Source organism: Gorilla gorilla, chromosome 8 (assembly GCF_029281585.2).
Source record: "Gorilla gorilla gorilla isolate KB3781 chromosome 8, NHGRI_mGorGor1-v2.1_pri, whole genome shotgun sequence".
Lineage (NCBI taxonomy): Eukaryota > Metazoa > Chordata > Mammalia > Primates > Hominidae > Gorilla > Gorilla gorilla.
In genome coordinates this window covers 70,437,167-70,501,521 of record NC_073232.2, presented here as the reverse complement: position 1 = coordinate 70,501,521, position 64,355 = coordinate 70,437,167, and the positions used below count along the sequence as shown (strand labels likewise).

Sequence of the window (64,355 nt, the reverse complement as noted above, 5' to 3'; positions counted from 1 at the left end):
ATATATATTAGATCCATAAATATTACAAACCCGGTAACACATTGTTGTCATTATTACTTTTTACAATCAAGTCTTATAAAGAAGCTGAAACAAGAAAGGAGTATATATTTTTCACTTCTTATATTAACTTTTCATTTACCATTTCTAGTTCTCTTCATATCCTTCTTTGAGTTCAAGTTACCATCTGGTTTCACTTCATTTCTGCAATGTAGTTTTGCTTCCACCTGTCTCCTTTGTGCTGCTATTGTCATTGCCTGAAGAGCTTTCTTTAGTATTTCTTATTAGGTGGATATGTCTGATAGCAACAAACTCTTTCAGGTTTTGTTTGCCTGGGAATATCTTTATTTCACCTTTGTTTCTGAAAGAGTTTTGCTAGACATACTATTCTTGGTCAACAGTTTCTGTTTTTGTTTTTACTTTCAGCACTTTGAATGTCCTCACACTGCCTTCTGGTCTCCATTGTTTTTGATGAAAAGTCAGCTGTTATTCTCACTGGGGTCCCCTTATGAGTGCTGAGTCATTTTTCTCTTACTGCTTTCAAGATTTTCTCTTTGTCTTTGTCTTTCAACATTTTTACGAAAATGTGTCTGAATGAAGGTCTCTGCATTTATTCTTGAAATTAATTGAGTTTCTTTGATGTTCATATTAATGTTTTTCATCTGACTTGGGAATTTTTCAACCATTATTTCTTAGAATATTTATTCTTCTCCTTTTTTCTCTCCTCTCCTTCTAATACTTCCATTATGGATATGTTGGTGTGCTTAATAGTGTCCCACATTAGTTTGATGCTGGGTTCCTTTTTCTTCATTCTTTTTACTGTCATTGAGGTTGCATAATCTCTGTCAACTTATCTTCAAGTTTGCTAATTCTTTCATCTGCTATCTCAAATCTACTGTTGAGTCTCTCTAGTGAAGTTTTAATTTCATTTATTGTAATTTTCAAATCTAGAATTTCCATTTGGTCTGTTTTAAAAATAATTTATATCTCTTTTCTTTATTTCATAAGATATAATCATACTTTTATTTCATTCTTTAAATGTAGTTTCCTTTAGTTCTTTGAACATATTTATAACAGCTGCTTTGATGTCTTTATCAGCTAAGTTCAACATCTGGGCCCCCTCAAAAGTTGTGTCTATTGCTTGCAATTTTCCCTGTGGATCACACTCTCTCATTTAAACATTTTAGAACATAATTGGTATCAATTCTGGATACTGATTCTCCCTCCTTTTTCACCTGGTCTCTTGTTATTGTTTGTTTATTCATTTGTTTGTTTATTGACTGGTATGGGCTAATTCTATGAAGTCAGTCACTTTTTCCCCAATGTTCAGCTTATGATGTCCCTGCTCCCTGTCCTTATCTTTTAGACTGGTTCTCTCAGAATTTCTCCTGGGTCAGCATAAGCCATTTACTGGTCAAAAGTTGTGGTTAAGACCCCTTAACCAGTAAGACACTTACCTCTTAAGTAAGGATCTAACTAGGGGCATAAGGCTTGGAGGCCTCTACCAAAATTCAAAGAGGTTACATTTATTCCTACATTCATCTAGGGACGAGTAGCTTGGATGTCTCTTCTCTGATCACTTCTAAGAGGGCACAATCTTGAGCCTACAAAACTGTGATCTAGACTGCCTGAGATGTATGTGATTTTATTTTTTTGGCCTAGCTTTCTAGGAGTTGCCCCAGTCTAGGGTTTGGTCAGAGCATGTGCTTAAGCCCCTTGTGCCAGTGAGACATCTATACTTTTTTTTTTTATGGATTTGTGTGTAAATTGGGGAGTGTTTTCAAGTTGCCCCACATTCTGCTCTGATTGCTCCTGAGTGGGTACAGCCTAGTATTTGTCCAGCCTTCCCAATTCCCAGAACTGACTGTGATGCCAAAAGGGCTCTTGGGATCTTGGCTGTCTCTTTTCCCAGTTATTTGTTAAATTTCTGGGTGTCCTGCCCTTTTGTTTTTTGCTACCAGTTTCACGGAGTTATGAGCACTTTTAATTGCTCTCCCCAAGCTATTCATTGTTTTCAATAACAGTATGTTGCACAGAATTATCCACATCCTGTCCTGAACAAAATCCTTCCTCTCAGGCAGAGCTATAAGCTCTTCATTCTTACTGTCTGCTTTCTCCCCGGGTAGAATGTCTGCAGCACTGCAAAGGAGCTGGGAGTGGGAACTACCTGCTTCCCTGAAGAGGCACCTCTGCTCTACAGGTAGGTATTAGGGGAACCTCTGCTCTAAAAGTAGGTTCTAGGGGAAGTGGCCCCTGGTATTCTCAGCTTGCCCCTTTCAGTGTGAAACCTCTTCCCTAGGAGTGAGTTAGGGTGAGTAATCAAGGCTCCAGTATTCTCAGTCTGCTGCTCCTGTAATAGAGCTTCTGCTAAATGACTCGGTGCTCAGAAGAGAAAGTAAACCTAAGTTATCTTGGCCATGCCTCCCTAGAATAGAGCTTCTGCAAAGCAGGGCCAAGTGGGATGAGACACACCAGCATCTTGCCCCTCCTGGAGTGAAATTATAGCCTAGATTGAGGGCTACAGGGAGAGGAAGCCCCTGTGTTCTTGACCACACCTGCCCAGAGTAGAGACCCTAGAGCAGAGTTTCCATAAGGCAGAGCTGAGAGAGGGTAGGGGAGTGGGTCATGGTTCAAATGCCATGGACCCTCCCTCACTGTTTTTACCAAAATTTAGTAGATTTTATTAAATGAATGTTTCTCCATTTGCTGTGTGCCCTTACGACAATTTCCAGAGATTTAAATGAATTAATACTTGTCATTTTCTCCAGCAAAATAGTTGTTTTGCTATAAAATGGGGCATCTGAGCTACTGAGTCCTAAAGTACTGCTCCTAATTTTTACTTTTTTACCATGACCATGAGGAAATGGAGTGCACTGATGAGAACTTTGACCATCAAGTACAAAGACCTAGGCTTGAGCCCTATATCTGCCCTTCACCAGCTGTGTGGCCAGCTAGTGGAACTCCTCTGAGACTTTGTTTCTCCATTTATAAAGAAGCAATAATGGATTCTGGATATTAGCCCTTTGTCAGATGAGTAGATTGCAAAAATTTTCTCCCATTCTGTAGAATTGAACAATGAGAACACTTGGACACAGGAAGGGGAATATCACACACCAGGGCCTATTGTGGGGTGGGGGGAGGGCGGAGGGAAAGCATTAGGAGATATAGCTAATGTAAATGATGAGGTAATGGGTGCAGTGTACCAACATGGCACACGTATACATATGTAACAAATCTGCGCGTTGTGCACATGTACCCTAGAACTTAAAGTATAATAATAAAAAAAAGAAATTAAAAAAACAGAAAAAAAAGCAATAATAATGTACTGACCTCCACAAATGGCTGAGAATTAAATATTATGATATAAGTGAAGTATTGGCAGGATCTTCCTGGCCCCGGAATGCTTCTTTCCTGGGACATTGGTGCCTACAGCTGCTCTGGGGCCATTTGCTCCCTTCTTGCAGGAATGCAGCTCTCTCTGCAGGCCGGAAGTCATGCTCATCAAGCCCTGTCTGCTGCTGTCAGCTCAGCCTAGAGCCCATACCTTGCTGATGGCATGTTTGCCTGAGAAACAAACTTCATTCCCTTTTCCTGGAATTCTACCCCATCTCACTCCTCACCAGTCTCTCAAAGAGAACTTATCCTTTGGTATGTCCAAATGGGAAAATGTCTTGCTCCATTCCCTGTGTGCCCAAGATTTCAAGCTTTCTCTGCAAGCTGGTCAGCCATCCAGCTGTCATCTGTCCCTCAAAGCCCCGGGCTCAGCAGCTAGCCTGCTGGTGAACAGTCAGCTGTTTGACTACCTGGAAAGGGGAGCAAAAGGGTAGTGTTCTTGGGAGATAAAGAGGAACTGTCTCTGTTGGCCAAAATGGGGATTTCCCATGGGACTTGCTTGACTGGCTGAATGTCTTGTTATGGTCCACAGAAGAAGGAAGAACCGAGTCATGATCTTTGCACAGAAGAGAAGAGGTATTTCGAGAAGCCAAGTTGCAGTTCAGTGGAATGTTATGCCCTGAGTTTCCCATTATGACAAGGGTGAGACAGCTGCTTAGAAAGAATAGCAGCATCCAGGAAGTCAGGAGTCCAGGAGTATGGTCCCACTTGACTCTGCTGGGATTTGGAGTCTTGGGTCATTCCCCACATGAAACCCAAGGGACAAGGCCATCCCAAAAGGTCCTGCCAGCTCCAAGCCTCAGGGATGCCCAGCTGTGCACATTACCGGGGGCATTTGCCCAAACTTAAGAGCAAGCCCAAGGAAAATCCAGCACTGAGTCTAAACATATGCTGTGCAATTCTTTTTACAGTATGAGCTTCTGGAAAGCTTGCATAGTCTCAGGACAGGGATCTGGAGGAAGTGGGGAGCATCAGAACCACAGAAGGTTGTACTGGGAATAACTGGGGCAGGAGCAAGAGCCCATCCAAGCAGATGTTTACCACCTCATTGATATGGAAGACTCTGTGAGTTTCAAATCAAATTTCCCTTTAAAGAGCAGATAAAGAGTAAAGCAAATGGGCCATGCCTTTGATTATTCATTTGTCACTAAATAGGTGCTTCTACCTGAGGCTGCACACGCTCCACCAGGGATGAGGATGCCACCAGCCCACTATAGCTTCAGTTTCTGAGGTATTTGCAGGCCCCAAGTCTTCAGTTCCTCTTTCCACATTGAAACATGTTCCTTTCTTTTAAACCAACAGCACCAGCATAAACTTAGAGAATAGGTTGCTGAGGGCAAAAGTCAGTTTAACTCAGCAAACATTTAATAAGCACCTACTGTGTGGACCAGGCATCATACAAGGTGCTGGGCTGAAGGAGTGAGTCTGGCATGCCGTGTGCTCTCTAGACAAGCCAAATGTGTGACTGACATGAGGCAGACATGGCACTACCGTAAAATCACAAACAGTATGCTATGAGAGAGGAAGTCAGGCAGAGGGAAGTCTGGGAAGGTAGATTTGAGTTGAGCTTCGGAAGCAGAGCTAGAATCTTATCATGCACATCATTGTCTATCTTGGGACAAAGGAAGCATGGCCAAGTCCATCAGAGTCTGAAGCAGGTGGATTTATTTTCCATACGTAACAAAGAAGGCGTTTGTGCAGTAAAAAGAATATAAGGCAAGCAGGCGTATCAACAACAATGATGATAATCACTGAGAGCACTGAGACCCCAGTGGATTCAGTGCTTTGCCTGCTCCATCTCCTCTAATCCCCAGAGCCTGTGAGGCCAGGTCCCTTACAGCCCCATTCTACAGATGGGAAACCATAGTGCGTGGTAATTTGCACACAGCTAAAAACAGGTAGAGCCTGTATTCATTCCAGGCTCAGCGCAGAGATTCTTAATGCCATCAGGAAACTAAAGTCTGAGGCTGGCCACAGACCTCACCTGCCTGATGGCCTGGGCCTCTCTCCTCTCATCATCTGAACAAGGGGGATTTTGACCAGGTAACCCCTAAGGTTCTGTTTCACTCAGTTGGGGCTGCCATAACAAATACCATACACTGGGTGGCTCAAACAACAAACATTTATTCCTCGAAGTTCTGGAGGGGAGGCTAGAAGTCCAAGATCAGGGTGCCAGCATGGTCAGGTTCTAGGGAGGGCTGGCTTCCTGGGTCACAGAGAGCTGCCTGTTTGCTATAGTCTCACGTGGAGGAAAGAAGTCATCTCTCTTATGTCTCTGCTTACAGAAGCACTAATCCTACGCAAGAGGGTTCCATGCAAATGATCCAATCACCCTGCAAAGGCCCTACCTCCTAACACCATCACACTGGGGATTAGAGCTTCTACATATAAATTTAGGGGAATACAATTCAGTCCATAGCAGGTTCCCTCCAGCTAAGTCACCTGGGATGCTAAGTGTTCGGGGTGGGCTGTGGCAGTGCAGATGAAGAGGGGGAAAAAGTGGCTCATTGATGTGGGGGATAAAGGAAGCATGAGAAAGGGGAGCACTAGCTCAGGTGGGGAAGGCAAACGGAGCCACTCCCCACTTTGGTTGTGACTGCTGCTGACTGCTGGAGGCCTAGTGCCCTTTGAGTTTTCTCTGAGTGACTGATAATTCCTGAGCGGAGCTGGGCCCCAGCAGAGCCTGGGAGCTGTGCCAAGCTCTTCCACCAGGCTCCAGCCCTGCCACCTCCAAGACCAGAACAAGAACCCTAGCCTCAGCAGGGTCTCCCCAATACCATGCAGATAAAAAGTGGCCAAGAAAATGTCACCTTAAAACTCAGGAACACAGCATGGACATCCAGGCTGCTCCTCAGTTTCCTTCTAAGGGCCCAGGTCTCCTGTTATTCCTGCTTGCTGTGCTCTAATGCCTGGGGCTTACAGAGAAGGCTGGCAAACAGAGTCCAGCCAGCACCCAGCCTCCAAAAGCCTCTTGTGCCCTGAGCCCAGAGCTCACTGCCACCTCCCCAAGCCTCCAGCAGCCCATGGGGGCTTTTCTGGCCTCAGGCCCAGCTGCTGCTCTCCCCTTCACCAGAGCATTTTCAGTTCCCATTTCTCTGGCCTGAGTGGCCCCCTGTGCTCCTGGCCACACTCCCTCTCTCTCTCCCCATCTCTAGGTCCTCTCCCAGCTGCCCCAAGCCTCACTCCTCATGCATGGTGCTCTCCCGAGGAGCTGCTCTCCCAGACTTCCATCTCTCCAGCCTGTTCCCTCTCTCCCTCTTGAGACCCAGCTCACACATTGCAGGCCATGATCTTGCCCCTGGAATAGACCCCCTCGGCTGCTGGGACTCTGCAGGGTTGTGGCAGGCATTGCACGGCTTCTCCCAGGGGATACTATTGACCCCGTTTTCTGATGGAACTTGAATTGTCCTGGCTCATGTACCTTCCTCCCCTTGGCCAGCCATGTCCTGCACTGGGTCAGTCACAGTGGTCCACCCTCCCCAAGGTGCCTGCACCCTAGTCGTGGCCAATGGGAAGAAAGGGAAGGTGACTGGGAAGCTTCTGGGAAAGGTTTCCTTCCCTCAGTACTAAAAGGATCCCCAGGTGGGGCGCCATGGCTCACACCTGTAAATCCAGCACTTTGGGAGGACAAGATGGGAGGATTGCCTGAGCCCAGGAGTTTGAGACCAGCCTGGACAACAAAGTGAGACCCCGTTTCTACAAAAAATTAGTCAGGTGTGGTGGCGTGTACCTGTGATCCTAACTACTTAGGAGGCTGAGGTGGGAGGATCATCTGATCCTGGGAGGTCAAGGCTGCAGTGAGTTGTGATCGTGCCACTCACTCCAGCCTGGGAAACAGAGTGAGACCCTGTCTCAAAAAATAAAAAAATAAAAGGAGCCTCATTGGAACACTCTTCCTCTTCTTCCCCTGAATGTGGGCATGTCTGAGGGAAAGCACAGAAATCATTTGCAAATATCAAGGAGAATTAAACCAATATGCTGAAGATGGCAATGAGCAAAGAAAGAAAGAACTTGGGTCCTTCAAGATGACTTTGAGACACTGAATAAACCAAGTCTGGAGCTACCCATTGCTGGGGATTTTTATTATGTGAGGTCATAAAATCCCCATTGTTTGGGTTTTTTACTCCTCACAACTAAAAGCATCCCAGCCCAGAGTGTCACTTATCCATCCCCTTCACCATGTTTGGCGGGGAGAAAATATCCCTGCCAAAGGGAGATACCATATAAACTCTTCTTCACCTATGGCCCAAATCAGGCCCTCTGCTATTTTTGTAAATAATGTTTTACTGGAACACAGCCACACTCATTCACTTACATATTGCCTATGGTTGCTTTTGCTTGAGCAGTTGCAAGAGAGATAGTGCAGCCTGAAAATAGGAAAATATTCATTATCTGGCCCTTTACAGAAAATGTTTGCCAATCCCTAAGGTCGACTCATTAGACCAATGGAGTAGCAAAAATTTCTCAAAAATTGCCACAGGTTGCACAGGTAGATGAAATCCCAGGAAAAAGAGGCACCATTACATGCTAAGGAACCTTGGAATGCCCTGGCATCAGGCCACACTCTGCTACAGAGTCTGTCCTGATAAAACATGAGTACAAGCTGTGGGTCAAACTCTCCATGCTTACTGGTTGTGATGGTTAATTCTAGGTGTCCACTTGGTTAGTCTATTGTGTGTCTGATCAAACATCAGTCTCGATGTTGCTGTGAAGGTATTTTTTCAGATGACACATACATATAAATCAGCAGACTTTGAGTAATGAAGACTTTCCTTTGTAATGTGGGTGGGCTTCATCCAATCAACTAAAGGCTTTAAGAGCAAAGATTGAAGTGCCCTGAAAAAGAAGCGATTGTGCCTCAAGACTGCAACATGGAAACCCTGATTCAGTTTCCACCTTGCTGGCCTGCAGATTTCAGACTCAACACTGTAACATCAACTTACTTGAATTTCTAGCCTGCTGGGGTCAGCCCGGCAGATTTTGAACTTGGCAGCCCACAATTACATGAGCCAAATATTCCTTATAATCTATCTATCTAGCTGTATAGTGAACTACCTAGCTACACCCATGTCTTTCTTGACCTCAATGGGAGATATATATAAATACATATACTGTTTCTCTGGAATAACCCTGATTAATACACTAATCATTCTAATTCTGCCTCAGTTGTAAGGTCGACAACTTATTCATTATTTTGAGAGCATTCATTTTCAAGGTAAAAAGACAGAGATGATCCCCAAATGAGACAAAACTTAAGACAATTTGCAATTACATGGCTCTATCCTTTCTTAAACACTAGTCCTTAGTTCACAGTTAGGAGGACTGGGAAGGCAGCTTGGGCATGGGCAGCCCCCATCAAACGGGAGGCTGAACAGAGGTGGCTTTGATGGCAGGCTGGGAGGTGAGGTCAACTCAACTGAAGCATCTTTAAACACAGGGTTAACAGGTCAAGTCTAGCTAGCTGTGGGGCAGTTTGGCCCTTCCCCCTTGGGGAATGTTTTACATTCCTTGGAAGCTGCATACTTAAAAGAGATAGATAGGACAGAGCTTCCCTCCAGGACATGGGAGCAGCCACATTGTCTGGCTGGTGGGTTTTCCCGGAATGCCCTGAGGATGGTGTGTTTTAAAATGTGCAGTCCAGGAGCTGGACAGATCGCCCTTGTTTGTGCATATGTGCTGTGCCCTCTCAAGGTTCCTTTCCTTTTCCATCTGGGAGGTCTCCACTTCCTTTGGCTGTTTCACATCCTGGCTTGAGGGAAGGTCCTGATCACTTACTAGTTCACAGCTTTGCATCTCAGTTATATCTCACCATTCATAGGAATTCTGGAGCCCAAGCTGCAACACCAGGCTCTTTGTGGAGGAAAATCCATTTTTAAGACATTCTCCTTTGAGAAGCACCGTCCTTCTGTAAACCCTCCTACACTGAACTGCTTTGTGCCTACTTTCCTTTTACAGTGCTGCTGTTTGTTAAATGATCAAAATATTGACCAACACAAAGCTGCTTTCTGATGTTAAAATTAGAGTTATATTGAAAATGCAGTTTGTTCAGGAGTCTTGCATCACCGTAATTATTTTTGTCTTATTTTTAAGATGTTATCAACTCACAGCAGTTACAACGCCCATTAATAATAATCAGCTTACCAGGAGCCCCACACTCTCTGTGCCCCACAGGAGAACAGCCCAAGGCAAAGGTAGAAGGGTGGTGAAGTGTGGATGGGTGGGGAGGTGACACAGTCCTGGGGAGGCAAGGGCAGCCTAGGAAAGTGAAGAGATGTCCTTTTCCAGCCTTTGTTCTGTTGGATAAATCTATATCTATATCTAGATAGATAGATGGATAGATAGATAGATAGATAGATAGATAGATAGATAGATAGATAGATAGATAATTTCCAGTAGCAGGAAGATAGGGAGGTGAGGACAAAGGGAAAAAGCTATCAACAAACCAGGCCTAGTTATGTTCTCTGCATGTGGGCTTTCAGACCATCCTTGTCCTCACAGATGTGTTTGGAGTAGACATGTGTTAGATAGCTTACCCTTTTCTCAGAGACCAAGTAGAGACCAAGTGCTTGAGCCAAGTACTTATTTTTTCCTCAAAAGCAAGTTTCAGCAGCAATTTTTAACTATACCATCTTTTAAAGCAAGCTCCCCCCATCCTAGGAAACCCCGTGCTCAGGCACTTATTAGTTCTGCAGGGTGGCATGCAAAGGCTTTTCTAAAGCATAATCATAATGGAAAAATAATACATAAAATCTGTGCACTTGTGCGTGTGTGTTTAACAAGAAGGCACTTATGCAGCATACATCATTAAACTTTATGTGAATTTGGAGAATAAATTATCATTTCTAGCCTGCCTCTGGTATGGGTTGAAGAGTAAAATACATTAACCTAAAGTTATTATTTATATGCTAACAAATGGAGTTAATGAAAACTATTTCACATAGAAAGGAAAGATAAGTGGTATGCAGATTTTTTGATAATTCACCTGAAAATTGATGGTAAATACAAAGTCTTCTGTACGTTAAGATCATGCAATGGGATGACCTCATTGCTTGAGGATTTCACCAAAGCAAACAGAGCAAGAAACGTTCTGTACGTGGTCTCTTCCTGCCAAGCACGCACAATCATCAACTGTTTTCTAAAGAATACACATTTGGAATCACACAGACTTTTTGAAAAATTGCTTGAACAGGTCATTTGTGGCAGGGCATCGTGGCTCACGCCTCAATTCCCAGCACTTTGGGAGGCCGAGGCAGGAGGATCATTTGAGTCCAGGAGTTAGAGACCAGCTGGGCAACATAGAGAGACCCTGTCTCTACAAAAAATTTAGAAATTAGCTAGGTGTGGTGACCCATGGCTATAGTTCCAGCTACTCAAGAGGCTGAGGTGGGAGGATCACTGGAGCATAGGAGGTCGAGGTTGCAGTGAGCTGTGATTGTCACTGCACTCCAGCCTAGGGGACAGAGCAAGCAAGACTTGCCAAAAAAGAAGAAGAGAGAGAGAGACAGAGAGAAAGAAAGAAAGAAAGAAAGAAAGAGAGACAAAGAGAGAGAGAAAGAAAGAAAGAGAGAGAGAGAGAAAGAAAGGAAGGAAGGAAAGAAGGGGGAGGAAGGGAGAGAGAGGAGAAAGAAAGAAAAAGAAAGAAAGAGAAAAAGAAAGAAAGAAAGAAAGAAAGGAGAAAGAGAAATAAAAGTCATTTGTTTTTAATTTAATGTTGGATACAATGAAGGGGGAAAGAATCACATGAAGCCATCCATAAAAGGCCTTAAGGAATCAATCAGATCAATCAGAAATTAATTCAAAATCCCACTTACTGTCTTAAGAGAATGGCTTGAAAATGGTTCTCATTATTAATATCATTTACATCAAGATATATAAACCTATTTTTCAGGACTCAAAAATCTAAATTACATCTCAACAACATGTGATTGTACGCAGGCATTTCCCCCTGGGAGCACCAAAGGGAAGAAGGTAATTTTTCAGTCTTTTGGAAGCTGTGCCCTGGTGCCAAGATGCCTCAAGCCAAAACCACACAGAGCAGCCTGCCTGACAGATGGGCCCAGTAGCCTTTATCAAGCTCTTAGGCTCTTATGAGCTTCCCTACTTGCGAATTAAACATAAATTTATCCTTTGCGGCTCTTTCATAAAAACATTGGCTCATGAGTGTTTCCATTTGTCTTTTTACGGATCTTACAAGTCAGTCCAAACTGTTTGCAGAATAACAGCATTTCCTAAGTCTTTCTGAGGTAGGAAGGACAAAAAGAATGCAATTGCCCAAGATGAACAGGATGCCCTGCTCACTTAATGGACTCCCAAAGGCCTCCTTTACTGGGGCGGCGCCCTGGAGCAAGGAGTCTTGCAGGAACTTCTGTGTGGCCTTGGCTCCCCTGAGACCCAGTGTGTTCCATTAGAGGTAGATGTTGTTTTTCCCTCACTCCCGGGTGGTACAGACACCACCACATTGGGCCATCAGGCACAAACCTGGACTCTACCACTATCTGCACATGTCATTTGGAGGGGGAACTCAGCCTCCCTGAGTCTGTTTTCTTACCTGAATCTGGCAAAAAGAAAAAAAAATCAATCATACATCAGATATTGATTAAACACTGTGACAATCCAGACAGAATCAGTTTTTAAGGAAACATAGTGTCTCTTCCTCTAGGAGCTCATGATAAAGACTGGAATATACAGCATGCCAGAGTGGTATGCATGGGTCAGGGGTGGGCATTTTACAGAGGGCCCAGGGACGACCTTAAAAAGGAGGTGATTTGTGATTAAAGACCTGAAGCAGGGGAAGGAGGGAGCGCTGTGGACATCTGGGGAAAGAGCCCTCCAAGGGAAGGATGACCCTGACAGGAACAGGCTGGGTGTGTGGGAGAAACAGTGTGATCAGAGCAGGGAGAAGGGGAGGCAGTAGGAGGAGATGAGGTCAGAGAGACAATTAGGGGACAAGATCATCTAGGGAAGGGGTTGGCACACTATAGCCCTGCCATCCATTTTTTAAAATAGTTTTATGAGAACCACAACCATGTCCTTTGGTTTACATATTGTCTATGGCTACTTTCAAACTACCCCAGTAGTGGTGAGTAGTTGTGACACGAACCATTTAGCCCACAAAGCCTAAAATATTTACTATCCAGCCCTGTACAGAAAAGGTTTACCAACCTCTGCCTTGAAGAAATAGGGGCTAATTTTTCTCCATGGTAGGGAGTCTGGAGTAGGCAGTGCAGGGTTGGTGCAGAAGCTCCATGATGTTAAGAAGGATCCAGACACCTTTGATCTTTATGCTCTGCCAGCCTCAGCATGCGGACATGTTGCTTTATGATCTCAACATGGCTGCCAATGCTCCAGACATTACACATCATGCCCTCATTTGAGACAGGCAGGCAGGAGAGACATCTGTTCTTTCCGCCAGAAAAGCAAAAGTTATCTTCACCATCCCTCAGATCTCTCCTCCCCCAGGACACCTTCCCCCGTCTCTGCGTCCAGAAGTAGGTCATATGGCCACTTCTAGCTTCACTGAAAAAAAGCTATGAAAAGGATTGTCAAGACTTAGACAGCTGTTTTGTTTTTTTTAACTGTAACCCACAGTAAGAAGCACACATAACTGAAACATAAACAATGCAAACAAAAAGTTCCACAAAACACAAATTATATTTACTATTTGTGCTGTACACTGTTATTTTCCCTTGCATTTTTGAAGTACTAGTCACATCATCAACTAAATTAATTTCATGACCCACTATTGGGTTATAAGTAGAGTATGAAAAATACAAGTGGGCATGAGCCATAACTAGGGGCTGGCATGTTGCTGCTACAGACAAGTGGGTATTTCTCTCTCCTTTCCTTCCCTCCCTCTCTCTTTCCTCTCTTCCCCATTCCCTCTTTCCTCCCTCCCTCCTTCCTTCCCTCCTTTCCTTCCTTCCTTCCCTCCTTTCCTTCTTTCCTTCCTTCCTTCCGTCCTTCCTTCCTTCCTCCCTCCCTCTTTCCCTTTCTTCCTTCCTTCCTTTTTGTCCTTTTCCTTCTTTCCTATCTCTCTTTCTTTTTTCCAAAGAAGGAAATGGACATTGGCTGGCAACCAACAGTATCTGCAGCCTCCACCATAAGTGAGCTGGAGACCACACCCAGTTCTACTGAACCCTGAAAGAAAAGGTGACCCCTCCTTCTGAGGGGTCTGACAATGGACCCTCCCCTTCTGAGGGGAGGACGCTGACAATGGACACCTGTGTCTGACGTAAAATGCAAGCACTCACAGCCATAAAAGAGAATAAAATCGTGTCCTTTGCAGCAGGATGGATGTGGCTGGATGCCATTATCCTAAGCGAACTAATGCAGAAATAGAAAAGCAAACACCACATGTTCTCACTTACAATCAAAAGAGCTAAATATCAGGTTCACCTAGACATAAAGATAAAAACAATAGACACTGGGGACTTCAAAAGTGGGAGGGAGACAGCGGGGCGAGGGGTGAAAAACTTCCTATTGGGTACTATGCTCACCATCTGGGTGACAGGATCAATCCCAAACCTCAGTACCACACAATGTACAATTGTAACAAACCTGCACATGTATCCCCTAAATTTAAAATAAAATAAAATAAAAATGGAAATTTTAAAAAATGCAAGCAGTAACACCAACTGCCCAGGAGTGCTGGGGGAATTGCATGGGATCCCCAATGTAAAGCACTAGCATAGTGTCTGAGCCCACAATGGGTGCACAGGACACATGGGGTTGCTGTCCCAAACCCAGTCCTCACTCAGAGCCAGTCATGGCCCTGTGAACAGCATTAATTAGGTCAGAGAGAATGATTCACACTCGAGTTCCGGAGAGCCCAGGGAAACTGTTATGTCACCCTGGTGCTATGTTTACTTCTCCTATCAGGAGTGATTAAATTCTTAGGATCTCATGCTCAGAGGTTGACAGTTATATTGAATTTTACCCACTTTTAAAAAACCTTTGGAAGCACCCAATTATTTGTCTCAGCTTTGATGAGGGCTGTGGAAGAGCAAATGTGTCATGACAAGTCACCAACCACAGGGAGCCTCAGAGCTGTCAAAGGATGGGCCATTCTCCAAAAATTCAAGCAAACGCAGAAACGGGAGGGCCCCTGGACTGGGTATCTTCAGTCCTGTCACTTTTTGCAGGTGGGGGTTGCAACATAAGTCATACAGCAGCCATACAAGCATTAGCACAGCCCCTCTAAGTCGAAGTTCAGGGACCCATGAGACTCAAATCCCAGGCTGATTTTGGTGCATATGGCCACCTGCACTTTCTAGAAGATCCATATCAGATTCTAAAATGGCCATGAGACCCTAAAAATATTAGGAAACGCACACTGAATGAAACTAAAATGATTTATGTTAGGGGTGGGAGAGAACAGGTCCAGAGGTCAGAGCTGGGAATCGTGAGGTAAAGCAGAAATTGCAAATGTTTTCCATCAACCCCATCCCCCGCCTTGACACCCCCACACCCCAGAAACACTGAACTGTTCCCAGTTCCCCAAATGGCTTGTGGTTTTCTGTCCTCTCTGCCTCCGTGCTGGCAAATATTCGTCCAGGAGGCAGTGACTGGGAGAGAAAGACTAACTTCTTATTCACCAGATCGGATTTCTTAAACGATAAGGAGTTCTAAGAGGCCATGCCAAGCAAACGGCCAGACTGTACAAAGGTGCCCCTTGAGCAATAAATAGCAAATGCTCTGGGCTTTACTGATAAGCCTCCCCAGACTCCAAGCCCCACCAGGCATGCAGACAAGTGCCTGCAGTGATTGCAGCGCCTGCGCAGTGGCCCTTGTTGGAAGTCCAGGAGTCCGCGCTACCCCGCAAAGTCCCTGGCCGCTGCCCGCACACCGAACCTCTCGGGGCTGAGTCGGGCTGCTTTCTCTGCGCGTCCCGGGGCGCCCTCGGGAACTCGGGAGCGCGCGGCGAGCTGAACAATGGCCTGGGGACACCTGGCAGGTCGCAGGCCCCAAATCTTCCCCGCCGCCCCTAGAGCACCGCCCTGCACCCGGACTCTACCGGCGTTCCCAGAGCGGGGAGGACGGGGCGGTGCCATTGGCCGGTGCGGAGTGAGGGGCGTGCTCGGGGGCGGGACGGAGAGACCGGGTCGGCACCTTTGGCCGTGCCGGGCGAGAGGCGGGGAGCGGGGCGGGGCGAGGGGCGAGGGGGCGGGCCTGGCCCCGAGCAGCTGAAGCCTGGGGTCAGCAGGCGCTGCGGGCGCAGCTCCGGTGCAAGCGAGGACACGACACATGCAGTGGCTTCTGGACTGCGCGATGACTGGACGGTGAGTGATGAACGAGCAGGAGAGTGCTTGGGCGTCCATGGAGCATCCCCTCCGACCCAGGACTGCCACCAGGCAGGGACGCTGAAGCCCGGGCACTTGTGCCCTTCGGCCGCAGCGCGCAGGGTCCCTCCCCCGCCAGCCTGGCGCATTGCGGGCCTCGGGCTCATTGCTGAGAGTGGACACTGCGCCTGGCACCTCTGTTAAGCACTTTAGGGGCTACAACCTGAGCACGACAGATGAGCCCGGCCACTGGCTACACCTTTTTTGTTCACCTTGTCCTTAACCAGTTTCCTAGAAGCACTGATCCTAGAGTTGGGGAGAGAGCCTAGAGGCCTCTGGCACAACTCTGATTTCACTGATGGAAATCGAACGCCAAGATAATAGCAGCAGCGGGGGTCTGTCTCACAATCGCTGTCTGTAGAGGGCTTGCCTTGCTCTGGGCCAAGTGCTTTAACACGATATGCCTCTTACTCCTCACAGCAAGCGAGAGTCCTACTTTCGTTATCCCGTTTTCAGATGTGAAAACTGAGGCTTAAAGAGTTATAAAATTGTCCACCTTTACCGGATGAGTTGGTGATGGAGCCAGGATTTGAACCCAGGGCTTGTTGTGCCCCTGAGTCTCTTGCTCTTCACCCTTAGTCTCCGAAGGTCAGCCTGCCTGCTGCCCTGCTCTTCTGGGCTCCTGACTCCGGTCCCATCCTGCACTTCCCACTTCCAAAACATGCCTCAGTGTTTTCATTAACCTGGCACGGCGGAGGGAGGCCTCCTCTCACACCAGAATCAGTGCCCAGGCCAGGGCCAGCACTTTCTTAAAACACAGTAACGACAGCTTCAGGAGCCCCATTTCACATAGGAATTAAATAAGGTCGCACAGCAAATAAGGGCTGGGCTTCTGGAATTTGAACCCAAGCAGGTTAGACTCCAAAGCTATGCTTTGCACTCACAGAGGAGCCCCTCGCTGGCTTTGCTGTAGTTTAACTGCCCACAGTACTAAGGTGTCAATCAGGATTTGTTGCCAGAAACTATTTTTTTTTTAAGTTAGAAGTGAATTGGTGAAGTAACAGGTAAATGTAGACCGTCCTGCCTTCTGTTCCTCTGTGTGGTTCCTTAGCTACTGCTGCCAGGACAGCAGGTTAGGGGAGAAGACAGGAAGGGAGAGGGTCAGAGGAGAAAGAGGAAGGGAGGGAAGAGGAGAGATGAAACTCATTAAACTTAGGTTAAAAAAATGCTGGCCGGAAATTGTCATGGGCTGTTTCAGCACTTTGTCAGTGTATGCGAAGGCTGTTGTCATTAGTTCTAGCCATAATTCTCTCAGTGTGTAGTGCTGGTGATTTGACAACAAAAAGGTTGATGCTACAGATTAAAGTGTCTGTCTGAAACTCAGGAGATTGGGTTGTATTTCCACCATGAAGTTCCAGGGGTAGCCTGGAGGTCGAGAACAGAATCAAGGTCCAGGGTCGCCCTGGGTCAGGACCAAGTGGACCATGACAGATAACAAAGAACATGAACGAAACTTGGGTGTGTGTCAGAGTTCAGATTCTGGAAGTGCAGAGCCTCAAAGGGGAGACCCTAACTAGGGGATCTGCCAGAAAGCCCTCTGCCCTGGGCCCCTGGGGTCTGGGGCCTGGTTTCAGGTGTCAGCTCAGACTCTCTCCTCATTCATGGCCACTCCTGCAGGCAGGCCTCACATTCCCATCTCTGGGCCTTCACAGTCTCTCCAGAGCCCCCGACTCCCAGTGTCAATAAGAATAGTAATGGGAGCCTCTTTTCATTATGGGTGAGCCCAACACAAGGCCCATCTTACAGGTCTCCTCATTCGTCTTCACAGAAGTCATCGAGGATTATAGTTATTTAATTGATGAGGAGCCCAAGGTTCAGAGAGGGAACTGGACTTGCTTAAGGTAACACAGCCAGGCAGTCACAGAGCAGAGCTTTAAACCCAGAGCCTTGCAAAGGCTAGGTGGTTATTCTCTCACAGAGTATGTTTGGGGAAATTGTTTTAAAATAAAGAAAATCAAATAAGAAGTGGCTGCACTTCCTAAAGCTTCAACAGTTTTCTTATTTTTGTAAAAGAGAAACTTGTAGTTCCCGGGGTCTCCTTTTCTGGCTGTCCCACCTTCTTCCCTAGGATATACTGTTGAGGAAGAGGCCCGGAACCCCCTCCCTTTGCCCTGCCTGACCTTGGGAAGCAGGGGTGGGGTGTCATTGAGCCCCATAGCTGCAGTGCTGGGAAGAGCCCTGAAGACTCTCTATCAGCTGCCACAACAGCTCTGGCTAAACTGATGCCCAAGAGACGGCGCAACACGCTAGGATCACAGGCCAAGTTAATGCCACAGCAAAACTCACATGCAAGGCTCTACAACGTTCCTCTGCCTCCTCTTTCTTGCTGTGACAGGTTTCAGCAGAGATTCTAAACCTAGGATCTGGGGATCTGGGAGTACATGGACAAGAGTTGTCTCATCCCCCTGCAGTGATATGCAAATTGTGTGTGTGTTTGCACGTGGATGCAGATTGCAACAACATGCACATACATGCATTTTCTGGGGAGAGTGCACTAAGCTTTCAAGAGACTCCAAAGGACTCTATGACCCAAAAGATTCTGAGACCCTTTTGTCTCACAGGGCCCTTATGTCCCCAGCAGTGACATGTGGCACACAGGCCTGGGGCAGTGGACAGCACAGGTGAGGGCAGCCGTAGAGAGCCTCCAGAGCAGCCCTGCAGCAGCAGGCACCCAGAGGGGTCTGCCCCTCTGCGTTGCACTCCCAGCCCCAGGCAATCGGGATATTGGACAGTGCCCATTTTGAGCACGTTTGGCCCGAAAACCATAGCTAAGAAGATCTTTGTTTCTGTGGATCTTCTCTTCCATAGGCTAGAGGTGAGCCTGGTTGGTGGGGAAGTTGAGGAGTGGTTCAGGGGGTTCCAGGAGCAGAGAATGTATGTTTAAGGTGTAAGGGGGGAGCAGGAGGACTGGAAATGGTTTTCTTGTCCCAAATTGCTTTGCCTTGAAACAAGGGCAGAAGCCAGAAGTCAGAAGTCTTGCCCACTGGGAAGGCTGGTCTGCGATCTACATGGGTGCTCAGGGCCAGGATCTCAGAGGAAAGGGAGCTGTATCAGGGAGGCCTGGATGCTGGACTGGACTCAGAGAGACCTGTCAGTGAGAGGCCAGAACCCCAGCGGGGAGTAAAGGTGAGCTGGGCCTGTGTGGTCAGTCCAGGGCAAGGTGGGAGTGGAGGTGGAGGGGAGCTCTGTGCCCGCCTCTCCTGGACTCCCCTGGTCTCCATCACCTCCACCTGGACAGTGCAGAGTCTTCTGGGGCAGGGAGGAGTGAGTTGAGCCAGAGGGATGATGGTGGGAGTGGAGAGGAGGGGTCTGGTGATTGGAACTGGGCAGCAGGAGGGGACAGCAGTGTGGAAGGAGGTGGGAGCAGCAGCTGCTGAGTCGCCGCCTGCCATCTACAACCAGACAGCCGGCTCTCACCACAAAAATGCTTCGCTGAGGGTACCCCCTCAGAGGCACCTGGTGTCGGCAGACGCTGCAACTTCTTCCCTGGCCAGGCTCCTGCCATTTGCTGGCGAACAGGTGCTGGGAGGGGCCTTTTAAAGGTTCATTGTCCTCTGTGCCCTGCTGCCATTGTGGCTGGCAATTTGAATGTGGTAGCCACGGACTGCAGCCAGGAACTTAGTCCCCCCAGGAATGCCGTCAGCGTGGCCTGCACCTGCTCTGTGGCCTGCACTTGCTGTCCTCCACCAGCGGGAGCAGCTCAGGCTCCCAGCTGTGCCCCATACACTTGTCCTCCTTTCTTTTGCTTCCCAGGTCACTTTCTTTATGACCTATTTGATTTAAATCACGCTGAAATAAGAAAATAAAAATCACAATTTCAGGAAATGTGAAAACAGAGGTAACCAAGCTCTCAGACTTCACAGATATGCTTAGAACATTTTAATTTGGATGCCTGTACGTTTTCCCTTTTGCCAAGTGAGGACACCACATCTGTGTTGGCCATGTTTTATGTAAGAAGGGACACTGTCAGAAGGAAAAGCAGGCAGCACAGTCTTAAAATAAAAGGCTTTCAAGTGGACTCAATTTCCTGTCACGAAAGCCTTACCTCACTCGGCATCTTCTGTTCCTTTTGCCACTGGCCTGTAGGAATTGGGCCCCGGGGGTGACTGAAAGAATCACAGTCACCTTCTTCTGTAATAACTTTCCCCACAAACACAAAAAAGGAAAGACGGCCCATGCCTAGCAGCTCTAAAGCCCTCGGCGGCCTTTGTCCCTCAGTAGTGACAGCAGACTGTCTCTCTCTGCACGGCTGGCAGAGCAGCTGCTGAAGTGGAAAGGGAGAACAACTCACTGCTTGTTCACTGGGACAGGTAGCCATGGCTGGCATGCCGCCTAGGGGGCCTCCTCTGGGGTACAGACAGCCCTGGCTGCAGCTGATCACTCTGGTTGGGGACAGAGTGTCCTCCAGCCTGGAAAACAGGCGTGGAGGCCTGAGCTATGTCCTGGGACCTGGGGGAGGGGAACGGGCCCAGACAAAGAAAGCTGTACTTTCCCAGCAGAATGGCATGGCTGGGGGGAGGGGAGGGCCTGCTGGCCGACTTGGCCTGTCCAACTGCATCTGTCACTCTGTGGTTTTGAGCCTGCGCCTGGGTGGCAGGCCAGCCCCAGCCCATCCTCTCCTGACTCCTGCTGCCACCCATGCAGCCTCGCTTTAATCCATTTGTGTATTGGGCTTCTACCTAGGATCTAATTTCAAGATAAGGTTGTGCTGTTTATAAAAGACTGAAAAATACTCCAGCAGAGATTCTCAAAGGCCGCACCCAGTGCACTTGGAGATTCAATGCAAAAGGCTGTTCCAGGAAAATGCTCCAAATAGAGAGATGGCTCCCTTTCCTCTCCTGTTGGGTGTGCGTGTTCCCCCTTGCAGTTTGCTGCTGCCACAGCTGTCTTTCAGACACCCCTTAGGTACTCATGCAGTTTCCTGTAGATGTGATGTCAAAACGAATGAAATTCATCAAAATGAATGAAAGTCTGGTAAAGGGGATAGGGCGCAAGCACAGTGTTGAGATCTGCAGTGGAATTCTGTGAGTGATCCTGGAGCTCAGGAAAAGCAGGTCTTCTTGTGGTGTTGGGTCTGAGAACCAGAGAGACCAAGTGACTTTTATGGGAGCCATAGGCTCTTGGCCCCTTAAAGTTTCACTAAAAATCACAGACATGAGGCAGATTGATTAATAGGAGAAAAGTCATACACATGTACTTAAGGTGCATGCATGGGAGCCTTCAGAATGATGGTCCAGCTTCCCAGTGAGTAACAGAGACTTATATACCATTTTGAGGTTACAGAAAGAATGGGGCTTAGATTCTGGTGAAACAGGCTATGGAAGGAGGAGAGGCTTGGCTAGTGAAAGTGACCTTGTTATGTAGATGAAGCCTCCCTCAAAGAGACTTTTAAAGGTGTGGATTCTCAGTCTCTCCTGGATGTGGGGAAAGATCTGGAAAGGGGAGGGGGCCTGGCTGCATTAATGGAGATTCTCTACAGATGCAAATTTTCCCACTGAAGACACTCTGCTAGCCACTTCTTTCAGGATGGGCAAGTGGCAGCCATTTAAGAATACGTCAAAGAAATATATGTTGGGGATAAAATATTTTCATCTCCTTCCCTTGCTTAGGGCCATGAAGCTAAAGAGTGCTGGAGGACACAGAAATGTGTACCTCTCTCAAAGGAGAGACTCTCTTTGTGTGGAGCCAAGGTTCCCACCCTGTAAGGCTCAGGACCCAGCCCAGCAAGCTGGAAAAACCTCCCTTTGCTGCAGTGGGCCCTGAGCCACCTCCCTTAGCTTTGCTTGCTGACCCGCCTGCCCTCCCCTGGGATGATGTGCCCCGTTCTCTGCCCCAGCTGTTTACCCTACAAGCCCACCTTGCCCTTTATCCCTTCACTTTGCCATCTGCAGCCTAGGACTCTCCTTTACTTTCCTCCTGGTCTGTCTCCTCTGAGCAGCCGCCCCCAGCTGGTGCCATTCAGTCATGGCCGGAGACACTCAACACGTTGGTTGTGTCCTATAAATAAGCAGGCGTGCAGGGGAAAAGCACTCCTGAAGGCCAGTGAGGGAGAACCATGCTTTTCAAGTAGTATTACCCAGAGCTCTAGAAGATGAGGCTCTCTGCCACTACCACCTCACTGTCAACCACGGCAATCCCCTTTAATCTGTTTTGCATACATTTTCTATTTGAACAAAGAGTTCCACAGTTAAGAAAATTTCAAACCCATTGGAGGTCAATATTCTTGTAGTACAGATGGGAAAATTAAGGCCCAGAGAGGAGAAGGCATGCAACGAAGCACCCCAGAGCTCTTTAGGAAGCATTTTCTATGAATAAGTAACCACTGCCTGACTTATGGGAAATTCCACTTCTAAGTGTTCCTACTACATATGGCAAAATGAACTTCTTCCCCACACGCTATAGGAGACCGGAAGTAAATGTAAATCATGCCGTGTCGTGAATCAGAAGTCACAAACTGGAGCCTCACTGTCCAGTGGACTAGGAGAGGTCCCCAAACACTGGTGGGACTTTGACCCTAGCTGATGTCCAGGCTCTTGACTCCTTGAATTCCTTCCCATATGGGTCAGAAAATAGTGAAAGTACACACTCAAGAAGGGAGAGTGTGCAAGGGGGTTGGGAGCTGCTTCCTTTATGGGTTTCTTTAACCAAGGGGTGCAATATCCAAGAAGATTCCTGGAAAAAGGTGGAACTTTCTTGAAACTGTGGTGCCACCCATTTTTACATGAAATATGGGTGTTCTGGAACTGTCACGGTGCCTGTGGGTGTGTAATTTAGCATCTCAGAGAGTTGCCTGGTTAATGAGCATATAGTGAGGTCCTAGAAGAAACCTAGGTCGAATCCAGCACCATGTTGGTTTCAGTTGGTCTTAGCCAGCTTGGCCCACACTCTGATTTTTTTAGAGTCTTATGACCCCTAGCTTCTTATGACCCTTATTTTAACAGTTTCCTTTTGCTGGTCATGTGAAATGGCTGCCTAGAATTTTCTATTCTCCTGCGACCATCTGTATTATTCCTGTCTCACCACTAGGTGTATCTGTCTTGCAAAGATGTTTAGTTTATTTATAAACATATTTAAATATAAAATATTACATTAAATATTTGTTGTTTTGATTGGATTATGTATTGCATGAGACTTGGTCTGGGTTATGCTGCAGTAACAAATCCCTGATACACCAGTGGCTTGTCACGGCAGAGGTTTATTTCTCCCTCTCAGTCCATATCCAGTGTGGATTGGCAGACAGTTCTGGTCCACAGTCACTCAGGGACCCAGGCTGACCATCGAGTAGCTGCACGTGGCTTGAAACACGTGGCTTTCTGGGTCACCACGGTGGAGACAGGAGAACTGGAGGGCTGTGCACTGGCTCTTAAAGCTGCTGGCCTGGAAGGGACCCACAACACTTTTGTTCGCAGCTCAGTGGTCAGAATGAGGTCCACAGCCCCAGCTAGCTGCAGAGGGCAGGGGTGGTGAGCGACCACACGGGCATTCCAGGGACAGTGCATGCCTCTGCCAGCCAGCCACCTTTCAGTAGTGAAATATAGCCCAGAAAAATCCAGATTCCTGGCTTCTTATGAAACGCCAAAAGAGTTGCCCCGTCAAAGAAGGAATGTGCCCCCCATTCCCCATGGACCCCGTGACAAATGTCCCTCGGCGGAGTCACCTCCGTGGCCATTGGAGACTTTTATATTATTTATTCCTGCTGTATGTGCACAGCTTTGGAAGAGTAGCCTTGGAGGGAGTCTAGAAGCTTCTTGTATTTATTCAGCAATTTAACAACCATGTATGGACTTCCTGCGATGTGCCAGGCTTATGCTTGGGGCTGGAAACTAGTGGTAAAGCAACCCCCGCCCTCACCCCCACCATGCTCCTGTTCTCTTGGGAGGGAAGTCTAAACAAGAGCTGGGTTCTGCAGGGCCCAGTGGGGAAATGGGAAGAGACGATGGGGCAGAGAGGGGCTGCCCCAACATGGACTGGGGCTTTTCTGGCAAGGGTTTCCAGGAGACGCTAACATCAGAGGACAGGAGTAGTTCTGGGTTCTGAACAGAGAACAGCACTACAAAAGCCCTAAGGGAAAAAAAGCATAGGGCTCCTTAGGGGAGCCGTGAACTTGCTCAGTGAGCCCAGGGCTTAGAGCAGGAAGTTGGGGTGGAAGCTGGATACAGAGGAAGGCAAGAGAAAAAAACACTGCCTGTAATTTTGGGGTAAATCCAGCCCTTCCTGTAATGAGTTTGCTGAAAGCAAGACTTCGTTATGCTGAAGACCCACAGAAGCAGTGTGGGCTAAGAAACCCAGTTCCATGGCTCACCCTGGGCTGCACTAGGCTTCTGCCTTGCAAGTATATGAGGAACTACCCAGAGAGGGGGGCAGATCACTTCTTCCATGGGCAAGCGGAGGTGCCGAGGAACTGAAACTTTATGTTGAAATCCCTGTTGCCTGGCCAAGAAAAATGCAGCAATAAGTCCCCGGCTCCAGGCCTTGCTGCTGGGGGCCTGACATCTCTCCAGGCCCTGAGGTGCCTAACTCTGGAGCAAGGCAGAGGGGAGGTATGGATAGGATGATCCTGAGGTCATCAGGAAGCCCACTCCCTCAAATCCTTCCCCTTCTCCAGGCCAACTGTATTTCCCTGCCTCTTGCATCACAGGCGCATGCAGGGCTGATGCTAGCACAGAGGCCAGGTTTGTCACATTTGTGGGTGTCAAGCAAGGAGGGAGAGAGCTAACTGGACCGGTCCGAGTGAGTGCCTGAGGAGATGGGCATTCTGCAGGGATGGGCTCTGAGGACATTAATAAATACGACAGCAGGTGGAGCTGAGCTTGAGCCCCCCGCCCCCCGTGGCATTTGCACACACTCAGATCGGGAAGACATGATGGGTTTGTGTGAACAGATGTGGGGGAGTTGTGAATGAGCAGAGCTCCGTCGTGGGCAGGATGTGGTGTGGCCCCAGGCTGTGCCCCCTCCCAATGTGTCCTAATACCCCCAGCCCTGAGCTGCAACTTGGGAGATGGAAGGTGGAGGCAAGGTCAGCACTGGAGTATGTGTGTGTGTGAGTGTGTGTCTATGAGATTGTGTGTGTTTGTGTGTATGTGTGTGTGTGTGCATGTGTGTGCGTGTGAGCATGTGTGTATGTGTTAAGTGTGAGTGTGTGTGTTGAGTGTGAATGTATGTGTGCATGTGATTGTGTATGTGTATGCGTGTGTTTGTGTGTGTGTGTGTATGTATGTGTGTGTGAAGCTTTACCTCCCTGCCCGGCATGTAGGAGGCCTTGATGAGAGTCCTTGGTCACATTGACATGGGGGAGAGAGAGGAACAGGAAGCTGTGCAGATGCCAACAGGATCGAGAAAGCTCTGGTGGATTTACCGTCCGTGAAAGAAACCTGGGGAGGGCAGGAGTGGCTCCTCAAACCAATCAAGGCTGTGTGTGGAAAGAGGGAATAGTATGTGTCTGGAACAGTGTGTGTGAACCGCGTGTGTGTGGATCCACTAATGATCCTAGGGGCTTGAGATTACCTTGTTGCACAGACGAGGAAAGGAAGGTTTGGGAGTTTAAGTCACTGCCCGTGATCAATATAGAGAAGGTGCTAAGAGACCAGAATCAGGGGTCCGAATGCTTGTGCTGGAACAGTGGCTTTTCTGCTTACTTGCTGGTAATCTTGGGCAAAGTGCTTAAGCTCTTGTCCCTGTCTTCTCATCTGTAAAATGGGAATATGGTGATACTCACCTCACAATATTGCTGTAGGGACTGGAGGAGATAACTCAGAGAAGATGCCAACCATTTACAGCACATAGGAAACAAAGTGCCGACTAACCCACTGCCAGGACAGCCAGTGATGGGCCACTGCCTGGCTGAGTGGGAAGGCAGGAGAGAGGCCCAGGGTAGCTCTGGAGGATTGCAGGAGCAACCGAGGCAGAAGCCATTAGTCAGGCTGTCCCTGCCAAGGGAAGGGAGCATGTGATCTAAAATGCTTAGGAGATGGATCTGGATTCCTGGGGATTATGGAGAGTCTTCTGGGGTGGGCGGCTGAAAGGACCAGTGTCACTGGCTCAGCATGACCTTGCCCAACCAAGGCAGCTTGACTGACATGTGGCCATGTGGGTCTGGGCCAGACCCTTTCAGCCGCAGCCACCTTGTGCCAAGGCGGTGTGATGCCAAGGCCGACAGTGTCTGTGCCAGGGCTGCAGGTGTTGGGTGCTGCACTGGCCAGCACTCCTCCAGCTCACCTGTCTGTCCACCCTTCCTTGTCTTCCCAGCAAGTAACTTCTAGGTCTGCAGACAAGAGGAAGACAAGATGAAGGAAGACTGTCTGCCGAGTTCTCACGTGCCCATCAGTGACAGCAAGTCCATTCAGAAGTAAGCCTTGGTGTGCAGGTTGGGTGGGGGAGTCTTCACATTTGCCATCCCCCTCATCCTGGGCAGCCTTTAGGTGGAGGGGTTCTGAGCACTTGTTCAGAGATCTGATGGGGTGCCCTGGGGGACAGTGATGGGGTGCTTCTTTTTGAGCCTGTCCAATAGGGGATTCCCAAGCTACACATGACCATGGCTGGGAGGCATGGGCAATAGAAAAGAGGCTCCAGATGGCAGGCACTTTATACGAAATAAGTGTGTACAGGGCCTCATTATAACTTTTACATTGATTGCATGTTGACAAATAGTAATTTAGATATATTGAGTTCAATAAAATATGTTATTAATGCTGATTTCACCTGTTTCATTTTCCCCTCTGTATTAGGCCATTCTTGTGTTGCTATAAAGAAATACCTGAAGCTGGGTAATTTACAAAGAAAAGAGGTTTAGTTGGCTCACGGTTCTGGAGGCTTTACAGGAAGTGTGGTGCTGGCATCTGCTCGGCTTCCAGGGAGGCCTCAAGGAGCCTCCAGTCATGTTGGAAGGCGAACGGGCAGCAGGCACTTCACATGGCGAAAGCAGGAGCAAGAGAGAGGGAGTGGAGGGTGGTGCCACACACTTTTAAATGACCAGACCTCGTGTGAACTCAGAGCAAGAGCTCACTCATCACCACGGGGATGGCCCAAGCCACTCATGAGGGATCTGCTCCCATGATCCAAACACCTCCCACCTGGCCCCACCTCCAACACTGGGAATTACAATTCCACATGAGATTTGGGTGGGGACACACATCCAAACCATATCACCTCCTAACATGTACTAGAAGATTGAAATTACCAGTGTGGCTCACATCCCATGTCTGCTGGCCCCACGGCCCCACAGAGCCCAGCTTGGGTTCAGGCAGCTGTCCAGGCCTCCCCTTCCTCCAACATTAGCCAGGGCTGTGGCTTTCCCTTCGGGAAGGGAGACAGCGTTGAGGGAAAGTGGCTTACTGCAGACTTCAGGGCCTTACTCACAGGACCATCACCTTCCACTGTGCCTTTGGAAAGTCAGGGTGGGGAAGAAGCAGGCACCCCTCAGGGTGGCCCGCAGCAGCCACAGCAGGCCTTGTAGGAAGTGATATGGGGAAAAGCAAGAGGCTGTACAATGCCAAAAGCAAGTCCAGGGCATTTATGGTGAGGAAGCAACGCAGGTGGAGGGCAGGGAGGCTGCCAGGGCCTTACCTGTGATAGTGAAAGTGTCGGCACCCTGGACATCCTGGACCAGATGCAGGCCTGTCCCGTGAGTCTCGCCTCCTCCTCAGCCCGACCCCCATGCCCCCCACCAGGGCAATGTGCAAAACCATCCGGGTGCATCGCGATGGCAGTCTGGTCTCCTCTGGTTATGCCTGGCCGGCGAGAAGGGTGCTGTCACACTCCTGTTACAAATGAGGAAACAGAGGCCAGGGAAGCCAAAGGCCAGAAGCTGAGGCCCTGCCACACCCTAGGAGTACATGTGTGTCTTTCCCTTTTTAGGTCGGAGCTCTTAGGGCTGCTGAAAACCTACAACTGCTACCATGAGGGCAAGAGCTTCCAGCTGAGACACCGTGAGGTGAGCCTGTTGCTCTTGTTCATGGGGTCACCATGTACCCTGGGAGGCCCTGCCTGATACCTGTTGTTTCAGGGTAATGATGAAGACCATCCCCTTCACTCTCAGCAGTGAGCTAGTTTGGACAATAAATTATATGGTCACTCTCATCACTCACCTCTGACCCTGAGCCAGGGACCAGGTTACCAGCAGCCAGGTCATCTCCCTTGCAGAGGGTCAGCGCATCCCTTCCAGAGTTCCCAGTGGCAGAAATCACCTTGGGGGTCTTCCCCCTTTCCCCTTCCCCCGAGACCTTTGTCCATGTGAACTGCTGCTGAGAACAGGTCCATCCTCAGCCCATCACACCACTCAGCGGACGAGAGGAGTCAGTCCCTCTCTGTTCCCTGCTGGTCCTGCCACATATCTGCAGGGTCTCACCTGTGGCCCCTGGTCCCCAGTACTCTCATTTGTAAAGTGGGGTGTGGGGCTACACAGGGGCTTATAGACTCTTATGCTCACAGCAGGCATCGCAGGTGTGGGGAGTGGGTCTCCACTCAAGGAGTCAGCCGCCCATCAGATCAAACCATCCCTACTGTACAGGACCGTGGGCCTGGCGCAGCCAGATCCTTTCTGATTTTTCAAAAGAGGATAGAGTATCTGGAATTTCATGAGGAATTTCCCAAATCTTGAAACATCATGTGGGCTAAATACATGTCTGATGCCAAACACAGCCCTTGGGCACTGGCTGGACTCTGCAGGGCCTAGGCTTGGGGGACCACCCACTGGGCAGGGCAAGTGGAGCCCTAGTCTTGCGGTCATTCACATCCTCTGATGTTTCATGCGGGAATCTTGATTGGGTTTTGTGGCCCTATCTTGGTCTAATTCAACATATTTGTACCGCCTAATGGCAAGTCTTATCGTGGTAAGGCTGTTTTTTGGGGGGGTTCTGCAGTTGAGATTGGGTTGGCTCCCAGACTTTCTCTCCTCACTAGTCTTGGCTCACTAGTCCTAGTCCTCCCTCTTCAGTAACTCAGACACCCTTCTATAGCTCCCAGGCCAGAGCTAGCCCACGCATCCAGGCAACTCTGGGCAGCTGGCGGTTGCCAGACAGTGGCAGATCAGAGGGCCGGCCGGAACCTGCTGCCAGACGGCCTCAGCCAGCCCCTGAGGCGTCCCCTCGGCTGGCCAGGCCAGACGTCACACCCTTCAGGAGCTTCTGGCTCCTGGTCCAAGCTATGCTGGGCTGCCTGTGACCACCAGGCATGGTACAAACCTCACACTCTGCCTCCTTGACCTGCCCAGGCTGCGAGGCCCCACAGCTTGCTCCCCTCCCTCTCCTGCCATCCCACCTCCTCATGCTCGCTTCTGTGACACCTGTCTCACCCTGCCTGCCCCAATCCTGCACTCCCCAGGCCAGGCACCCTGTGGGTCCCTGTGCAGAGTTGGTGGGTGACTTAAGCAGCAGGTGTAGGCCTGGAGAGAGTTGGGGTGAGTCCTCAGTCCTGAGCTCCAGTGTGCTGGGTAGAGGGAGGCATTGGGGAGAGGGTGATGGCGCCACAGGGATTTCTACCTGTGCTGTTAACACACGACACTTCATATCTTCTGGTGGAGGCCTGGGGTGTGGTCACTGCTGTTCTTCAGCTCTGGCTGTTCAGGGATTGATCTAAATCCCAGGAGGCTCTCCACAGGTGGTCCAAGCACCAGCTGCCCTGGGAACTGGTTGGATATGCAAATTCCTACCACACCCCTCTCCCAGCCTGCTGAACCGAAAACACTTAGTCCTCCTGTCCAAGTTTTAAGGAGCTCTCCAGGGCATTCTGGTGGAAGGTCAAGTTTGAAAACCACTAGTAAGAGCTTAGTTTTGGCACTCGGGATTCCCCAAGATAATCCCCTCTGTAGGAACAGTTGTCGGGGGCAGGGGCGCGGGAGCGGGAAGCCCCAAGAGCCTCCACCCCGCGTTTGTGGTTTGTGTGTGTTGGTGTATGCTGCGGGACAGCCCACATAGAGAAGTAGGGGACTCTCGGGCTGGGAAGAGGTGTTCTTGACAGCCCTTAATGATAGAAAGTTAACCCACCAGGGGGATTTTCCTGTCCCTAACGCTGAAGAAAGTGTAAGGGTCTGACCTGGTCTCCATGGAGTCAGAAAGCACCTTTCAGGAAACTTCTGTAGCCTTAACAGCCCAGGGGGTACCGGCCTGAAGAAGTGTGTGTTTTTGCTGGGTCACAATTACCACATAAGACGAGGCTTTAGGCTGTGACACTGATAGGCACAACTGATCCCTGGGGCACCGAGCCCCTCCAGGTCTGCCACCCTGTGATGCACCCACCACCACCTCCTGGGCCACTGGGCACTTGCTGCAGGGGCAGGTCCATCCCAGGCCAGTCTCTCCTCAGGCACCACAGGCCCCAAGGGCTGGGCAGACAAGAGGAACAGACACTTCCCCAGAGAACCTCCAATGCACCAGGCACTTTGCCTCTCCTTTGTTTAATATAAGGTGATATAGGAATGATTATTTTCCAGGCAAAGAGATGGAGGCTCCCAGAGTTTAAGTCTCTAGTCCAAGGTCACATTGCAGTAAATGAAAGGTGCTGGCCATGGCCCCAAGCTCACAGCCACTTACAAAACAGCAATACCGTTTCCATTAGGCTTTGGAGGTCTCCACCCAGTATCAGTGAACAGGTCTCAGGGACACAGGGTGCTGTTTGTTGCCCTTGAGCCCCAAGCTAAGGGGCTCTCAGGCTGGCGAAGGGCTCACCACCCGGGGCGCGCTCCCAGAGCCGCCTGAAAGAGACCCCCCATGTTGTCACTGCCCCTCACCCGCAGCACCGGCAGCCTTAGCAGTACGGTTTGGGGCGCCTTCTCCTCCACTGTCTCATCCCACTTCTCCGAAGGTGGGCAGGGCCACGCCCTGGGACCAGCGGCTCCTTGTGAGCCTTCTCCCCGCTTCCGAGGGGCTAGAGGAGGGACGCCTTCTCTGGAGGCTGAGGCGCCGACTTCCTGTATCATGAACCTCGCCTTTGGGATAATTTTGCTTGTATTACAACAAAAAGCCTGAGCAAAGGGGAACAGTCTGTGCCTTTTGAAGATGGCAAAGGGCTTTAGCCAGGCTGGCTGGTATCTCAACAGAAAAAAGGACCGCCCGGAAATGTCCTTGTGTAAACCCATGGCTCTGGACAAGCAAGTGAGCCCCAGGCGGCAGGACCTTTTCTGGGGACTGTGTGCCGGCCCCGCCCGCCTGGGGCGCGGCGCCGAGGCTCCGGGGCGCCCCCTGGTGACCGCGGGCGCGCTCCACATTCAGTCCCGCTCCTCGGCCCAGGGACCCCTCAGCAATGCGAGAAACGGAAGGGGCTTCCCCTGGTCCGGGGGCTCTGTCTCTCCCAGGGGTGCGGAAAACCAGCATCCCGCCTTGAGAGAGTTGCCCCGTCCCCTCTCCGAAGGCCTGGCAGACCACTGGCCCCTGGAGTGACTGGCCAGCCCCACGAACATGTTTTCTGGGAGCCGCAAAGCGCTTCCCAGCCTGCCCGCTCTGGGCAGGGCCTTGTGTCCCACTCACTCCCTTCTTCGCCTCCCATCCCCACCTTCCACCCCCAGCCCCACTCCCCTCTCCACCTCCCACCCCCACCCCCACTTCCCTCTCCATTCCCTTCTCCAGTCCCCTCTCCACCCCCAGCCCCACTCCCCTCTCCATTCCCACCCCCACCTCCACTCCCCTCTCCACTCCCCTCTCTACTCCCCTTTCCACTCTCCCCACCCCCACCCCAGTGGCAAGTAGGAAGGAGAATGTAACTGCTCTACAAGGGCCCCACCAGGAGGCTTAGCTTGAAGGGAAAGGAATTCCCTTGGGCCTCTCTGCAGGAGCCTGGGACACTGCCAGAAGCCTCGACCACAAACCTGTATTCTACTGGGAGGGAGCGCCTTCCAAAAGTGCCATTGACCTCTTTCACACAGCTGGGCATTAGTGAGGAAGCCCGGGGATGGTCTCCTCAAACTGCCAGACCTCCCCGGATGCAGCAAGGTGGCTTCTGAGCATAGGGGAGTCTGCTGACCTCATCCTAGTTGCCGGACTCTCCCTCTGACCCCGTTTCATGATGCTTTGCAGAAGGGGCTGTAGTGAGGCTGGGCCCAGCAAGCCTGGACCTCAACTCCTCTGCCTTGGTGGGTGGGCCCTCTGGATCTCTCCCGAGGATGATGATTGGCTAAAGGCTGCCCCACACGTTTGCCCAAAGTCAGGGACCTGCAGGTTTGAGACCACTACAGAGACACCGTGGGCTGTGACAGATACAAACATTTGTCTACAGTGCTCATAAATGCAGCTCCAAGTTCACATGCGCAGGTTCCCAGCCCTTGCAGGGTGTGAAGAACATTGCTGATGTCCCCATTTTATAGATAATGAAACTGGGTAATTGCTTGTCTGAAACTTTTTCCTTTTAATATGGTTTACATTCTATCTCCCGAGAAAGCACACTTAACAGAAGACAGATAAACATTTAATAAATCCAAAGCAATTAAAAATAGCCACAAAAAAAGAGAATAACCTAGATTGACAGCTCACAGAGCAAGGAGGTGGCAGAGACCTGCCCAGGTGAGCTTGGCTGTTGCCCCCAGCTCAATCTTCCTCCTCTCCTCTCTCTGTCCCTTCACCTCTGATCAGTCCCAGCCTGATTCCCGTTCCCTGATGCCTCACCTTCTTGCTGCCAGATGCCTCTAGGAACTAGGGTCCTTCAGACTCCAGATGCCCTGGCCTGGGCCTTAGGACATCTTGACTTCCCCGGTGGACAGCTGGACAGTGCCCTGCTCTCACCCACAGCTGGAACCCTGACCATGCCATGAGGCCCGTGTGGAAGTGGTGTAGGGGTGGGGATGGTAGGACTGAGTGGTACAGATTCCATCTTGGCCCTCATCATGGGGGAACTCTCCCAATGCCACCACAGGACGTATGAGTTGTAGCCAGCAGAGTGCCCCAGTGGTGCCAGGTGACAGTCCCCTGGAATACATTAGTGCATTTGCTAAGACTCCATGTGTTCTCTTGGGCCTCACAGAACATGGGCTTTGAGGGTGGGAGCCAAGAGGCAGACTTGGGACTGCCCGAGGCCTTGTTCTGAAACACCTGGGGGGCTGACACCCCACTACCCTCACACCCCTACCACCAGTTTCCCCACCAGCGATGACGGTAGCTACTCAGCCAGTGGGCTCCTATATGCGGTTACACGTCAGAATGGCCTGGGAGGCAGGTGCCAGTAATTATCCCCATATTACCCATGAGAAACTGAGGAACACAGATGTTAAGTAAGTTGCTCAAGGTGATCAGCCAGCAAGGATCAGAGCGAACGGGATTGGTAACATCTCCTCATGTGAGATAGGCTGTTATCATATTCAGAGGGGGTCAGTCTCACTGTGAACTGCCCAAGCAGGGGCCTCTGCAGAAAAGCATTTCCCTTTCAGAGACCTGCCAGGGGCAGTGACCACCATGGAGAAGACGAGAGGAGATGCAGACCCAGCATGCTCTTTACAGAAGCCTTTATTGGGGAGGGGTCAGAGTTCATGGATCACCGGGAGGTGCGAGTAGAGAGTTCTGAGGACACTGCTGGGGCGGGGGCGGTGGCGGGAGGCCATGGCTTGGGCAGGCTGCCCAAAAGTCCAGCTTCTTAGGTCAGAGCTCTGCTGCCCATCCCGCGGTGGTCTTGCCAGGGAGTGCCCAGGCATCCTGGCTTCACAGAGCCTCCCTCTGGGGGCCCCCCTGGGCTTGCTGCTGTCCATCTGTCTGTGTGGACCCCAGAGGCCAGCAGAGGGGCCAGTCCTCCTTGGCAGGTCCCTCTGGCTTGGCTGCTTTTCCTGGGACTCCCCAAAAAGCCAGTCCAGGGGGTCCACAGCATCAGCCATGGGCAGTGTGGGCTGCTGGCCACTGAAACGTGCGGTGATGTCTCGCAGGGACACGGCAGGGCTGCCCTTCCGGCAGGCCTGGGCTGGGCTGTGGGGTGGCCTGGGTTGGCCCTGGGCCGTGGCCTTGTCCAGCACAGAGGTGGGCTGTGCCAGTCGAGATATAGACCTCACGTAGTCATCCAGGCTAGGAGAGGGTGGGGGCTCCTGCCCAGGACCCCCAAGCAGCATCTCCTCCGTGGTCTCCCGAATTGTGGGCAGATGGGCCACGGAGAGCAGAAACCGGGACCTCATCACTCTGGCGAGAGGAGGTGGCAACCTGTTGGGAAACAGAAGCCTGGTGGTGAGGGCCTGCCATGTGTCCCACCGCCCCTCAGCGTCACCACACTCCTCTGGGGCTGCCTGTAGGAATCCGGTGCCCTGAGAGCAGTTCGAAGTCTACAGAGCCCGGACCAGAGCTCAGACTGCTGGGATCTTTCTTCCTGTTTAGGTTAAAAACCCCAAAGGCTTAAGATTTTATCATTATCGTTTCAGAATGTGCACAGATAAGAGAACCTAACCTAACAAACACTGGTCAGAGGAAGGCTGGGTTTAAAACCAGGATCGGCCACGCACTGACCTTGGGACCTTTGGCAAGGCCACCTCTCCAGGCCTCCACTTACCCATCCATAAAACAGGGTTATAAATACCCCTGGCCGGGATGTTGTAGGAAATGCATGAAATAACCCCTGAATCCCTTTATAAATGCAAAGCCCTCTACAGACAGCCCTGGTCTCTAACCCATAGGGAGGCTGTGCAAGTTCAGGCTGGGAATTGCCCTCAAAGATAAACAAAGCCCTTGTGTTTTGTCTCAAACCCAAGGGCAGCTGCTCCCTCTTACCTGGAGCTGAGGAGGTCTGGGGGTGGCAGGAGAATGGATGAGCAGGGACAGTCCAGTCCAAAGGAAGCCCCTGGGAAGCTTGGGGGCTGAAGGGTGGAGGGTCCGGCAGGGGGTCCAGCGTGGGGTCCCTGGGAGGAGGACAGTGCACTGAGTCTCACAGTCCACTGTAGCAGGCTCTTCCCTGAGCAGTGTGAAGAACCTTGGCAGGCAAGCTGCTTTTATACCTTCCCAGCAGCTATCAATCACTGTCACGAGGGCCAAAAATAGCCTGCTCAGGAAGGCTGTCTTAGGAAAACAGCTTGGTGGGCGGGGCCTGGCCCAGCTGCCAGCTTGGAGGTGTTTTTCTGCCTGTAGGAGGCTGGAGAATGTTTACGCTGCAGGGCAGGAAAGGGGTGGGTTCACTGCTGGTCAAGTAGGGGCACTGGGAGAGGGAGGGGTTCCACTGGGCCCTCACAGGTAGCCCCAGGGCCACCCCTGCCCCAAAGCTTGTTTCCCAGTCTGTATTACACCACCCCATCATGACTCCTGTGAAGTTGGGCCAGGTCCTTGGCAACTTTGATGAAAAATCAGCAGCACAGGACCCCAGTCTGGAGGCAGCTGAGGCTGGGTCCCTAGGCCTGCTCGTAGGAGAGACACACCCTGCTCCCAAGGGACCAAGGGCGGTCTGCGGGGTCTGACCCTGGTCTTCTTACACCCCAGATGGGGTGCTTTCAGAGGATTTGTTTGTTTACTTGTTCACCAGATATGAGGTGCTAGTGTGTGCTGTGACTGCACTAAGCAGAGCAAACGCAGCAGCGGACAAAGGTGTGGCCCCCCTGGAGCTCATATTCTAGTAAGGGAGGAGATCAAGCCAGAGATGAATGGTTGCTGTGATTCAGGCAACAGCAAGAGCTGCCTGAAGGAAAGCAGCACAGTGGCATGCTGTGGTGGGCTGCCGCCACAGGTACAGTGGTCAGGGGTGTCTTCCCTAAGAGCAGATATTGGAGCAGAAACCTGAAAAAAATGGGAAAATGCACATTCCAGGTGGTGGGGGCAGCACGTGCAAAGCCCCTGTGGTGAGGGCGCGCCGGACAGACATGCTCAGGGCACAGCGAGGGGCCTGCAGACTGGCCCATGTAGGAGGGGATCAGTGGACCTTGGGGTGGATGCTGTGTTTCCCTCTAGGAGGGAGGGAAAGACACTGCAGGGTTTGAACAAGGGCACTGCAGTCTGGCTTCTGCTTCAAAGGATCGCTGCAGCTGCTGGGACTGGGCTGGGGCTGGAGCTGGGGGGCTGCCAAGGAGCACCTGGGCAACATTAGAAAGCCACTGCATCTGTCCAGGAGTGACCATGCCAGCAAAGGAGACTGCCAAGGATGAGAGAGGCAGCCCCTGGGAGGCTCCTGCACTCCCCAGACAGGCCACAGATCCTCTGCCCCAGCCACAGCCCCACCTGGAACACGCCTGCCTGTGCTGCAGGTGGGGGAGAAAGAGGAGTCTTGAGAGTTAGCCCAAGCCTGAGCTCTGAGTACTGGGCAGACCCCAGACTCCCTAGGCAAGCAAGAGGGACCGGCAGTCCCAAGTTCTTGAATTCTAGGTGGGAACTCCATGTGCGCAAAGGCATCGGGGCAAGGAGTGCCTGAGACAGTGACCAGGATTTCAGTGGCACATGGCACTTCTCACCTTGCCCAAGCTCTTATATCTTTTGTAGACCCTTTGTCTAGTTTGCTGGCTCTTCTTTGAATTTATTAGCAATGAGCAGATTAGTCAAGAGACTAAAAGGAGGAGGGAGGTGGAGAATTCGCTGCTGGCTGACAGGGCTTTCCCTCCATTCAGATGCGGCCAAGCTGGGGGAGGGTGAACAGTGGGCGGCTATGTGGGGGCACACACGTCACCTGTGTAGGCATGTCTGGCCTGAGTCATGGCGAGCCAGCCTGTCCCCAGTACAGCCAAGCCCCCGACCTTGTCCAGGCAGGTCCTGAGGTCAGGGCCACCTGCTCAGCTTTCCTCCCTGTCCCCCTTCACTCGTCTTCCAGGGTGCAGTGCACAAGCACCTCCTCCAAGAAGCTCCATTGCATCTCCTTCTGCGTCCAAGCCTGAGCCCCTCGTGGCCGGGGCTGTGTCTGCTCCATCTTCCTCTGCCTGGGGTCCAGGGTGGGGCTGGAGCGCAGTGGGTCTCCATGAGTGAGCCATCGCCACAAGCTCTCTCCACTGAGAGGCACCCGAGACCAAGAGGCAAGAACAGAACCCCCCATAGACCTTTGAACTCCATAGATCCATGCTGGCCTCTCCTTCATAGGAAGCTCAGTGACACATCTGTGCTTGTAGAGCGCCAGTGAGTATCAAAAACAGCTCTGGTTTCTGCTTGTTTTCCTTTTTAGCAGATAGTGCAAGGTCATATCTGGAAGCTGTGTGTATATTTGATAACCTTTGAATACACTATTTTCTCTGTGGATGGCAGGATGTTTGAACCTAGAAACCCCATTTCTAACTTACCATGAAATCCACATTGTGCAGGGTCTTCCTGAGTGCTGCCAGGGATACAAAGAAGTTTCCATGGCGTCCCTGTTCTCACAGGGCTTTTAGTGCCAACGAGGAGAGAGAAATGGGATTTGTGAATCTAAAATATGGGTCAGAAATACTGCATGATTCCCTTATATAAGGAATCTAAAATAGGCTCACAGAGGCAGAGAGTGAAAATGGTGGTTGCAGGGACTGGGGCAGGGGAGGAGGAAGTGGGGAGTTGCTGTGCAGCTGATATAATGTTTCAGCTATGCAAGATGAGTAAGTCCTGGATATGGGCTGGACAACGTTGTGCCTACAGTGAACAATACAGTATTGTGCACTTAACAGTTTGTTTAGAGGGTAGTTCTTATGTTAAATGTCCTTATCACAATAAAACATAAATAAATAATAAAATTAAATGTTAGTTGAGATGGCAATGAGAGAATGATATTCAAAGTTAATTGTGGGAAGACTAGTGTCAGAGCACATTAGGAGTGTGTAGCTTCGAGACTGCGGCTCTGGGTAGAGGGCAGCCGAGGTTGCTGGCAAGTATTCTGGCAAATGACTCAGCTTGGCCAGGCTTACACACAGAGTGACCGGGATTGGCACAGAGGCCTGGAGTGGTCTCGCAGAGACAGAGGCCTGGAATAGGTCAGAGGCACTGAATCAAGGGCCCAAGGGGTGCCAACCAGCACTACTAGCAAGGTGCCTGCAGAGGAATCTGTTGATTAGGGCCCCAGGTTGGCAGCAGGAGAGAAGCCATGTCACCTGCAGACCTAGGGAAACCGAGGCAGGTTGGGGACATGGGATGAAGGCTGTTGTAGAAATTCTGGTATGGGATATAGGGCTAGTGATGTCTAAGCAGTGGTGAGAAAAGCAAGACCCTTTGTCAGCCCTGGCAAGTGGACGCTGCTGCTGTTGGAAGGCACCGGGAGAAGGGTGAGGCTGAGACACAGCTAGGACAGAGAGTGCCCACTTCTGCTCTGGTGGGCGTGGGACCCTGCTGGGCCTGGTGGCCATAGGACCTGGTGATGCAGGACCCCCTCCCAGGTGCAGTGTGGGCAGAGAGGTCCCCTGCTTGGCACGAGCAGACAGGCTGTGCGTCCCTGGAACCACTTCCTCACCGCGGTGTGGACGTGCCTGCCGGCCAGCAGCTGGGTTCCTGTGGGACACCTGACTCAGCCACTGTGTTCTGCGCTGTGCCCCTGGCCAGGCATGAGCTGAGCACATCTCAGGCTCCCTCCCACAGGGCCTGGTCACGCGCCCCAGGGCACGTAGTGGCTGATGGTCCTTCCTGAGGGGATGGGGCCACTCAGGAGGAGGGATGTGCAAGGCCTGAGTGTTCAGAGCATCCCATCCCTAGGGAGCACAGGGAAGGTAGGCAGCTGCTCTGGGGAAAGGGCTGATGTGTGGACCCCCACAGGAAGAAGGGACTCTGATCATCGAGGGGCTCCTCAACATTGCCTGGGGGCTGAGGCGGCCCATCCGGCTGCAGATGCAGGATGACCGGGAGCAGGTGCACCTCCCCTCCACCTCATGGATGCCCGGACGGCCCAGCTGCCCTCCGTGAGTACCCGGTGGCTTCTGTGACACCTGCTCAGCCTGAGCTCCCTGTCTGGGGTGTGGGTTGGGGATATCCTGAGCCTCAGGGTGGGAGCCCTGTTCCCTTATGGGACACTGGCACAGGAGGGTGACCCAGCCTCATCCCCATGCCCCGTGACTGCCTCAGTCCACAGCCTCGCCCAGGGTGGCCTCTCCCTCCTTCCTGGAGAACGTTCCAGGCTCCCATGACCTCCATTTCTGTTTCTCAAACCTTCCTGCAAGCCACCTTGCTGGCAAGAAGGGACGACTACAGCCAGGGGGCCTCCCAACACCTATGCAAGCCGAACATGTCTCGCCATCTCTTGTTCTATCTTTAAAATTCACACGAATTTAGCCTCTTACTACTCTGTTTTCATTTTAATGTCAAAATTTTAAAAATAAATTTATCAGAATTTCACATTACATTTGTTTAATATCAGAATAATGTTTCTGTCAGGAGGAAATGGTCTCCTGCCTGCCTTACCATTCAATGCACATTTATCTCCTCCTCGGCCCACTCCCAAAAGACGCAGTTAGTGGCTGGGCCTTGCCTGCTTCTGCAGTAGTAACTCCTGTAGAGGGCACACATTCAGAGCTTTGCCCCCTTCAGATTTCATATGAAACCCATGCTGTGACAGCACCCACCATCCTGACAGCCCCAGCACATACCTAGGTGTCCCCAGTCACTCAGTGAATTCTGAGACACACAGAATTAGAGCATAAAGTCAGACTCCTTAGGAAGGCTGCAAGTGTGACTCACATGTGCCCCTCTTCGAGGTAAAGCACTCACAGACAGCAGTCGCGGCTGTGCCCGTGTATTCTCCAGGATCCCATCTGTCTTCTCTTCCCCAGGTCCCCTGGGCTACAGGGCTGTGCCCCATCATACCCACTCCTTCTCCAGCCCAGCACTAGCTACCCTGGCCTGGGGTTCATCCTGCCAAGAGGCCTGGAGGTTGGGCCCTTCTAGGTGGCCCCTGCCTGACACCCCACTAGGCCTTCGGGAAGCCCAGCGAGCCTGTTTGGCACACAGCTGCTGGCCTGGCTAAGCCTGGTGTCTAGGAATGCGCAGGCCCTGACTATGTTCATGTGTCCGTGTGTCTGTGCGATGCAGCCCAGCACAAGCCCTCAGGTCTGCAGGGCCAGGCTCACTCTCCGTCCAGCAGATGCTGGGGGAGGCCTCTACTTTCCTTTTATTGTTTCAGACTGACTCTCTTGGTTTGAAATCCAGGCCTCACCTCAGCCTGCCTTGCTTCCCACCTGTGTCCTACCCCAGGGGCTGCTGGTCTCTTCTCCTTGGCCTGAGCTCCCTTTCTCTGCCAGCAGCCATCTCAGCACTGCAGTTATCTCTTTTCAGAAAGGAGCCATCGCCCCAGAATGGGAACATCACAGCCCAGGGGCCAAGCATTCAGCCAGTGCACAAGGCTGAGAGTTCCACAGACAGCTCGGGTAAGTGGAGCCCGCAAGCTGCCCAGACCCCTGCCTCATCCGGGGTAGGAGCAGAGGGGCTTGGCTCACAACCACAATCTCCGAAGGACAGCTTTGTGCCCCAGCAAAAGAGGGGCTTCACCTGCTGGACCCCTACCCAGGTGCCTGCCTGTGAGGTGTTCTGCCCTCATTCTCGCTCTTTTTTATGGAAAAGTGAGCAGAGGCTTGGGAGGTGACAGTGACAGTGTGGGGGTGGCCTGAGTCCCCCGCCCTGTGTGTGCTATGGGAAACAGGAGCATCCACAGAAAGCACTGCGCTCTCCTGGCCCCTCGCCTCCCTCTGCAACCTCGTCCTCACCCTCTGTACCTGCTCATTCATCCTTTTTGTTCCCCTTTCTTTAGCCCTCAGTGAAGGGCCTGTTTCAGAACAGGGGTTCAGAAGACAGGGCTGGGGCCACCAAAGACCTCCATGGGCACCCTAAGACAGAGACCAAGAGGGGTATGGCCATGTGACATTGTGACCCAGGTTACCCTGTCTGGGTCTCACCTTCCTATCTGCAAGCTGGGAATATCCAGCCTCCAGTCCAGGAATGGCCCTCACGTCCCCATCTGCCCCAATGCACGTGACCACAGGGCTCTAGGGTGCCAGATCTCCTGACAACAGGCAGTTGCTCTGTCAGCATCACCCACCCTGCCATTCTCTCACCCATTTCTCATGCAGGGCCCCTGGAGGAGGCAGAGGAGGCCCCCCAGCTGATGCGGACCAAGAGCGACGCCAGTTGCATGAGCCAGAGGAGGCCCAAGTGCCGCGCCCCCGGTGAGGCCCAGCGCATCCGGCGACACCGGTTCTCTATCAACGGCCACTTCTACAATCATAAGGTGATGCCCCAGCCTGGCCTCTCCCCTGGGCGCATGGGGAGCCAGGCCTGAGCACAGGCACAGCAAGCACCATGACCTGTGTGGGGGTTGCTGGCATTCCTGTGCCCTCAGGAGGAAAAACCAGGTTGCATCCACATAACGGCCCCGTTTATGACCTAAGCATTTTCCAGCACATGCTCACTGTCAGTGCATCCTCACAAGTCACACAGAATTCTGGCAAGTAAGCTGGGGATGCCCTGGGCAGACAGTAACGCTGACTGTGTCTTCAACGAGGGCGCTTTCTAGGAGGCTTCCCCCCGAACTTGATTGGTTGATCCCTGGGAACACTGTGTATCCAGCCATCACTCTCACCAAATAATTAAGCAGGGGTGTGCCCAGGGCACGTGTGTCTGTGCCCCAGAGAACCTGGACGACCCCAGATTCCCAGCACACAGCCTTTTGTCCAAGGATGCATTGTACTGACCTCAGGAAAAGCTTTCTTTCCCCAAATTACATCATTCTATAAACAAACTGAACTGTAGCAGGAGAAGTTGATTGTTACTGTAAATAGAATGATTGGCTGTCTGGGCAAGGCCCTGGATGGAGCGTCCTGTGACAGGCCATATCTTTCCCTCAGCACTGGGAAATGCAAGCCAAGATTTCCAGTTGAAGCAGCTGCCCTTCTTGATAGAGGATGACTTATGGCAGGGAGGGGGCTCAGGAGGAGGGTCTCAGGGTCCGATCTGAAGGAGCAGGTATCCCAGGTTAGGCTATCCAGGGGCCATTCAAGCCACACTTAGGGTGCCCTGGACTTTGGAATGTCTACTTTGGAATTCTGCTGGGCAAGCTGAAGGGACCCTGCTTTAATCTCAGGATCTCCCTTCCACCCCCTGCTAGGCTTGTGGTGAGTGAATGAATGACAATAGGGTTGCCTTTGCTAAATCTGGAAAAATCCAGGACTATTCCAAAGTAGAGTCTCCTGAGAGAGTAAAGGGTACCCAGGATTGAAGTTAGGCAGAGATTAACAAAGGTATAGATTAGCCCAGGGACACATAACATGACTTGAGTATTCTTTAAATCTTGTTCCAAAAGGGGTTTAGTGTGTAATGTGTTGAGTACCCATTGTTAGCATTCAAATAAATGTTGATATGCTAGTTTAAGGAATTATTCAAAAATTTTCCAAAATATGTGCATGGGTTTAGGTATTTTCCAGTTCTATGTTCCTTACCAGAAAAAGGTGGGGGGGGGGGGGAAGGGATGTTTTGCTCCATGATTCAAAGTACTGAATGGTGGAGTTTAGCATTGGTACATTTGCTTCTCCTCGAAGGGTCTCATTCATCACTAAGAGGTGTGTCTGTTACATTAAACCTTATTGTAGTGATTGCCAGCGTCATAGGAACACTGAGCACTCTGCAGCCTTTGAAATGAACAGTGAGGGTTTTCATCACAGCCTCTCATTTCCAACTGAACCACACTATCAAGAAGAGCTACTCAGCCAGACGACATGGGGTCTCAGCCTGTCACCCAGTGAGGGCAGCTTTTCCTCCTAGTGACAGATTTGCCCGTGGAATGTGAATCCATTCTTCCAGGAAAAAGTACTGCTTTCAAGGACACAGAATAGTGTCTTAAGCATTTGGGACAGTAGCTCCCCCACCTCCTGGGTAAGGGAAGTCCCAAAGAAAAGCACTATGCAAAAAGCCCTTTCTTACCACGCTCAACATCCATACAGAACTAATGTCCTTAGAAATGAGGGCACAGATTCCTTGAGTCAGAGGCAACAATTGAAAAAATAAATAATTCCTAGCATTGAATTTCTGAGATAGTTCCAGGTTTTGTTTCTTAGAACTGTGCACCATTACTTCACTCAGTCATTTTCCAAAACTGTTCTGATTCCCAGAAATGTTGGTTTTATTTCCAGACTGGGTGAAACTTTGTAGCTGTTTATACTGCCTGACCTATTGGATTCAAATGTGTTCTGTTAGAGAGAAACCATTTGTGGTTAGAGATAAGAAAGTAGCCAGGGGGCCTTTGTTCCTACTTGGAGTTGGTTGGTATCATCTTGAGAAAAGGCTTCATGCAGAAGAAACACAGTGTCTTGTTAACGAGACTTTTTGTCCCTTTGAAATAGCCTAACTCCTCTGTTTCATGTTTCTTTTTTTATTTGAGATGGAGTCTCACTCTGTAGCCCAGGCTGGAGTGCAGTGGCACGATCTGGGCTTACTGCAACCTCCACCTCCTAGGTTCAAGCGATTCATCTGCTTCCTGAGTATCTGGGACTACAGATGCGCACCACCATGCCTGGCTAATTTTTGTATTTTTTGTAGAGACGGGGTTTCACCATATTGGCCAGACTGGTCTTGAACTCCTGACCTCGTGATCTGCCCGCCTTTGCCTACCAAAGTGCTGGGATTACAGGCGTAAGCCACTGCACCTGGCCCTCTCTTCCATATTTCTTTGGACAAGAAAGCCTAATCCTAATCCTGGCTTTCTGTATAACTCAGTCATTCTGCACCTCAACTAGAATCGAGCTGGGGGAAGCAGGTCGAGGTTGAGTCTGACTCTGGCACAGCGTGCTTCATTTTATTGTGCTTCTTGTTACTGTACCTTGCAGATTTTTGCAAATGGAAGGTTGCTGAACAGCAACCTTCCATTTGCAAAAATCTGCAATTTTTTTTTTTTTTTTTTTTTTTTTTGCTGCACCTGCGTTTTCTGCAAATTGAAGGTATGTGGCAACCTTGTGTTGAACAAGTCTATCGGTGCCGTTTTCCAACACTATGTGCTCACTTTGTGTCTCTGTGTCAGATTTTTTAGCAATAAAGTAGTTTTAATTAAGACATGCATATTTTTTAGATGTAATACTGTCTCACCCTTAAGAAACTACAGTATAGTATAAACATATCTTGTATACGCCCTGGGAAACCAAAACATTTGTGTGACTCACTTTATTGAGATATTCGCTTCACTGTGATGGTCTGGACCTGAACTCACAATGGCTCCCAGGTGTGCCTGGACTTATCAGAGCAGGGATACTGAATAGGTCCTTGAGCTCTCTGAGCCTCAGCTACCTCCTTGGGAAAACAGAGCTAGGATCTCAGAGGAGGAATATGCGAATCTAAACTTGAGTTTGAAAAGCAAGGAGAGGTTCACCTGCAGAGGAGTCACATTTGCTGGGAGGCACCAGCACCAGGCGGGTAACATGTAGGTTTTCAGGAATCATGGAATCCTTTGAGTCAGGGCTCTGTCTTTTCTAGATGGGTAACTCTGAACAAGCTGGTTAACCTTCTAAAGCCTCTGATTCCTTTCTAAGAAAAGGGGACTAGTTATAGCTGCCTCAAAGGGTTGTTATGAATATTAAGTCAATGATTGTATGTAAAATCTTAGCGGGTTCAATACACAGCTAGGGTTTATTGAGGACAGACCTATTATGTGTCAGGCAGAGTCCTGGTTGATTTCATACATGGTGTCTCTTAGGCAAAGGCAAGATACCTGCAAAAATATAATGTGTCCCCCCGCCCCCTAGCCAAATTGTGAAGAAGCTCTGTGACTGGAGCACATGGTGCTTGTTAGGCAACCATAGTGTCATACGTGCGAGACAATGAGAAGAATTACAGATGTTATTGCACAGTCCCCAGGAAGCCTTCAGATACTTTTAGACCCACGCTTTCAAACAGTGCTTCTCACATTGAACTGCACAGATCGCTTCGCCTTGTGTTCTACAAACGCTGACTCTGATTCAGATGGTATGGAGCAGGGTAGGGAAGGGAGCCAAGACTGTATGGATGCAGCTGGGCTAGACGTCACTTGGAGGTGCAAGGGTTTTAGAAGTCCGTTCCTGTAGGCAGCGGTGCAGACTACGGATTAGAGGGACTGAGACCAGAAAGGAACAAGCTGGGAAGCTGATATGGTGTGACCAGTGCCTCTACTAGGCACCGCTGGGAGAATGAAGAGGAGGAGACAGACTGGGTAACTTTCAGCCTTAGAATCAACAGACAACTGGTGACTTAATCAATAGAAAGAGTGACAGAGAGACTGATTCCCTCACCCTTGTGAATGACTTCCATGGCCCTGGTTCCTCGGGTCCAGAGAGCTGGCCCTTCTGGGTGTGTAGACATCTTCCTTAGGCCTCTGGAAGGCGTGCACTACTACAGCTTCCCGGAGTGTCTCCCAGGTCTGGGAACAGCTTGTGTGTGCATCAGCGTGAATGGACAGGTGCAGGTGTTCACAGATCTCAGCGTCACCTGCTGCCTGGGTCTGTTCACCATCGTGATGTCAGTCCCTTGTCCCCTCTGGGCCTGACCTGAACTTCTCTCCCTTCCTGGTACAGACCTCCGTGTTTACTCCAGCCTATGGATCCGTGACCAATGTGAGGGTCAACAGCACCATGACAACCCTACAGGTGCTCACCCTGCTGCTGAACAAATTTAGGGTAAGCCTGGCCAGGAGTGGCCTTGCCCCAGGATGCCAGTGGTCTGCTATTCTGTTGGGGGTGGGGTTCTGGGGAAAGCTGCCCGTGGTTCCTGGGCAGAAGGTCTAGCATGGGTCCCTCTGCTGAGCTTTTGTCCCTCGGATTTCAAGCAAGAGGAGGTTGGGAGAGGGCAGGTTCCTTGTGACTTGTGTGTGTGTTACTGGGGGTGTAGTTACTGTCAGGGGACCCTCTCAGTTCTCTCCCATCTCCAAGCACCGTGATCTGACTTCCTGTGACTGCCTGTGCAGGTGGAAGACGGCCCCAGTGAGTTCGCACTCTACATCGTTCACGAGTCTGGGGGTGAGTACCTGCCCCACTTCTGGATCGTAAAAGCAAAAGGTCAATACCTGTTCAGCAAGCCCCCTCCCCACCAACCACTGACTGTACTCCCTCCCAGATGGGCTCCGTGCTGGCTTGCCTAGTGGGCTAGGGCACACTGTGCCTCCCAGCATGAACATTTCTCCCCCACCCAAACCCAGGCACACTATGGAAGCCTTGAGGAAAAGAAAACATACTTTTGGCTTCGAATTTAAAGCACATTAAAATGTTCTTGGATTTTCTAGGTCGCTCAGTACATTAAGTTTAATTCTTTCAGGATTCTGAAAGAGAATCCCACCAAGCTATAGGAAGCCTCCCTCTCCGCCTCTTCCAGAGAAATGGATGGGTGGGTCCCTAGCTCATTGGCGCTGAGTCAGGAAGGGTGGGGTGCGTGTCACAGTGCATCAGGCCCTGGCCCTCCCATCTCAGCTTTCCTTTCTCCCACCCCCTCAGATCTTGTTTCTCTTCAAGCTGCACCTTTGCTGAATGACACTGTAGGGGAGGAAAAATATCTTCTCCTTCTACCCATTTAGGTTCACTGGCTGGGGCCCTGTATTTAGATTAACAAAATACAGATTAAGGAGAAGAACAAACAGAAGTTTGTTAACACTTGCATCATGCATGCCCTTTGGAATATCCAGGGATGAATGGTCAGAATTTGGGCTTAAATAGCATATTCACAAAAGAGCAGTAAGTTTTTAGAGAAGTGACAAGACAGAGGAGAAGGGCCTGAGTTTCTGGGGAGGCGAAGGGTGGGAAGGTCACCGCACGGGGAGCTGCGGGAAGGGAAGGGCTTCAGCGGGACATGCTGTGCAGGTTCCTCTGGTGCCCTCTCCAGGCTGAGGAGGGGCTCAGGTTGTCTCTGGTGATTAACTCCATCATTGCCTAGAGAGGGACGGGGGCACACCTTGACAAATTTATGTCCTGCTTTTTGGCAAATAGGGGAGGGCAAAGAGCCTCACTTGTATCTTCTTCTTCTCAATTGCCAGCCGCTCCACTTAATCCTTATGCCAAAGTGGCAGATCTGGGGGCCCTGTTCTGCCTCCCTTCTGCATGAGCAGGAATCTCTCAGGGCAGCGCTGTTAGCGAGGTCTGTGTTCTTAGGGTTCCCTGCGCCCCTAGACGCACATTTTCTATCAGTTCCTAATCTGGAACAGACAGAGGTGATCCTAATCTCCCGTGATTTTTGTAAACCACCTTCTTTTTCAGAGCGAACAAAATTAAAAGACTGCGAGTACCCGCTGATTTCCAGAATCCTGCACGGGCCATGTGAGAAGATCGCCAGGATGTTTCTGATGGAAGCTGACTTGGGCGTGGAAGTCCCCCATGAAGTGAGTGGGGGCCAAGGTTGGGGAGGCCTGCTCTAGGGTGAGGGGTTCGTGGGTGACGGGGCCTCCCAAGGACTCCTGGCCAGAGCCCTCTCAGTTGATGTCTCCAGGAGCTCCACACTCTCCCAAAGGGCTCCCAGCCTAGCACAGGGAGGCGCCAGCCCTCCCTCTCCCATCAGTGACCGCCAGCACCAGCAGCTTAGGGGAAAGAAGAATTTGGGTCCTATAAAACCATGGCCCTGTCCTTTTCCTCTTAGGGAAGTAAAGTCTTTTCCTTCATTGGAATGTATTTTGTTGTCATTATGTGAGAGACCTATGCAAAGGCTTTTTAACTAGGCCCTACCTTGCACCTGTGGAAAACAGGGAGATAGTTAAGTCTTACCAACAGCCTGAGTTCTGACCAGACAGTGAGTGCATTTCCAAACTCCTCTGCATAGAAGACGCTTACAGGGTTTGAACCTCAAGTAGGAGGCCTAGTGACCCCGTATCCCCCAGGCTGCTGCAATTGCATCCCATTGTTAGAAACAATGGTGCTCCCACCTCCCTACCCCCTAGCCCAGAGGGCACCCAATGTGACAGTGCTGCTGTACTGAATGCTCTTCCTAATATTCAGTTTAATATTTCCTCCCAGGGATAACAGTTGCCTTTGAGATAATAATAGGCTCCCGTCCTGGCATCTGTACACAACACAGCAGTGTGGGGGTGGGGTGGGAAAAGCGGCAGCTCCTTCTGTGGATACAAGATGTTGGCTGCATGGGCCACTATGGAAGCCTTGAGGAAAAGAAAACATACTTTTGGCTTCGAATTTAAAGCACATTAAAATGTTCTTGGATTTTCTAGGTCGCTCAGTACATTAAGTTTGAAATGCCGGTGCTGGACAGTTTTGTTGAAAAATTAAAAGAAGAGGAAGAAAGAGAAATAATCAAACTGACCATGAAGTAAGCAGCACTTAAACAGCCAGTCATGGGTCCTGAACATCAGGGCAGGTCTGCAAAGCACAGCACCAGTGCCGGCTGGGAGGTCTCTCTCCTCCATGGGCACCAGTACCCTGGTACGGGAAGGCCTGCTAACCCTAGCTCCCCAGCATCACCCTCTGGCCCCCTGCTCGGTATTGCCACCACGCTGGAGTGACAGCTTGCCAAAACAGTGGGACACAGCCCCGATCACCCATCCAGTCTTGGCATCCTCACCAGCGCAGGCATGAGCTGCAGAACACCTGGCAGGAAAGTCAGGCAGGAACCCAAGTGGGTGCTGGGTCAAGCTTCTGAGTTCTGCTGGTGATGTGGCTCCAAGGAGCAGGCATGCTGAGGCAGACTTGGCCTGGTTAGGGCCTTTTGTCCTAGTGGGAATTCTGAGCCTTCCCCAAAGTGGCAGATGCTGTAACTCCCAGCCTCAGCTGATGTTTTCAGGTGCAGAGGGCTAGTTCAATGAAAAGGTGAGCAGGTCTCACCTGCCAGCTCCTGGGGACACCACGCCAGGGCCCAGCTGCATGAGTTAGCCAGGCTGTAGTCCCAATGACGTCTCCCCCTCAGCAAAGTGAAGTGTGGTCCAGGACTTGTGGAGGGCACCCCACCAGGGCTGGTGGGGAGGCAGCTAGGAAGGAAAGGGCAGGAGCTCACTGAGAGGGCCTGGGGTGTGTGGGGAAAGGATGGATGTTAGCCTCTGGTTGAATGACCCGTGGAAAGCCACATCCTCCACAGGCTCCTGTCTGTGCAGCCAGACCCCAAACAGGCAGAGGAGACCAAAGTCAGAGGGAATCTTCCATTCTGCAGTCAGTCCTGACCCCGTAGGATTTGAGAGCTGAAAGGGATCTGGGGGGCAACTAGTGGGTCCACTCAACGTACAGAGTGGATGCTGAGGCCCAGCACAAGGAAGGTTGCCTCATAGGTTATGGCAGAATCTGGGCTGAAACATGGGCTTCCCGATCTCTGCCCTACCGCCCTGTCCACTCCAGTGTGCTGTTGTCTGTATTAGAGTCTGCAATAGAAATGACAACACTCTGCTCTGATGCTCTGTGCAGTCCACAGCCTGGTTTGACTGCACCTCATGAGGCACAGGCCACAGCCTTCCCTCTCCTTGGCAGAGGAGAGATGAGGCTGCTGCAGGGATCTCCTGAGCCGGCCATCTGCAGATCCCTCGCTCTGCTGCCCACCTCCCTGCCCTGTCTGGCCTCAGTGAGTCCTCTTGGCGATGTCTCCCTGCAGGTTCCAAGCCCTGCGTCTGACGATGCTGCAGCGCCTGGAGCAGCTGGTGGAGGCCAAGTAACTGGCGAACACCTGCCTCTTCCAAAGTCCCCAGCAGTGGCAGGTGTACACTGAGCCCTGGTTGCTGGCCCCGGCCGGTCACATTGACTGATGGCCATCGCCTGACGAATCGAGTGCCTGTGTGTCTACCTGTCTGAAGCCTGAGCACCATGATTCCCACAGCCAGCTCTTGGCTCCAAGATCAGCACCCACAGGAAGCCGACCCAGGCCTGAGGGGCCAGGAACTTGCTGGGTCAGATCTGTGTGGCCAGCCCTGTCCACACCATGCCTCTCCTGCACTGGAGAGCAGTGCTGGCCCAGCCCCTGCGGCTTAGGCTTCATCTGCTTGCACATTGCCTGTCCCGGAGCCCCTGTGGGTCCACAAGCCCCTGTCCTCTTCCTTCATATGAGATTCTTGTCTGCCCTCATATCACGCTGCCCCGCAGGAATGCTGCTGGGAAAAGCAGGGCCTGCCAGCAGGTATGAGATCTAGCCTGCTTTCAGCCATCACCTCGCCACAGTGTCCCCGGCTTCTAAGCCTCCAATGTCACCCTGTGAGCCTCACACAGCTCAGCCCCAACACAGAGGTGAGACCAGGAATAAGGCCACAAGTATCTCACTTTCTTTGCAGAAATCAGTCTTTACTTCATCAGAGAGACCTAAAGCGATTCTTACAAGGAGCTTGCTGCAAGAAACACGGTCATTCAATCACATTGAGGAGGGTCCACATGGCATTGAGAGGGTGCTGCCTCTGGAAGCTCTGGAAGGCAGCTCTGGAAGGCAGTGCTCAGCCCCATCACCACTGTCCCGTGGATGCCTGTGTACCTCTTGCCTCTTCTGGGCTTGTGTTTCTCTCCTCTAGTGGGTGGGGATGACTTTCAATGACTTTCAATATTTCCCCTGAAGGAAGAATGATAAGGAGAAATGTCTGTTTTGAGGAAAGGGCTTTGAATTCCCCAGATACTGAACAATTTGTGTTTGTGACTGATGGAGAATTTCAGGAATGAATGAGAAAGCCTTTGCGAAACTATGCAACAGTTTACATCAGTCATGTGAAGTATTTGTCTAAAACAGAGCAAACTGAAGACCAAATTATTCTCCTGTTGAGGTCCGTGGATGGCAGATTTAAAGGGAAGAACCACAAAGGCTTGCAAAGATAGGAGAGGCTCCATCTCTAATGCATGTAGAAGCTCGTTACGGGTGCCCATCAAGAGCATAGCTTGGAAGCCACCATGCTGTGCGGAACTGCGTCAGGGCAAATGTCACAGCGGGATTTCCCTAACCCAGCTCCATCATCACAGACACAGAGAGCTGCAGGGGAGGCCTGCCCACTGTTTTGTTGACTGCCCTCCTCTGGCAGCATAGATCCTTAGGTGCTCAATAAAGGTGTGCTGTATTGAACTGAAGAAGTGAGAACCAAGCTTTTTTTTTTTTTTTTTTGCTTTCTGTGCATCCACCCTGACCCCCGGCTCTAACTTCTGAAACTCTTATCCTAAAGGATATGTGGCCATGTTTGGCAGAAGAGCCACAACTCGCTGCTCTAGGAGCCAACATGACTCCTTCATTTCTGTGCATGCCCTGGGGACTAGGGTGGAGTCTGAGGAGAGGCTGCCATGGAACACGCAGGCGTCACTGGTGGGAGCCTAGAGGTGACCTGGATGATGAGCAATAGAGTCACCCCGAGTCACAGAATCTTAGCATCAGGAGGGCCCCAAGAATCTTCCAGGCCAGGGGCTCAGGTGGGATGGAAGCAGGGCCTAGGAGAGGGTACAAAACAAATCAAACAGGAGCTCCCAGGTAATTGTACTCCCAAGCTATTATTTACAGTCTCAGGTGGAGGACAGCTCCTGTCCCATTGTTCAGCTGTAACTGAGTGACTGCCTTGTGCCAGGCCTGTGCTCAGCCCTGGAGGCACAAAGATGGAGCCAGTCTGTCCTGTGTCTAGGGGTCTTCTCATCAGGGGAAGAAGGCCAGACACTGGAAGGGTCGAGAGATCAGCTGAGCAGCGAACCGGCAAAGCTCCTGGGAGTGAGGTGGAGGCCAAGGCAGAGTTGGCTAAGAAGTGCATGTGGCGTCACAGGCCAAGATGCACCTGCCAGCTAGGAGCAGGCCAGGTCCTGGCACACAGGAAGCCAGTGGAGCAGGAGACCCTCTCTAAGCACCAACCTGTTTGGTTGGTTGGTTTGCTTTTGCAAGTTATTACAATATTATTTAAGGCCTTTTTCGATAAGTGTCACTTTTAAAGTAGGTGTTACCAATCTAATTTCTGAACGTTATGGGTCAGAAAAATCACTAGCAAGTGGCTCAGAAAAAGGGAAAAGGTACACTTCTGCAATCAGCTGAGGAGTTCACACCTTTTTTTTTTAATCAACATCATATTTGCTGTTCAGAGGCAATCTGAAAAGCTGCAGATTCAGCTCACCTCAACCCCATAATTTCAAACGTTAGAGGCTGGTCTCTGTGGTTTCCTACTGGTTCCTGTGGGGAGCTCCCGCTTTCTTTCTCCATAGAGCTTAGGGTATTTCTCATGTGCCCCATTGGCTACCTAGTGTCTCAGGTAATAAACGTATCCGAAGATAAAGCAAAGATTGCTATGGGAGAGTGTTGTCTCCTAAAATAGGACTCTCTTGCCAGGCCAGGCCTCAAGAACCAGAGAGAATAATAAACAGCACAGGATGAAATCAGCATGATTGCAAAAGGACTGGACTCAGGAAAAACAAGTTTGTTTGCCCAGAACAAATTACCAGAAGGGATCAAAAACATCTTGTTTTTCCTCGGTGATAACCATATGCTACCTGATTGGAATGTTTACCAGAAAATGGAATAAAGACCTTCCCACTGGCAAAATAGAGCCAGGGTTCACCCAGGATACATCTGGCCCCTTAGTCCCATGGAAACAAGGCCCAAAGCTTATCCAGTCTGATCAGATGATTTGTGGAGGAACCAGCCCTGCAAAATGTGTCCCGGGTGTGTAGGACGCAGGTGCCTTGCAGCTGCGGAGGGGCAGCGGGATATCCTTGCCAGGTGCAGTGGTGGGCAGCAGCCCCTTGCCCTCAGTTCCTCAGTGGTGATCAGACAGGAAGCTTGGTCGATCAGAGCCAAGCAACTGAGTATAAAAACAGCCAGATGCATGGGCTATATTTAGGCCCTGAGAGCTGCGATTGTTTGGGATCAGGCTAGCTGCTTACGTGCCCTGCCTGAGACTCACGTGCAGGGTAGGGCCCTGTGCCCTCCTGGTCAACTTTTAACAGAGATGTTTTCTCAGACCTAGGAATGGGAACTCCCAGGGTTTTCTTTCCCAGAGAGTCCAAAGGAAACAGAAAGCCAAGTCTCAGGCTTGGTGGAAAGAACCATTGTTCAAGATCTCTGGGCTGAGAGTTCTTGGTGGGAGACGGACCACTGTTGTTACTGCACATGAGCCACACCTATAAGTGCCTTTCTGGCACTTGGGCTGGGGATCCATGTTGCCAAACACAGACCCAAGGCAGCAGTGCTCCCTGCTGAGACAGTGTGTGTGTGTGTTTGTGTGTGTCTGTGTGTGTGTGTGCAAGCCAGTGGGGTGCAAGGGACAAAGACATAGGAAAATGAAACTGTCTTGCCAGGATTTTTCTCACCCCAGAAGATTCTTCTTCCTAGAATGAACCCTTCAAATACCACTGGGCTCAGGGGCACACTGGTCCCTGCTGGGTAGTTTCCCAGAGATGCCCCAGCCACTAAGGGATCTGGCCTCTCTTGGGCCAGAATCCCCAGAAATATGTGCAGAAAGATGCCCAGACTGTGTCCACCCCCTGCCTCCCACGCCCTTGTTCCCTTTCTCCCTTGTGTTTTGTAAATATCATGCGTGACCATTTTCAATAATTTAATTTGCATAAAAATTGCCTAGAATCCCATTTGGGAGATAGACTGTTATAGAGAGGTTAATAGGCTCTGGAGCCAGACTTTCTGATTTCAAAGTCTGGCTTTGCCACTTACAAATGTGCATGACCTTGGGGGAGTTTCTTGCCTCAGTTTTCTCATCTGTGAAATCTGTGTGGAAGAAAACAAACTCAAAGTGCTTTCTACTATTCTCTCACTCAGCAGCAATAATCACAAAAGACTTCTGTGACCAAATGGGGTGAGGGATTCTCCCCACACACCAACCAAGCAATCATTTCTTCAGGGACACCAGCTGGGTGTCCTCTAATTCAGTTTTGACACTATCTACTTGGAGATGGCATCACCTCCCATAGGTTGAGGGCTCAGTCCCATAAGATGGTCTCCACCCTTCCCATTAGTTACAAGCCCTGGCCTCTGGAACTTGTGAACCACCCACTTCCAGTTGGGATTCTCGTGACCCCCTCCTTGGGTTAATTTGCAAGAGCAGTTCACAGAACTCAGCGAAACACATTTCCTGGTTTATTACAAATGATATTCCAAAGGATATAGAAAAAGAAATGCATATAGTGAGGTATGAAGGAAAGGGTGCGGAGCTTCCATACTCCTTCCCCTTTGCACCCCCCGACCCCAGGTGGCACCCTCCAGTAACATCCATGTGTTCAGGTATCCAGAAGCTCTCTGAACCCAGTCCTTTGGGAGCTTTTATGGAGACTTTGTAACACAGGCATGATTGATTAATCCATCAGCCACTGGTGATCCACTTCACCTTCAGTTGCCCTCCTCCCCAGATGTTGATGGGGTGGAGCTGAAATTGCCATCCTTCTAATCCTGCTGTGGCCTTTCCAGTGACCAGCCCCATCCTGAAGCTACCCAGGGGCTGCCAGGCATCAGTCAACTCATCAGCATATAAAAAGACATCACTTTGGAGATTCTAAGGATTTTAGAAGTTGTATGTCAGGAAACGGGGAGAAGATCAACTATGTATTTCACAATATCACAGGATAATAACAATTCCTATCTCTTACGGTTGGTGGGAGGTACATTAGTCAACTTTAATGCAATAATACTACCAAGAATCTCAGTGTTACAAGAGCATTTGTTTCTCTAACATTACGTGGGACTGTTGTGGTTACATGTGAGCTTCTGTGGCTCTGCTCCATGTGTCTTATCATCCTGGGTCCTAGACTAAAGGGGCAGCCCCTAGTTGGGACATGCTATTCTCAAGGCAGAGGGAAAGAGCAGAGTCCTGGCAGAAACACAATGACTCGAAGTTTCTTCTGGGATGTGATGTACCCCTTGCATCCAGTCACATGCGGTCAGCCAATTCAAATCAGTGGTCAAGTCAACATCAGTGGGACAGGCATGTGGTTCACCAGGAGGCACCGGAGTCACACCACAAAGTGCAGGGACCAAAACCAGAGAAGGTGGAGCAAACCCTCAGGAATAATCATGCCTCAGGAATCTCACGTGAGATCCTCAAATGCTGCAAACAGTGCCTGGCACACAATAAGCACTCAGTAAGTGTTAACTATTATTATACTAACAGCTAGGCTGAAGGCATAAAACCCTACCTGCTTTCTCTCCTTGTCTTTTTCCCATTCTCCTTTACCCTCCTCTCCCTCCTCTCCATCCTTACTGCCTAGGATTCTGTCCACACTTAGGGACACACACCCCTTTATTTCCTGACTTTTGTCTCTCTCTTTTTAAAAAATCCATCCTCGTTTACCCAATGCTTTAGTTGACATACCTCTGGCCCTTCTATGGCTGGCCCAGTTGTTTTCAGGTATAGGAAAAAGGGATAATCCATCTTTATGTAGACATTAAAGGAGTTAGTTTTAATTAGTAACTACCTTACTAACAAAATGGCTTTTTAAAAATTATCTTTTTATTTTAGTGTACATAGAGCAGACAGTCCCAACGGGTCATGTTTGCTCCTGACACTTTTCCTAAACCATTTCTAGATCTCTGGCCATTGCCCTTTACCCCAAACTCTCCAACCACCAGCATCAACCAACTTATAACAATTTAATAATAAAAGTAACAACGACTCTCATTTCTTCTGTGTTATACATTGTGCTAAGTGCCTTACATTACCTCATTTAATCACTGCAATAGTCCAGATACTCTCTAGATTGCGAGTGGAGCTTCTTTGTCCAGACCTCATCAGCTTTGTGCTTTGCCATATGCAGAGACAGCTTCCTACAGAGCAGAAAGCCCCAACTTAAGAGAATGAACCTATGACTTAGTTTAGCCTCCACCAACAAACCACTGTATTACTTCAGGCAGGTCAGCCTCTCTTGCTTCAGTTTACTGATTTGCAAGACAGATATGATAATCTGTGCTTCATGAGACTATGGTGAAGATGAATAACCAGAAGATAAGATGTAAAAGTACTTTGTAAACAATAAGGCATCTTATAAATTCATTCATTCAACAGCTATTTACTGAGTCTGTTCCCTGCTGAGCACTGTTTTCAGCACTGCAGACACAATAAAGAACTAAAGAGACAGATCATGAGAGGCATCGAGTGCCACTGCGAGGTCCTTGGCTTTGCTCTAATAAGTTGAGAAGCCTTTGAAGGTTTTGAACAAATGAATGACATGATCTAACTTAGGTTTAAGAGGATTACTCTGCGACCGTGAATAGACTGTAGGGCAACTCGTCTGGAAGCCAATATAATAATCCAGAAGGTGGATGAAGGTGGCTTGGTGGTTATAGCAGTGGAAGTGTTGAAAGTGGCTTGATAATGAATATATTTTAACGACGAAGCCGACAGAATCTGTGGATAAATCACAGGTGAATTTTGGATGAAAAAAAGAAGAGACAACAGTGACATCAAGGTTTTTGGCTTGAGCAACTGGAAAGATGATGGGATCTTCATCCATCCCTGGGAAGAAGACTGTTGCAAGAACAGGTTAGGTAGATATCAGGAATTCATTTGGGGGGTATGTTAGGTTTGGGATGTCCATTACACATGCAAATGCAGCTCTCGAGTAATCAGTTCGATATACAAGTCTAAAGTTCAATAACATTTACGTCCCACAGTCAGACTGGAGTTACCAATGCGGGAGTCTTCAGCATGCAGCAATAGCATTGGAAGCCAAGAGGCGGAGGGGTTCCCCAGGGAGTGGGGGAACACGGAGGTCAGGGTCATATGACTGAGCACGGCCAGGATGGCTGAGGAGGAGCCTGGAAGGAATAAGAACAAAGAGAGATCATTACTAATGAGCAACAAAAGGGGTGTGTTGAAATCAGACTTTGGAGCCACAAAGAACCATTCCAATTCTGGGTCGTCCGCTTACACACGGTGAACGGAGCACATTTCTTCTCTGAGCCTTGGTTCCTTTCCTGTAAATGGAGTATAACCACTCCCATCTTGCAGGAGCTTTTTGGTGATAATTAAGGTGACTTCGTGAAAAGTACCAGGGTCTCAAAAATCTCAAAATTTGTAGAAAGTATGCAGTTTCTAGTTTGGAGAGGCTAGAGTTTGGTTTCAAAAGCCTCGACCACACACAGGGGCGGTTACAGCTCTTGAGGTCCCGGGGGTCACAGGACGCCTTCCGAGTTGGGGGGAGGAGAAAACAAAACCACAGGAAGAAACGAACAACGCTTTCGGGTGGGCCCGGGACCATAGAGGGTCGCTCCGCCACGTTCCTAGAGCGACCGCGGCGGCGCCAGAGCGCGGCGAGGCCCTCACTTCCGGCGGCGCGGGAGGCGCCCAGCGAGCCAGGGTGGTGGCTGGTCCCGTGCGGTGAGTGGGATTGGGGCACTTGGGGCGCTCGGGGCCTGCGTCGGATACTCGGGTCCGCTCGGGAGCGCGCTGGCCGCAACGAGGGCGGCGCGGGCCCGGGCGATGGCGTGGCTTGCGTCTTCCGCCTCCGGGCAGGGCCTGGCCGCCGGGCGGGGGCGGGAGGGCCACGCGGGCCCAGGGTGGGGCCGCGGCCTGCGGGGCGGGCGGGCCGGGTCAATGAGGAGCGGCCGGCGGAGTGCTGGGAACAGGGGAGGCTTGGACTGGGGGCCCGGGCGAGGCGCGGCCCGCGGCGGGTGGAACTGGGCGGGTGAGCAGCAGCCCCGGCCCCTTCCGTCGCTCGGAGCGTTCGAGGACTAGATACGTGGAACAAATGCTTAGGCAGCACAGGGCTGCTCTGAGCGGTTTTCAGATTCAGACTCATTGCAACTTCTAACATCTTGATGGTGTTGCCACTTTATCATTACCCTCCCCATTTTACGAGGAAACTGAGGCACATTCCAGTTAGCTGGGTGTGCAGGAACAGCAGCTTCTGTCACTCAGGTTTAACTTCGTGCTTGCCCCTGCTGGGGAGCTATGCAAAGCACGAGTCGCCGCGCTGGACTGAGCAATGGAAGATGGGGCTGCCACTAAGAATACAGGCTCTGGAGTCAAACTGCTAGGGTCTGGGAACCAGGCTAGTGCCTTCTAGCATTGTGCCCTCGTTTCCTTAACTTAAAACGGAAATAACTGCATAAAGGTGCCAGGAGAATTAAAGAGCTAGCACAGAATCAAGTTACACAGTGTCTGGCACATACTAGTATGATTGCCTCATCCGTAGGTGGATTTGACAGTCTGAGTTTCTGACTAGATCTGACTTCCATTGTATTAAATGCATGTGCTTTTATGTATAATGACCATTATAGTTATTAAAAAAAAAAGCAACACCATGTACCTAACACAATGTCTCCTGTGTGGTAGATGTTCTGTAAATATTTGCTTAAGCTAAGGAGTGGGTAGTCCTAACTGTAATCTTGTGTTATATGCAGCTTACTCTTATGCTGACCATAATTACAGCTGATGTAATTATTAAATATCCAGATAAAGTCCTGGACCTAAAGTCTCAATTATACAATAAGATGAAAGGAAGGCAAGAAAAATTATGTTTTTGTTTTCATTTATTTGCTTTATATGTTTGTATGCAAAGAAACCCAAAATAATTGTTTCTATTTTAAATTCCACATTCTGACACAAGATAATGAAAAATAGTTCCAATAATTTTATTGCTTTTGAAGTTCTAGATTTTCCGACATTGCCACCTATGTGGGGTTTGTAGGGGTTTTTGTTGGTTTGTTTTGGCTGTTATTTTAAATAGCCACAAGTCAGCCTTATAAATAAATAAAATCATTTGAAAATTTGAATTTTGCAGCATTTGGGTATTCTAAAAATTCCATCCTAGTTTTACATGTAAACTCATTTTCTCCCCCCTCTCCTTTTCTTGTGTCCTACCTACCATGCGTTTTCTACTCAGTTTCATTCCACTCTCTGGTAAAAGTTCTTTTGCAGTTTTTCTGTCTCCGAACACAATACTTTCGTTTTGGGTTTTCAACAAATTGCTTTCTTGGATCATTAGGATCTATAAAAACCAATAATAAAGTGTGTCTTCATAGACTAAGTAAACCTACCACTCCCTGTAGAGAAGTTTCAATTTTCAAAACACTTTATGCTACAGAATTAGAGCTAAGCTGTCATCTAGAGCTATGGAAATCGAATGCTAAATACAGATAAACAGGAATATATCATAAAGTAGTGTAATTTGTCATTTCTTATTCATTTGGATACCTTAGGCAGTTACTAGTGAGTAGAAGTTTAACATGGAACTAAATATTAAAACATAGTAATGTTCTGTTACACAAATTTTGATTGTCTTTTGGAGTTACGCCATTCCCATTAAGATTTACCTTATCTCCACTTTTTAGTTCTTCAAAATTATGTACTCATTTGGTAATGCTTGGAAGATTTATATTTCACCTGATCACTTTTAATTTGTCTTGTCCCAATAGACAGAAACTCCAGTGGTAAACTCAGTCAAAATTTGGTGATATTTGTTAAGCTTAAACTCTGGAATTGTTAGAATTACTTTGCAAGTATTTCCCCAAAATTTCCCCCCATATTATCTTTGTTTGCATTTATACTTTTTAAATTTAAACATGAATGCAATTTTGGTGGGTTGAAGAGATATTAAAATTGAATAGTTAACAGATATCTATACTTTTTTTTCTGATCATCTCTAATTTTTTTTTCCTTCTACACACAGAAAATTCTGAGCTGTGCACCTCTAGGAAATGAAACACTAGTTCAGAAGAAGCCTGTAAACTCTCTTACAAATACATTTGGTTATTCACCATGAGGTTAGCAAAGCCTAAAGCGGGTATTTCTCGGAGCTCAAGCCAAGGAAAGGCCTATGAGAACAAGCGCAAAACAGGCCGGCAGCGGCAGAAGTGGGGCATGACTATTCGATTTGACTCAAGCTTCAGTAGACTCAGAAGAAGCTTGGATGACAAACCCTATAAATGTACTGAATGTGAAAAGAGTTTCAGTCAGAGTTCAACTCTTTTTCAACACCAGAAGATCCATACTGGAAAGAAATCCCATAAATGTGCTGATTGTGGGAAAAGTTTCTTTCAGAGTTCTAATCTCATTCAGCATCGACGGATCCATACAGGGGAAAAGCCCTACAAATGTGATGAGTGTGGAGAAAGCTTTAAACAGAGCTCAAATCTCATTCAGCACCAGAGAATTCATACTGGAGAAAAACCCTATCAGTGTGATGAGTGTGGCCGGTGTTTCAGCCAGAGCTCCCACCTTATTCAACATCAGAGAACCCACACTGGGGAGAAACCCTACCAGTGCAGTGAATGTGGCAAATGTTTCAGTCAGAGCTCTCATCTGAGGCAGCACATGAAGGTGCATAAAGAAGAGAAGCCTCGTAAAACCCGGGGCAAAAATATCAGGGTGAAGACTCACTTACCCTCTTGGAAAGCTGGTACAGGAAGGAAGTCTGTGGCTGGTCTCCGTTAAGTATAGGGCTTTTTGACAGCTTTTTGAGACCTCTTAAGAAAAAATAAAAAGTAAAAAATGAAAGGAATCTTTTTTAGAAATAGAGATGCTTTATAGTAGATCACTTAAATACTGGATCTTTTGCTAGTGTGAAAACATTGGGAATTTAATGACATTATTGAGCTGAAAGAAATTACATGAGTCCAGCTACCCTCATTTCTTTTTTATGTGACATGGAGCACAAAGAACTGAAAATATGTTTTGAGGGAGCATGACATCCTTGACCTCGTTTGAAATTACTTCCATTTTCAAAAACCATCATGTTTTGCAGATACATTTTGAGAAAAACCATCATGTTTTGAGGATACATTTGTGAAAGTGCAGGCATGCCAATGGCTACTCAGTTTTAGGACTTTCTGTGGAAGAAAAAATTAAAAGGGAGAAGAAATTAATTCCACTACTTTTGAAGTTCTGCAACAGATGAGATTTTGTTTGTAAAGTTTTGTAGTATATTAACCATTGGTTTATCACTCTAGATTCAACATATTAAAATGTATTCAAGCTCACAGATTTTTAATCAGTAAGGCCTATCTATATTAGTTGTCTTTTATTTCTTCTCCTTGTGGACAGTTGTTAATGAAAGGAGTAAGGATTTCCCTTGTTTTGTTTTGTTTGTTTTGTTTTTTTTAACCAAATTCTTAGAGATACTATAGAATCCAAATGAGAACTGAATTGGACCTCAAGTCTTCTATTCCTACTAATAGAGTTCTTTGTGATGCTAACTGCTGTGTCGTTTGTTTTCCACAAGTTGGGATGGATTCATGTCGATAACATCCCCATGCCCTTGACCTCTTCTGGCATTCTCCTGTGCTCTGACAAACTGAGCCAGCCTTTTAGATCTACATGAATAAACAAACTATTTTACCAAGAAAAATCTCAGCTTGCTTACTGCTTAATTAAAAACCTACAATTTACACACCTCCCTGCCTTCAAGACTGTGAGCTTTGGATAGCCCTGCTTAAATGTTTGTCAACAACAAGAGTCATAATGTGTCAGTACATTGTAGCTCCTTTGAAATTTAACTCTTTCTGTGTTACATGAATTGTTTTAAGGAGTCCGGCAAACATGTTTCTTCACTTCCATGAGAATGGTGCCAAGTGTCAGACTCTAATGAGCCCTCAGCTCAGGTTTTAATTTCTATTGAATGCTAACATTCTTCTGATTTTTTGGTATCTTTTATAATCATATCGGTTTCTGCTGTATTAATGACAATTATTCATGAAAATAAAAAATGAAATATTTTGTATACTACTACCTTCTGTTTATTTTTCTCCTGGGGAGTTGTTTTAATTATTTAGACAATAGATCTAAAGTCACAGCTTTTGGATGGATCACTTGTTTTGCCTGTTTTTGATTTCCTCAAACTTGAACTTTGCCTTCCTCCTGGCCTTGCTTTTGAGTGCAGGGCCATAGAAGTTGGCCTTGTTATGGCCTTGTTGACAAGTGTCATTCAACAAGATATTCACAAGGTGTTTTGTAAACATGAGGTGATCACAGTTTTTTATGAAAGCAGTGATCTTTGGCCGCCCTATTATATCCAAGTCACTCCTTGGCAGGATTGTGGCTATGGGGCCCTTTTGAGGATCTATCAATGCTATTCACATTAGTTTTGTGTATGCAATAGCTTCTGGGTAGGACCAACACTTCTTTCTTACATTTCAGGAATTTGCCCATTTTGACAGCAAACAGGGCTGTGCACAGTAGTGATATTCAAAATAATTTAACGAGCAGTATGCCCTTCAGGACAGCAGAGAAATTGTCACAGACTAAGGTCTCCTGTGCGCTTTGAGCATGGGGATGCATTACTCTCTTCTCCACTGTGTTGGGGAATGTGGAGAGGAGCACAGATGAGGGATGTTTTTGGTTAATACAGCTCTGGACCAGTGGGAGATAGATGGAGCCAGGCTTGATCTAGAGATGTCCCAGGGTTTTCAGAGAGTAGTGACTATGGGCTTTGGGGTTGTCTTCCTTGGGTAGAAGGTATGTTGTGTGTGGAAGGAGGAAAGAGGGATATTTGGTGAGCAAATACCCAAATACTCACCCCATGTTTCCTGGCACCCTTACAGTGCTGTGAGAAACAACACTAGGTCTGGCCATTTGAGTTAGTGATGTTTTTAAAAGCTGTTGGGTGATTCTCTGTGCTCCTATTTCCCAGGCCAAAGTGGAGCTGACATTTAGGTAGTTCCTGAGTCTCTTGCCAACCTGCTTTAGGTATCCCATGAGTGAGAAATAAACTGTTGAGATAGGCCACAGATTTCAGTGTAGATTTGGTACCTGTCCTGATTGATGCACCCATCTTGCTGTTTTTGTGCATCTCTGGAGCCAATCATCAGTCTTAAAAGTTCTATCCTTTTAGTGGCCTGGTGAGAAAAAACAGCTTTTTGAGTTCATAGTTGAGAAACACTGCCTCGCCTCCCCCACATTGTCTTTCTGTTTCTAGCCGATACTCTGTAATACTGTAATACTTCCATACTTCCTTTTTTTTTTTTTTTTTTTTTGGCCTGGGACCCTTCTCTTTGTTCCTTACTGAGACTTAAAGGCAGCATTAAAGCTTGTTTGTGTGTTTTATTTGTATCCCATGACTCTGTGGCCTGGGTTGAAAGTTCCCACACATAGAGTTGCCAGAACGTCCTGTGATATCAGCCCTGGAAGTTGAAAATCTGTCCTGAGACTGATATGCTGTCTTCAAACGTGGGAGAAAGGGGTGACTGTCCCTCCACCATGCAGAGTCTGAGTGTGACAGGACCCATGAGAGGATGCTGAGTGGGTGCCAGGAGGACTCACCTCCAAGAGCAAGAGCCTCTGGTCCCTGTTGCACATTGATTTCAAACAGACCAACCAGCTTGGACAATTGAACTTCCCAATTGCAGTCATGATGAACTGAAGACCAGAGGACCTTCCTCCAATTTCCTGGTCCACATGAAGCGCTAGATTGTAATGTAACCCTAGATATGTTGAGGGGACTCCAAAGTAGGATTTCTCACCACACTGGTAAAATAGGGGGACTGCCTATTAGTCTCATTTAGGGATAAGTATAATGGCTGTTTCCTAAATTCAGAGTTCTGTAGTAAACTGATAACTAAGAGATTCTTTTCTGTCATTTTTCAAATAAAGCATTGTGACATCTGGTGAAAGAATTACTTTTTTCTTGTTTTATTGTTCAGAAGAGGTGCAAAATAATCCAGAACAGTTTGAAATGGATAAATTTTACTGCTGAGTGATGGAGACAAAAATGACAGAAACATAATTCACAGCTGCATTCCTTACAGTAAATCCAAGCACAAATAGCTCTATTGCTTAGAATCATTGCATTTAAATATAGAAAGAACAAATCTTTCATAGTCTTTTTATGGATGATAATTTTTTTCCTTTGATCCACATGGTTGGTAATGTATCAGAATAGATTGAGCAATTTAGTCCTACTAAGTAATGGCATTTTATAATTCTGGTGTTATAATATCTGACAGTATTTTATTTAGAACTTTTACATCAATATACATCAACTGACATAGTTGTAAGTTTCTTTGTATGTTATCTTTGTCATAAATGTCGATTACATCGTAGAGCATTTCAGGAACTGTGCCAAGTTCATAACACCAGGTTACTAATGTGTTATGCTACCTTCCAATTTGTCAAGAGACATCTCAGGCACAGATTTTTTGAATTCAGGAATTCAGGATGGGTATGCCAATTTAAATGAAGCTTCTGAGATGAGTAACCTTAAATCCCAGAGAGACCCTGGTTATATCTCTATGTTCAGGGCAATCTAAATGGGTCCCCTAGGATACAAGAAGCCTGTCTATTCAGTGGGATTAAAAGGCTAAATATCAGAATTTAAGCAGGTGAGTCAAAGAGGGGACAATATGATGATTTGGGGGCAAACAGTCATGAAGAGAAGTTCAGGTTCAGCGAGAAAACTGAGGCCATTCTGTGTATTCCACATAGTTTAATATAGCTAGTTAGACTTTCTGTTATGTCTGTGTTTCTTCTTTGCCTGATAAGTTCACCAATTCAGTTTAACCCAGCATCTGTATTCCATTTTCTCTATTAGAATAATTGGTCTGGTTTCTCTTTTTCTGGCTAGACTTTGGCTGAAAGGACAATAATAAGAGAAATAAAACTACAAGGAGCTACTATTTCTTATGTATCAAAAGTGATCAAAAGTGTAAAACCTACTCTGTTGGTAAGGCTGTGGAGAGCCAGCCAAACTCAGGCACTGATGGTGGGATACAAAATGTTACAACCCATACTGAGGAGGGATTTGGCAATATCTAGCAGAAGTATATATGCATTTACTCTCTGATCCAGAAATTATATTTCCAGAGTTTGTTTCCAAAGATACAGTACCAACAATATGAAACAACATATACACATGGCTGCACATTTTTATAGAAAAGACTCATTTCCCACTAAGGCATCTGGCTCCAATGTAGTGTCATGTATTTGTTCAATAATAGGCTTTTTGTGATGCTCTCATGACCTTTGCTTGTGCTGTAGTTGTACCATACGTCATTTTCAGAGGTCAGCTTGCCTCACTTTGTG

The 64,355-nt window shown here is 49.1% G+C and overlaps 3 protein-coding genes across 3 annotated transcripts; 2 read left to right on the top strand and 1 right to left on the bottom strand.

Annotated features, from left to right (window-relative positions):
• The first annotated feature begins 15,502 nt into the window (after positions 1 to 15,502).
• Positions 15,503 to 50,499, top strand: RASSF4 (Ras association domain family member 4). The gene is made up of 11 exons (XM_004049322.5): positions 15,503 to 15,668; positions 25,974 to 26,073; positions 27,582 to 27,657; positions 38,297 to 38,439; positions 39,809 to 39,900; positions 40,600 to 40,757; positions 45,061 to 45,162; positions 45,450 to 45,501; positions 46,729 to 46,850; positions 47,688 to 47,785; positions 49,052 to 50,499. Exons 2-11 carry the CDS (start codon positions 26,012 to 26,014, stop codon positions 49,110 to 49,112), a joined length of 966 nt encoding a protein of 321 aa, XP_004049370.1. The 5' UTR covers positions 15,503 to 15,668; positions 25,974 to 26,011; the 3' UTR covers positions 49,113 to 50,499.
• DEPP1 (DEPP autophagy regulator 1) lies at positions 33,134 to 34,705 on the bottom strand. Its single transcript, XM_004049323.5, has 2 exons — positions 34,391 to 34,705; positions 33,134 to 33,829 (listed from the first exon to the last, which is right to left on the bottom strand). Exon 2 carries the CDS (start codon positions 33,802 to 33,804, stop codon positions 33,166 to 33,168), a length of 639 nt encoding a protein of 212 aa, XP_004049371.1. The 5' UTR covers positions 33,805 to 33,829; positions 34,391 to 34,705; the 3' UTR covers positions 33,134 to 33,165.
• Positions 50,500 to 56,052: 5,553 nt separating the features above from the next.
• Positions 56,053 to 61,064, top strand: ZNF22 (zinc finger protein 22). The gene is made up of 2 exons (XM_004049324.4): positions 56,053 to 56,717; positions 59,011 to 61,064. The coding sequence occupies exon 2, from the start codon at positions 59,100 to 59,102 to the stop codon at positions 59,772 to 59,774; it is 675 nt and encodes a 224-aa protein (XP_004049372.1). The 5' UTR covers positions 56,053 to 56,717; positions 59,011 to 59,099; the 3' UTR covers positions 59,775 to 61,064.
• The last annotated feature ends 3,291 nt before the right edge of the window (positions 61,065 to 64,355 follow it).

Coding starts and splice junctions, on each gene's coding strand:
- ZNF22 (XM_004049324.4), top strand. CDS start 59,100: ATGAGGTTAGCAAAGCCTAAAGCGGGTATTTCTCGGAGCTCAAGCCAA.
- DEPP1 (XM_004049323.5), bottom strand. CDS start 33,804: ATGAGGTCCCGGTTTCTGCTCTCCGTGGCCCATCTGCCCACAATTCGG.
- RASSF4 (XM_004049322.5), top strand. CDS start 26,012: ATGAAGGAAGACTGTCTGCCGAGTTCTCACGTGCCCATCAGTGACAGC. Junction 45,163..45,449: donor TGCTGCTGAACAAATTTAGG/GTAAGCCTGGCC, acceptor CTGCCTGTGCAG/GTGGAAGACGGCCCCAGTGA. Junction 45,502..46,728: donor CATCGTTCACGAGTCTGGGG/GTGAGTACCTGC, acceptor CTTCTTTTTCAG/AGCGAACAAAATTAAAAGAC.